This window comes from Thamnophis elegans, chromosome Z, assembly GCF_009769535.1.
Source record: "Thamnophis elegans isolate rThaEle1 chromosome Z, rThaEle1.pri, whole genome shotgun sequence".
Classification (NCBI taxonomy): domain Eukaryota; kingdom Metazoa; phylum Chordata; class Lepidosauria; order Squamata; family Colubridae; genus Thamnophis; species Thamnophis elegans.
The window spans coordinates 112,875,165-112,932,658 of NC_045558.1; the positions used below are offsets into that span (position 1 = coordinate 112,875,165).

Sequence of the window (57,494 nt, forward strand, 5' to 3'; positions counted from 1 at the left end):
AGCTTCACTGATTACAAGTTTGAAAAGGCAACGTGGCTCCACCTGCAATCAAAGGCTCGGATCGGCTCCCCTCCGGCTTCTCTGCCTCTTCTCTCACCCCAACAGGGTGAGCAAGCAGGAGGTGAGTGGGTGGGTGGGCTTTATTGCATTTCAGGCATTTCCCACCCAGACAGCAGACTGCATTTGCAATGGAGGAGGTGTTTGGGGAAGGCAGCAGGGAAATGGGGGGGGGGGTTGGCAGAGGAGCTGCTTTCAAGCCATTGGAAAATATATCCAATCCAATTTCTGTGTTTGTTTGAGAGAGAGTGAGAGAGAGAGGGAAGGGGGTAGGAGAGATAGTCCAATCCAACTTCTCTCTCTGTGTGTGTCTGTTTGAGAGACGGGTGAGGGAGGGAGAGAGGGAGGAAGGAGGGGGAGGGGGAATAAAAAGAATGAAGGAAACTTTTTCGCAAAGGAGAAAAACAAATGCTGTCACTTTAAATCGGAACTGAGCATGCCTGGCTGTGGAATTCTGTTGAAGTCCACAAGTCTAAAAATTTTTTGAAACTCACCACTGTATCAGTGCCTCATCAGCCATAAACCTCACCGCACGTCACTGTTGTGGATACATCTGATTTTTGAACTATGTCTCATTACATTGATCCAATCTATTAAACGATAGAATAGAAACTCAAATCAGTTTGTTTCTATACCCAACCACAATGCAAAGTTTTCTTGATTCAACACAGGTGCCCCAAAAGAAAAAAAATATTCTGCATGGGCAGGTTCTTTGAGAAGTTAATGACACAGTCTAAAGCTATTGTTGCAGGTGATAAATATGTTTTCTTCCAAAGAGCCATAAAAATGAATACGAGAGATAATTCTGAGATCAATAATAACTTCATATTAATATGGTGTTTTGTTTTGTTTTTTAAAGCTAAAATGTATTTCTGAAGCTATCAGTTTAAACGTATAAGGAACTCTGAAAAATATTAAAGTTATCTATATAATTTGCTCAAATAATATCAAGGAATTAGTTATTTTTTTGGTGACTTTCTTTTTTAGAGTTTACAGGTCATTTCAATGGGGAGGAGGGTTGTGACCAAGTGTGATGTGAAAAAACTGCATATCACATTGAAATGGGAATCGCAATTTCCATGTTGAACAATCAATTCAGTAATCCCTCAAAATGGGATTTTGCTACTGTTTTTATGGCGCTGTTGCTTATTTGTGAGTTCCAGGCTTTGGTCTTATGTTCAGTATGAATAGCAATAGCACTTAAGACTTATATACTGTTTTACAATGCTTTACAGCCCTCTCTTAAGTGATTTACAGTGTCAACATATTGCCCCCAACAATTTGGGTCCCCATTTTACCCACTTCGGAAGGATGGAAAGCCTTTGGAGATTTGAACTGTTACTTGCAGGCAGCCAGTTAGCACAAAGAGCCTGCAATACTGCACTTTAACCACTGGGCCATTATTGCTCATTTAATCTACTTGTTTAATGCATTAGTACTGCACAATTATGGTTGTGTCTCAACTTTTTGCTGACTTTGCATGTTTCAGAGAATCTCCCAAAATGGGAATTGTTGGATTGGCCCAACTGAATTCACATACTTGGATCAAACCGAAAATGAGCAATTCGGGTTAACTATTTTTCGTCCTTTGGTGCAAATATACGCAAACCCGGTTCTGCCACATATTTCTTCCAATTCTCAGGGCCATTTGGCTGAGAGAGACAGGCTTTTGCCCAACATACTCCGGACTGTCAGTTGGGTTAAGAAGCCATTCAGAAATAAGAAGAACATTTACGCAAATTGTGATCATTTTTCGACGTGAAGGAGGGTAAGAATTAGTTCGCAAAATCCCTCCTTGAACTGGGTTGGACTACAACGTGGGTAGGTTGTGAGAACCTGAACTGGTATGAGATCACCATTTCGCCATCGATGTGACTTTCAGTCGTTTCGGCTACAGCTTCCGTCACTTGCAAAGATGACGCGGAGTCCACGTTGAGTGTAACGTGAGGGACAGAGGAAAGATTGACAGGCAAAGCTACTCCCCGCAGGGATTCCAATGGGGCGTTTAGCACCGTCAGGTAAAAGGAATTTTAAAAGGCTCGTCGTTGCATTCAATCTTTCCACAACGGAGGAAAAGAGGGAGCGGCCACCCTACTAAGAGGGAGAATGGCTCCATCAGGCGCAGCTCCGGAACCGAGAGTCGCGCGGGTTGGTGTTTCCCGAACGAGGGGCGGGGATAATCGGGAAATTCTCGGGAAAACATTAGCTTTCGCTTTTTGCTGGGTTTTAATCAAAGAGGAAAAGGCGACAGCGTCGAGATCCTTTAAGGTAGGCAAAATTGTCTTGAGTACCGGAGCGCTTTCTTGCATCTTTCCCACCACTATCACTTATATTGCTTCGCCTACAGGAAAAACAAAAAAAAGTATAAGCTTACCTTCCCGATACGTTACTGTCACGATCTTCTGTTCTGGATTTTTTGCGAACCACCTTTGTTTCCCAAGTCCACCCCTTTACACTGAAGTCTCCCAAAGAAGCAAGCAACTTCTATGTCCTTAATCCACCCAACCTTGAATTTCTATTTCTCTATTCTTGGTCAATCTGTACGCGTCATACTGTACCCCTAATCACATATAGTTTCCAACATTCTGGCTCCTCTTAGTGAACCAAGAAAACAGACTAAAAGGAGGCTTGCAGAGTGTTCCTGGGGTTTGGCAGGGGCCAAAAACAAGCAAAAAACAGCCTGGGGGTTTTTGTTGTTGTTGTTGTTGTTTTGTGAAAACAGGTCTTTTTTTGTCAAAAAAAGGGGCATTAGGAAGCTTATAGAGTGCTCCTGGGGGCTGGGCGGGAACAGTTGAGCAAAAATACCACTGTTTTTTGCTCATTTCTGCCCTCCCCAGTTCCCAGAAGCACTCTGAAAGCCTCCTACAAGCTATGCATGGCCATTTTGATGAAAGGGGGGGGGGGTCGGGAGGCAAAAAATGCTGTATTCAGTGTATAAAATACACCCAGATTTTCAGTCTCTTTTTTTGAGGGGAAAAAGGTCCATCTTATACTCTGAAAAATAACGTATGTATGTATGTGTAGTGAAGTGCGGTGAGGTTTATGGCTGGTGAGGCACTGACACGGGTTTCAAATTTTTTTAGACTTGTGGACTTCAACTCCCAGAATTCCACAGCCAGGCATACTCAGTTCCGATTTAAAGCAACAGCATTTGTTTTTTGTTTTGCGAAAAATTTTCGTTCATTCTTTTTCTTCTACCTCCCCATCCTTCCTCCCTCTCTTCCTCCCTCCCCCCTCTCTGAAACAGATATGCACATAGAGAAGTTGGGTCCCTCTCTCACTCACTCACTCTTAAACAAACACAAACACAGAAGTTGGATTGGGTATATTTTCCAATGGTTTGAAAACAGCTCCTCTGCCATACCCACCCCCCCCATTCCCCTGCTGCCTTCTGATTCGAGCCTTTGATTGCAAGTGGAGCCACGTTGCCTTTTCAAACTTGTAATCAGTGAAGCTGGGCTTGTATACTTTTATCCAGCTCCGTGTGTATGTGTGTCTGCGTTTCTGTGTGTGTGTTTGAAAAGGTAACGTGGCTCTGTATGCAATCAAACTTTTTGAATTTCTCCCCCTCCCTCCGACCCACACACGTACCATTTCCAGCTGTTTCAGAGAGGATTTCAACTCTGCTCTTGCCTGTCATCATGAAAAGAAAAAAAAATGTAAAAGGAAAAAGGCAAGAACTGAGGTCAGGCTGAGCTAGTTGCTGCCAGAGCGTCTAAAAAGGCTCTAAAAAAACGCCCTCTACAGGAGGCAGGAGAACGACATGCCTCATCTATGTCAGGGATTTTTCGGATTTAACCTTTGCTTGGCTCTGCTCGAGTGATCATAAAGTCAGACTAGATAAGGCACCTCGTTCTCCTGCCACCTCCTGTAGAGGGCACTTTTTTAGAAGCTTTTTTAAATAGTTAAGCACTAAGCAGAGTCATCCATGGTGACTCTGGAAGCAGCTAGCTCAGCCTTTTTCCTTTTACATTTTTTTTTCTTTTCATGATGACAGTGGTGAGGCTCTGCCACCCCTGCCTCCCCTGACTGCACGTATATGTATATCTATATATATGTATAAATATTAATCAATGTCCATTTTGAATACATAACGGAAAGAGGCAACTTGAGAGTTCACAAGACTGATGCTATATGGAACAAAACTGTGATTCAATCTGGATGTTCTGCTTCGGATACCAGGAAGCCACCTCCCAGAATGTAACAAGGAAAACAGGCTGTGAAGATGATGTGTAGAGTCCCAGACAATACTGTGGACCCTGCTCAAGCATTGCTTGTATGTTATGTCCTGGATAGAAAGAAGTGAACTGCCAATAATCTTTTCTGCCATCTTTACCACTCTCTGCACTGCCTACTTGTCTATTAACTAGTTATTCCTACTTCATTACCATATCAAGAATGACTTCCAGGAGTCTAGTTAACCTCATAAATCAAAGCAAGCAAAATGGCCAGTTGTTACACTACAGTTCCCATAACTTCTGATAATTAGTGATGTTGGCATGGGTTTATGGGAATCAGACAAGCTCTTGAAGGCTACAATTCCTAGCTTCAACTTAGATTGGTGTACTAAATATTTAGGAAATGTTTTTGTTTCTTGATATGTGTATGGAGCCACAGATATGACTATGGAGCTGTTAAGACAACAAATGGAGAAAGAGCTGCATTAAAATATATTCTAGACTTCTGTGGAGCCATTTTTGTGACCTGTCTGGTCTACCTTATAGGATGACAATACACAATTATATTATAGAAAGAATATCTGGCTTGAGTTTTTTGCATTTGCTGTAATCTCTTATATCGAACTATCCAGAAAAGTCATGTCATGTAGCAGAAAGTGAAAGCAGATGTGTCTATTTGTGCTTATTTTGAAATCTGCTCCGCTAAAGAAGAGCATGAAAATATTTTCTCTCAAATCCTCCTTATCTTAGTGGGATGCTGTGTTAGCTTTCCATTGCATAGAGATAGCTAAAGTGTTGTCTGTTTGTGGTTTTTATAATTTGGATGACGTTCAATCTCAGTGGCTTTAACAGAACAGAAAAAAATGATTCCATTGCAGTAATGGATTCTGCTGAAGAAAGCAACATTTTTGCCGGCTTTAGCTGCAGGAAATTTTTCTCTGGATGAATTCACAAATTGAATTAAGCTACAATATGGCTTGCTTAATTTGATGATTTTATAGAGGTAAAGTAAGACTTCAAACGTCCAATGATTTGATTTTTCGATTATTCTCTACTGGCTTTCTGATTGCAGATGTGACATAATGGACAGTGCAAACAGGGAAACATGGTTATTCCTGGTTTGTGTTATGGCCCAACGAACCTTTAACTAATTTATAAAAGACACAAGGTAACAATGACTAAAAATGAAAGAATTCACCACCAGGAATTGGCCAGATGAGCCATTTTGCTTAGCTAGAACAGCTCCTGTACCATGTCAGAAAATCATATAAACTTTTTCAGTTGAAATGACTTATAAATAATGTGGGAATATATTCTCTTAAAATAAAAAGGATAATATTTTTTGTCTTCCACAGTTGGTGTGCCTTGTTTCTCCTCCATAGAGCATCAATTATGGAGCAATGTGGCCTCCTCACCTCCTTGAAAGTGCCAGGTAAACTGAGAATCTGCTAAAATTGAGTAAAATGGCAAGTTGCATATGACTTAAAAAGGAAGTCATGGTGTCTTTGATCTTATGATTTTAATTCTATAGCTTTGCAGGTCATTTGTATACTCTGCCCTTGAAGAGTATCTGGAAGTTTCAGCTGGTGCAAAATTCAACAAGACCTGCACAAACTACACCTCTGCTCTCTGAGCTTCTTGGGTTGCCAGTTTGCTTCCTGATCCAATTCAAAATACTAATTACAGGTTGTCCTCGACTTACAACCACAATTGAGCCCAAAATTTCTGTTGTGGAGGCGTTTGTTAAATGAGTTTTACCCCATATTATGACCTTCCGTGGCACAGTGGTTAAGTAATCACTGCAACTGATAAGTTACCGTGTTTCCCTGAAAATAAGACCCAAAATAAACACTTGGCTTTATTTTTGAGGTCTTATTATTTTTGAGGAGCAGGAGGCGGTGAGCGTGGTCACCTCATGACTGCTGCTGTGTTGCAATATTTTCAGGGAAGGCTTATTTTTGGGGAAGGGCTTATTTTAGCACATGCACTCAAAAGCCCGATTGGGCTTATTATCCAGGGAGGTCTTATTTTCAGGGAAACAGTAGTAACACAGTTTATTAAGTCTGGCTTCCCCATTAACTTTGCCTGTCAGAAGGTCGAAAAAAAAGGGGCTCACATGACCCCAGGAACACTGCAACCGTCATAAATGTGAACTAGTTGTCAAGCATCCGAATTCTGATCATGTGACCATAGGGTTGATTCAAAGGTCATAACTGAAAAAGGGTCATGAATCACATTTTCAGTGCTGTTGTAACTTTGAACTGATCATTAAATGAACTGTTATAAGTCGAGGGCTACCTGTATAACTTTTCAAACCTTACATGGCACAGGATCAGGTTATTTGAGGGACCGCCTCTCCCCAACTCCATTTATCCATTCCATCCTATCCAGCAGAAATGGCACGCTGTGGATCCAGTCAGCCAATGAACTTTATTTAGCAGTAAAGGCCAAATATGTCTTTTTTAAGGCTCCTGTCTCAATATGCGTATTTTCCAATGAGATAGACTCAGGCAGGAAAATCATTTAATGACAATTTATAAGAATATTCACACAGAGAGGATTCCTCTCATTCAAAGAGGGGGAACCCAGATCCTTACCTTAGGTTCCATTTTATAGTTAACACAACAAAGACAATGCAAGAGGAAAAGTTGATTAGATAGGGTAAAAGAAACCCCTCCTACAGTAAATCAGCTACATATAGTCAAACGTGTTACATGTATGTCAATTTAAATGAAATCTGGTGTCAGAAGAGGCGTAAAATGTAGCAAGGAAAAGGTTGTTCGGAGTTTACGAAGAGACAAACCAGACACCAGCCAATTAGCAGCTAACAAACCTTTTCTTATCTAATCTCTAGCCCTCCCTCCTATAGTTTATCTTTTCAGTTTAGGAATGTTACAAACTATTGATCAAGCCATACAGCAACAGGGTAAAAGGTTCTACATTCCAGCATGTAATGAGCCTTACTGCCATTTTAAAAGAGAAAAATAAGTTAAATTAATTTAAAGCTCTCAGCCATTTTCAGTTCCTCGTTTTGTTTTCAAAATTATGTACTTTTCAAAATCACATTTCACAGCAACAGCTCAGCAGGATTACAAATAGTTCTGATACACTTTGAAATCTTTCTATCTAAAACTTTGGTGTTTAGGGCCTGCTTTTTCCACTTAGGCCTTACTGATTTTAATAGATCAATAGGCTATATTTTCGTTTCCCACACCAGGAAAAGAGCCTCTCTATTGGGGTACCCACCCTTTGGAACAACTTTGCCCTGAGGTGAAACTAGTCCCATCCTGCAGGGTCCTCAAAAACGACCCTCAAAACCTGTATATGCATCTAGCTTGTAGAGCCCCTTATATGGTTGCATTGTATATACGGTAAGTTTAGAAGGTGTTCCCCCTGCCTTTTTGTTACTGTAGTTTTTGTGTTTTTTCAGTTGGTTTTGATCATTGGATTTTGTGATTCTTCATTTTTTAATTATGTACGGTGCCCAGGAACACACATGTGAGATGGGTGGCCATATAAATGCCATACATTAATAATGATTTGGGAGTTACAGATCTTGGGGTAGGGGCATAACACCTACAAAAGAGACATCTTGCCAGCACTTTCAACAGTTGTAACAGTAACAGAGTTGGAAGGGATCTTGGAGGTCATCTAGTCCAACCCCCTGCTCACGCAGGAGACCTATACTAGGCATTTGAACCACTGAACTTTCTGATCGATAAGCTCAGTGTCTTAGCATGGGGTTTTCTGCTCTGGGCCCGGCCAGATAGTGAGTTAACCATCCTCTTTTTGTTATTTTCCACAACCCAGTGCCTTTGAAAAGCATTTCTGTGGATGTCATTATACGAGGTTTCGTGGCTGACGTAGTATCCGAACTTCAGTACCAGAATGAGGAAAAGAATCCAGTGGAGACCACCTTTGTCTTCCCTCTGGATGATGAAGCCGCAGTCTATGCCTTTGAAGGTCTCATCGGTGGGACACGGATTGAGGCCCAGATCCGAGAGAAGAAGCAGGTATAGAAAACGAAAACATTTCAAAATACAAGGATATGGTTCTGGGAAGGCAAAAAAAGGTTATATTCCTGCACTCAGATTCAATCTACATGTCACAATGAGATAGGCTAAACAGGCTTAAATACATTTCCTTCAGGTTTGATATATTTACTTGACATTCGTTTCTCTACTATAATGAAAGGTAAGTAGGAATAGTGTGACTTCCCACACATGTAAATGTGTTTTTCATTTGAAAGGAAGATTATCTGGAAAGGTTACTAAACTCCCTGTCTGATAACTAGGTGCATGCAATCTTCTTGACAACATCATGAAGGTGAATTGCCATTGCTGACTGGGATTTTTTTTAAAACCCTAAGTCCCAGAGGCACTTTATTTGTGGCCACTTTAATAAGTGATATTGTCCTGTTCTTGCTTCTTTCTCCGTCTTCTTCAACACAGGCAGAACAAGAATACGAAGATGCCGTGAGCGAAGGCCGCCAGGCTTTCCTGCTTGAGAGAGAAGAAAATGCCAATGACATTTTCACGTGCAGCCTGGGCAATCTTCCTCCTGGTGGGGAAGCCACACTGAAACTACGCTATGTTCAAGCATTAGCGGTGGAACCAGATGATGCCGTCCGTTTTGTCCTGCCAGCTGTCTTGAACCCCCGCTATGTTCCTGAAGGTAACTAACTATATTCCCAAGACCAGCATGGAATCCCCAAAGCAAAGCCTCTAATGGGCCCCTTCACTGCCCTCCCTGCTCAATGGTGTCAAGAACTGGGACAATTAACTCAGCTTCATCCTAAAAACCAACAGTGGTGGCTGGACTCATACGAGACATGGTACATGTACGATGCTTACATAGGAGTTGACATGTTCTGCACATTATTGGGATGTGAAGCTAGCAGGGTTTCAGTCACATTGGGCAAACACAGGTATAGTTTGCCATTAAAATGATAAACTCTTGAAGTAAGCTTGAGTAGATAACATGCTGCCATTGATCCTTTCCATTTAATTTTACCGTTTTCTTTATTTTTACTAATGGATACAGTTCAAAATAATGTGCAGTTACTAGACCAGACTTTTGCAAGATGGTCACCACCAGATGAGTAGAAGAAGATGCAAAGAACTTAGAGACTTTCAGCTATCACTTCCCATTATTTTCTTTTCCAAATTAAAGTAAATATTTATATAGAGTGATTTTCCTATTTTCTTCTCACACCATCTTCAGGAACTAGGCTGGATTTGCAGGCTGGGGGACTAAGACACGATTGTATGTCCTCCAATTTGAGCAGGGATCCTTGTGGCTTCATGTACTACTCCTTTTCTTAGCAGGAGTGATTTACCATTGGTTTTTCTGTGGTAATCAAGTAGTAATCATATCCCTCTCTGTATAGCTTTGGAGTCCAAGCAAAGCATCTGCTGGAATCGAAAATCAGAATGAAGATTGTGGCCATACAGGGCTCTGAACCTGGCCTGTCTTGGTCCAACCTAATAATCCCACAGTCCCACTTTCCCGTTTCAGGCGGTGTCCGGCTGCCTCAGATTCTGGGAATTCCCCGGGAACTTCCCCACTTTCTACAGACAGAGCCTCATGTGTGTTTTCTGTTAACAGGCTCAGAAGGGGGCACTGTTTCCCAGCAGATACCACGAATGTCCAAAGAAGCTGTGCCTTACACCCTCAGCCTCAGTGCCAAGGTAGAGTCCCCCTATGTCATCAAACGGGTGGACTCAAAATGCAGTCTTGTACAAAATATGTCAGAGGATCGCACTGCTGCCCAGGTAAGGCTGCTCAGGATCTAACAATTTGGATTGGGAGAAACTTTCGGTAAAAAGTATTTTTCCAGCACCTGCACACTTCATACACAACATCAATAGCATGAACCCAACAACTAAATGAAATACAGGATTGTTCACTCCATTTGAACTGACTTTTAGGAGAAAAGAAACAAAAATAGGATGTGATGCTGAAAAGCAGTGGTGGTGATGCCACAATAGAGGGTTCTAAATGCATAGGAGCTGTCAGATGCAGTTCCTTTTAGAACTGCCAAAAATATTGGTCTGCTGTGAAGTAAGAGCTACAGGTAATGCTCAACTTAACAACTGTTCATTTATTGAATGATGACCTAGAATTACAATAGCCTAGGAAAGGAGGCTTTACAGCAGGTGCGTCAAACTTGATTTCATTGAGGGCTGCATCAGGGTTGTGTTTGATCTGGGGGGAGGGGGGAGATTGCAGAGTGGGTATGGCCAGGGTGCATGTGGCCAGCTTAATGTCACTTGTGTCAAGGGCAACTGTGATGGTCCAAGTGCTCTGCTAGAGAAAATGGGCTCCCAAGCTCCGTTTTTGGCTGTGATGGCCTCCTGCAACCCTCTGCCAATGAAAGCAGAGCTCAGGAGGGCTGCATGCAGCCTTCCCGAGCTCTGTTTTCACTGGCAGAGGCACTGGAAGCCAGTCTTCGCTGTTTCCAAGGCGGCAATGTGGGCCAGATCTAAGCACCCAGCGGGCCGGATCCGGCACCTGGGCCTTGATTTTGACATCCCTGCTTTACAATCATAAAGCATCTCTGGCCATTGCAAAACCCCAACAGTCATGTGATCACAGTCTGGGTGCTTGGCAACCTGACCACATTTACAACCAATTGCCAAGCACCTCTCAGTCATGTAATTGTCATTGGCCATCTTCTCCACTAGCTTTCCCAGAAAGTCAGTAGTTGCAAGCTACTGCATCTGCTGAAAGGACTTCCTCTGCTCTATAGATGCTGGCTGAAAGAGGTGCATTCTTGCACCCAATCAAAGGATTTCCCTTTCATGAATTGAAGAGAGCTGAACTCCTTGGGCAGACAGTTCTTTCAGCCAGCCCCCAGAGGGCACCAAAATCTAAGCAGAGAGACTGGGTGGTAAGGCTAGGAGTGTGGGGTGCCTGGTGGATGGGACAGGCCCAGTGCAGGCCTTGCACAAATGTCTCTTTGTTCAGGGGCTGAAAATCTTGCTCGGAGTTTGGCAGAGAAGACTTTCAGCTCTTGAGCAGAGAAGCAGTTTGATAAGGAAAGGAGTGAAGAGGGTTTTGGGCAGATCCAGCACAAGCTGCACGCACATGTCTCTCTGCTGGGATTGTGGCTGTTGAGAAAAGCAGTCATGTAGTTGCTCAAGGACTGAGATTATGTGATAATTGTGGTTGTAAATCAAGAGTTACCTGTACATGGTTTTCCAAATAATAATTTGTACATAAATAATGCATGTTATGTAAAAATAATAAATAAATCCTACGCTCACTTGCCCTGAAGATATTATTTAGGGCTCTAAGGGCTGACTGTGCTGGCCCAAAGATTCCCAGTTGCCTGTTCCCCAATTAGGTAGTCTTCAGATATGTTGTGCTACCAGTCCCATTATTCCCAGAAAGTAAAGCTTATGTAAATGAGATATATACCATGTTGTATATATGACCATTCTCACAAAGGTTAGATGAGCTTGCAAGGCTAAACAGATCTTCTGAAAGTCTTCTTAAAGTGGGCCAAATAGCTAGGTATCTGGATGATCTGTTCCTATCAGAGTTAAAAGGGATCTTCCCTTAATGGAAGACTTAAGGCAAGGCAGTATTTACATAACAAAATCTTAAGCAACTTCCTTGCCTTAGCTACTTAGCATAGCTTTTGCTATAATAATTCATGGCCTGGAGTCTACCACAATCCTAGAACTACAACCTGCAAACACTTTGGTTTCACTTATCTTCCCAAAGGTCTCCTTGGCTAAAGGGCACAAATTTGATAGTGATGTGGAACTGCTGATATATTATGAAGATGTGCACAAGACCAGTACCATTTTAGAGATTGGGAAATCTGGAGCTGCCCCAGGTAAGCAAAGTTGAAAGCAGAGGTGGGAATTTATGCCATTGCACTACAGTTCTCAGCAATCCCTCTTACTAGGCCTATCAGTGAAGGATGTTGAGAGACGCAACTCAGCAACGTATGGAGGAACACAGGTTCTTTATCTTTCGCATAAGCTATCATGTGGCTGAAGTGGAAGTCCTAAGATTTGGAGAAATCCTGCCTTGAGTGAAAATGCCTCCTTTTTCTTGTGCCATTCCATCATCAGACATTGGCAATCATGTTGCCAATCCTGTTTTTATCAATAGCCACATGAAAAAGTACTGTTGAGTTTTGTCCAAATCAGTCCCTTAGATTTTGAAGCCATGATGTTCTTCTTCTGCTTGGACCACATTTGAAAATGCCTATTGATTGCTTTCTTCTCACAAATGTAGGTTCACTGATGGGAGACCCAGCCCTCCTGCTAAGCCTGTATCCAAACATTGTAGCTGCCAAAGCAGGCCAGTGTGTTTCTGGAGAGTTTATCTTCCTGCTGGATCGCTCTGGCAGCATGGATACCCTCATGGGTAACAGTGTTGGTACCCAATCACGCATCGAGAGCGCTAAGGTAATTTAAAGCTTGATGAGTGGGTGAATCAGTTGGATTATTGAAGATGGAGAATGAAAAATGGTCTAGGACAATGGTTCTCGACCTGTGGTCCATGGACCCCTGTGGGGCTGCTATGTATCGCAGGAGGTCCGTGTAGGCTTGAAGAAATATCATGATTTAAATTGTCACCACCGGTTCACAAATGTGAGCGCACGCGCCACTACCGCACATGCATAGGACCTTCGATTTTCGACAATCAGCTGTGACGTGCAATTTAAATTAGCTAGAAAGCAGGAAATCCAACTATTCTAGCTAATATAAATCACACGTCACAGCTGATCATTGGAAATACTGGTTCACCTGAACCGGTAGCATTTTTATTACCAGTTCGGGCAAACCAGTCTGAACCGGTAGCATTTTACCCCTGGTTCGTAGCTACAAAAGGTAATTAAATGGTGTCTGTGGTGAAGAGAAGGCTGATCTACAATATTTATAGGCAACATATATTGCCTGTGTAGAATTTCCTCAAATCTTTCAAGGTGCTTAAGCTGCTGTACATGGTTCTTTCCCTCTGACCTGTAAAAACAACTCTGTGAAGTACAGGGGATTTAGTGTCTAGGCAAGGTCACAAAGTGAGAGCTGGGATGATAATTGAAGCCCAAGTCCCTTTAACCTACATCCAAACACAACAGTTGACCTTGCAAAGGGAGGACCTCAGAAAAGTAGAGGTGATAAATATGGGAACTGCCGTTTTGAATCTGAAATGATGTGCTGGAATATCTAAAGTGACTCCAGATGTTTCTCTCCCCCTGTTCCATTTCAGGAGACCTTGATTTTCTTGCTAAAGAGTCTCCCTCTGGGATGTTACTTCAACATCTTCGGTTTTGGTTCTACTTATGACTCATTTTACCCGTGAGTATTAAAAGATGCCTTTTGTCCATCTTTATATTTCTTGGTTTCTCCAGTTCCTTTTACTTGTTATGTAAAATATATTTGGAAAGAATCAAATGGATAATTTGCTTTTAAAAGAAATACGAGGTTAAATAGAAGAAACTCCAAAATCCTTAAATTAGGAGTAGAAGAAAAAAAATTACAGAGTCATGTGTCCTGTATGTACCACTTCCTTGAAATCTCTCTTCTTAACTTGAAAAATCATCTGAAAGCTTTATCATACACCAAAAGCATGTGAGATTTTGGGATTGTAGTGCCCCACTTCACTTTTGAGAGACTGCACTCCAAAAAGAAATAATGCCAGCACAAAAACTAAATTTTACTGACATAAATAAACATTAAGTAAAAATAGTTTAATTTCTCCCAATGTTTTCTCTTTTATAATTAATTATAATAAAAATTATAATTGGGTGAAAGTTCATGAATTTGAGATCTCCTATTGGATCCTAAGGAGGTATTCTCTTGGCTTCTTTGGCCTTCTCGGTAGCCATATAGCGCCCTTGGGTTCTCTATATTTCTTAGCATATTAAAGATGACAGATTACGAAGAATGGCTTTGATCTGTGTGTTGTGCTTTAAAGCTATGAAAAGTGAGATGATGAAGAGTAGATTCTTGTGGATATGGGGAATATATAAAAAGGTTGTTTGGAAGAACTCGGTTTAGTTTAGTAATAACGTTCTGCCCTTCACAGGCAGAGTGTTAAGTATACCCAGCAGACCATGGATGCATCTGTCCAACGTGTGAAGGAGCTGCATTGTGACTTGGGAGGAACAGAGATTGTAAAACCCCTGAAGGCTATTTACAGCCAGCCATGCGTTGAAGGACATCCTCGACAGGTATTTCATTCTAATAAGATCTTTCTTTTTTAGATAGAATCAGGATGTATGGATGAGATTTAAGAAAAAGATTTAGAGAAAAGCACATAATAATGCCCATGACTACCAATATAAGGTGTCAAGATTCAAAATAACCCCCCCTCCAACACAAGAAAACTCCAAGGCTAGAAGTTCCTCAAAGTTCCATTTTATTAGATACCGTATTTTTCCAGAATATAAGACGCACCAAGGTTTTGAAGAGGCTTTTAAAAAAAAAAAAAAAAAGTAGGTAGGTAGATAGAGGGATAGAGAGATAGAGAAAGATAGAGAAATATAGTAGGTAGGTAGGGAGAGTGAGCGAAAGAGAAATACAGTAGGTAGGAAGGGAGAGAGAGTAGATAGGTAGGTAGATGTTTCCAGGTGTATTTATCCATGTACTAGAGAAGGAAATCACTGACAATCTGCAGCACCTAAGACTTTGTTTCGGCTGCACAGCACTTGATCAATGTAATTCTCATCAATCAGTTAAAGAGTTTTCCAAAAGGAAAAAAAAAGGTTTTGCACTGTGCAAACTTCCCCAAAACAGCCTGTTTCTCGCGAAAATGGACCCATTATTTTTAACAAAAGGCATGAATATCCTTTGGGGGGTTTGCAGAGTGCTCTGGGGGCAAAAACAAGAAAAAAACAGCCCGTTTTTTGCAAATACGGGTCTTTTTTTTTTTCAAAAAAATTGCATGCATAGCCTTTAGGAAGCTTATAGAGTGCTTCTGGGGGCTGGGGGGCAAAAAATGGGCCTTTGTTTGCTCTTTTCTGTCCTCCCCAGCCCCCAGGAGCTCTCTGAAAGCCTTCATAAGGCTATCCACAGCCATTTTGGTGAAGGGGCAGGGCTTTGGGAGGCAAAAAATGCTGTGTTCAGTGTATAAGACGCACTCAGATTTTCAGCCTCTTTTTTGAGGGAAAAAGGTGCGTCTTATACTCTGAAAAATACGGTATGTCCTCTTGGCACATCTGGGAAAACCCAAATCTGAAAGCTTCCAGGTTTTCCCTACTCAAAAGAAAGCCCAAGTCCCTTCCCATGTGCACCCACATGTCCATCACATGGTCCAATCAATGCACCATCCCAACTGGAGATGCCTCCCAGTCACGCCACTCCAGGTGCAAGCCAAATCTCAAAGAAAGGAATGCTGTTACAAACATAGTCCTGTTAGTCTCTTTCATGGTTTGCAATCAAACAGATGAAACCAATTCATATTTTCTAACATGCAATTGAGACGTTTCATCCATATTTAAATGTTCACTTTCATTTCTCTACATATAGCAATTCTATTTTACAAGATCTTCGTTTAGTTCTATTACATGCTTCTCTTGTTCTTAATTTCTGTTTTTCTTCCATTTCTTCCATTAATCTGCATTATCTAAATTTAGTACTCTTACATTCTTCTAAATGTAATGATTATCACCTGGTGGGCCCGTAAATATTGACCTCCACAGCCCATCATGGCATTACTTCATTAAAGTCTTCCCATGCAACTTTTAATAAGATATGAAAAATAGTGATCAGGGATCCCCAATCCGCAGGCAGCGGCCCACTACCAGGTCTTGGCCTATTCAGAACTGGGCCGCCAGTTCTGAATAGAGGTAGGCTGAGCGGTAGGCTGATGAGTGCATGCAGATCCACTCACACAAGCAGCACCACAAAGACCTCTCTCTTGCGTGCATGCATGTAACTGTGCACATGTGCACCCACCACTCATGTGCTCCAGTGCCCCTCTCCCCCCCGCTGGGCCACTGCTCTCTTTTACAAGCCATAGGAAGTTCAAATTAAATTTCTCTTCTTGCCTGCTTCTAATCTTCTTCTCCCTACCCTTTACAATTTCCACTTCAAGTTGTTCCCTATCTCCACAGGTCTTTGTGTTCACTGATGGAGAAGTGTGCAATACAAATGAGGTCATTGCTGTGGTTCACCATAACAGTCACTTCCACAGGTAAGAAAAGATAAATGTTTCCCTGCCAGTCTTTTCAGATTCTAGTGCACAGTGCTCACGGAACAGGTAGGAAGAGAGGATGAAATTACTTTCTTGACAATTGAGCCCAAATTGACATTTTGGGCTCAATTGTCGCTTGATTTCTATCAGCTTCTGCCTTCTTCCTTCCTCACTAAACAGGTGCTTCTCCTTTGGCATTGGGGAAGGGGCTTCCACGTCCCTGGTCAAAGGCATTGCTCGAGCTGCTGGAGGCAGTGCCGAATTCATCACTGGCAAAGAACGCATGCAGGCCAAGGTGAGGTCTCTTCCTCTCAATGGGTTTTAGCTTTGCTGCATGTCATTGATATATACTTCCAGGATTTAGCATCTTTTAGGCTGCCTAAAACTTAATTATAAGTTTTTAATATTTCAGCTGGGGTAGTTTAATACCTTTGTGATAAAATGTGGGAGGCATCAGACATTATATGGATTTGGTTCTTTTGTGCTAACATGAACTAATGTGAAAACCCATTGTTTATTTTGGTTTATAATACATGTTCTACATGAGGCTCAAGTATTGGAACATATTTTGGGATAACAGATATAGATTCTTATCTTGTTATTTGGAAGCTTAGGTTGTAAAATGGGGCAAAGTCACTTAACAATTATCTCGCTTAGTAGAAGACATTTTGGGCTCAATTGTGATAGTTAGATTACCTGTATGAATCACACTCCAGTCAGTGATGCTATACACTGCTATACACATTACTGTAAAGTTGGAAAGTTGATCTTATGCATAGGGATTGTTCCATGGGCCCGACTCCATACCCGCCATCTCCAATGGTTCCTCCCACATCAGAGGAGGCATAGGGGCATCCCGGACATCACAATGCGACTGTCCTCCAAGGTGATCCGGTCTCTCTACTGGTGGAACTCCTTCACCTTGCTGAAGGGTTGTCTGTTCAGAGAGCTGGATTGGATAACAATCATGACCGATGCTAGCTTATACAGTTAGGGCGCTCACTCTCAAGCATAAGTAGCCCAGGGATGTTGGATCCCCCAGGACTTGACAAACAACATCAACTGGCTGGAGCTTTGGACCATTCATCTGCCCCTCCAACAGTTCAGAGACTTGGTAGCGGGGCAGCATGTGTTGATCCTCACGGACAATATATCCGCCAAAGCACACATCAACCGCCAAGGGGGCACACATTCCAAGAGCCTGATGCTGGAGGCACAGGCACTGTGCCTGTGGGCAGAGTCCCATTTGTTATACTTCAGGATGGATCACATTTCTGGCTCAGCGAACGTACAGGCGGATTGGCTGAGTCGTGAGACTGCAGATCAGGCGGAGTGGAGGCTCCACCCAGATTTGTTCCAGGAAATAGCTCACAGGTTCAGCATGCCGATACTGGACCTCTTTGCATCTTCCACCAACACCCACCTACCTCGTTTCTTCAGCCGATTCCAGACTCCCAGGGTGGAAGGGATTGACACCCTCCTGTGCCCGTGGCCACAGGGACTGCAATATGCGTTCCCGCCCCTGCCATTCATTCCAAGGGTGATTTGCAAGATCTTGATGGAACAGGCGGAAGTGCTGATGGTGGCACCACACTGGCCCTGCAGAAGCTGGTTCGCCGATCTGACCAGTCTATCCGTCACCCCGCCCTGGAGGATCCCGGATAACAGAATAGTTCTCACACAAAGGGCCCTCCTACACCCGAACCCTCAGTGGCTCCAATTGGCTGTTTGGCCATTGAGGGGGATATACTGAGACAGGACAACTTTGCTGAGCGGGTCATCCGTACCATCCAGGTGGCCAGACGACCATCCACTACGTGACATAGACAACCTTCTGTAGGTGGTGCTGCCCCCTGGGGATTGCCCCGAGATCGACTTTGCTCCCTCAAGTTCTAGAATTCCTCCAGGACGGCCTGGACAGGGGGCTGGCCCCGAACACCCTACGAAGACAGAGGATGGGGCTTGCCACAGTGCTCCATGGAGGCGTGAGTCGTTCACTGACACATCATCCCAGAGTTCGAGCCTTTCTGAGAGGTCCTGCCAACTTCAGATCTCCAACGGTTCATTGTTACCCATTGTAACAATGTACTTGAAGCCCTGACATCTGCACTGTTTGAACCACTCCGTTCCATTAGTCTACATCTACTGACTCTGAAAGTAGTCTTTCTTGTGGCAATAACCTCGGCTCAGAGGATCTCAGAGCTGGCAGCCCCGTCAGTGCACAGCGACCTCTGTATTTTCCACCCAAACAGGGTGGTCCTGCGCCTTGATCCTTCCTTCCTCATGAAGATCAACATCTGGTTCCATCAGGCCTAGGAGTTGGTGTTACCAAACTTTTGCCCCCGTACAATGCACCCCCGTGAATGGAAATGGCATCACCTTGACATACGACGAGCCCTTCGACACTACATGAAGTGCACGGCATCTTTCCGGTGATCAAAGGCGCTCTTTGTGGCCTTCCTTCCAGGCTCCATGGGCCAGAAAGTTTCATCCACCACAATTGGAAGATGGCTAAAGGCCTGCATCGCCAAGGGCCCACCGCCCTGACACATCAATGCCCACTCAACGCACAACGCAGCCACGACTACAGCCTGGACACACAAGCCTCTGACAAGGAAATTTGTAGGGTGGCGGCGTGGTCATCTCCGTCACCCTTCATCAGGCACTATAAGTTAGACAGCTATGCTTCAGCCAAAGCTTCCTTCGAACGCCGGGTTTTGCAGTTGGTTCACTCAGACACTGGATCCCTGGACCGGCCTTCTACCCACCCTTAGGTCAGTATGCTTAGGCATATCCCATTCCTTTGGATTCTCTAAGCAGCGCACTGGAGAATGACCGTTGTACTTACCTAAACGGTCGTTCTCGGTGCTCTGCGTGAGAATCCAACCCCACCCATACACAAGTCGGCCCAGGGTCAAGGGCGACCAATGGTTTCGAGTTAGGAGGGCGTTCTATGTGCTTTCATCTCTCAAAACGGCCATGCCTTCCATTGAAAAAACTGATCAGCCGAGTGAAAAAAGAGGCGTGGCCAAACTTCTTCAATTCAGTCACGAGGCAAGCAGACCGAAATTAACCCATTTCTTTGAATTCTGACACAGCACACCAAGAATGACCATTCAGTAAATACCATGGTGATTACCATATATTCCTGCATTCTGGAATAAGACATAATCATTCTTCTTTGTTTGGATTTATAACCTTCCTTTCATTTAGGAGCTCAAGGCAATGTATTGTTTAGATGTTTTAAGGCCACCCAATTCATCATTAATTCTGCAGTCGCTTTCAGATTTGAAGAGTGCCACTGAATCCCTCCTCAACCATCTTTTCTGAGTTCTAAACATACTCTGCACCTTCAATCTACCTTCACAGAGCTTAGTTTCTAATTCCCTGATCTTTTTTCTCTGAATCTGGTTGGTTCTTTTCACTCCTTCTTAAAGAGTAATGGCCAGAACTGAACATGGCATTCAAGGTGGAGTCTGTACAAAGCAGAATATAGTTAAATAATTATTTCCAGGACTTGAAAATTATTCTTCTGCATTTGCCGTCTTTGCAGCCAAAAGCTGCAGTTTATATTCAGTTTTCAGTCAAGTAGTTTTGTTTTGCCAATATTATTACCAATCACAGCCCAGAGAACTTACTGTGTCATGAGGAGTGGGAGCAGAAAAGAAGGTTGTGTGCAGCCAAAATGTTGATTGTTTTTGCAGATGATATTTTATAATCTCAAAGCTAGAGCAGTAACAACCTTAACATTTTCAAAGTAAATTTTGTTTTTTATTTCTCAGAGGATCCTGAAATCTTATATTGCTTTTTCATAAAATTCCTGTTTCCTGCAGGCTTTGCAAAGTCTGAAGAAGGCCCTTCAGCCAGCAGTGTCGGGGATCTCTCTGAGCTGGGAGTTGCCTTCTGGCCTTGAGGTCAACCTTGTGGGGTCAGGCCCTCAGGTCATTTTCCAAGGTCAGCGCTGCCTCATCTATGCCCAGATCCGGGGCCAACCACAGGCAAGTGATCCACTTGAGGTCCACCAACCTGAGAAATCCTCCGTCAGGTGGACAGTGCCTTGCACTGGCTCAGCTAAGGGTACTCAGTTGCCCTTCCTTCGCAGCTCTAATCCCAGAATGTCCTGATTCTTAGAAGAAAAGCATTCCCTTATTTTCTGCTTCCTTCCTTTTGTTTTTATACAGACGTCAGGCTCCATGGAAGGGACAGCCGTCGTTCGGTATAATTTCCAAAATGAGACTCAGACAGAAACAGTAAAGTTCTCATTCCAACTTGAGAAGACAGAAAGGTAGAACCCAGAACCCTTCCTTCGAGGTGGAACCCAAGCCTGAACAAACCCTTTAAAAGAGGCACATGAGTGTGTCAGTGGGAGCACATTCAAGTTATTTCTCTGAATCCTGAAGCAGATGCCTCTTTTTTTCAGAGTTTCTTCATGAGCTGCTCCCAGCTATCTCTCCACACATGATGCAGCCAGGAGTAGCTTATGAACCAAAGATGAAGCTGTTTTGTTGATTTAGAGAGAGGTGCTTTTCACCTAGTAGAGTCATTTCCTCTTGGAGATAGCATGTCCTTTGTATGTTAAGCCAAATGAAAGTAGGAAGTCACCACTTTAATCAACTTTATTGCTTAGATATGTGTGTGTGTGTGTGTGTGTCATCTCTTGCCCTCTGGATTCATATCCTTTAGCCAAGAGATTTGGCTGGATTCATAATTGTTCTAGCAGTTTTCAGAATAAAGACATAGTTAAGGAGACATTGGTTGACTAAAGCTGAACAGCCCAAGCCAATGCAAAATAAACCATATGTGTTCTTTCACGTTTCTTCCAGGCTACAGAAATGCTCTCCCAGGGGTACATTCAGGCTCTGCATTTTCTCTTTTCAGATAAGAGATAACAAGGATAAGTCTTTTTAGCCTAGATTTTTCAGCTTCTCAAGTTAAAAGGCAAAACAAGTAGTTAAGTATTAACCTTTTCCTGTATTTGCTGTCAGCTGACTCTCTGGGCACAAAACCACAATATAGAAAGAACTGAGAATCAATTAAGACTTTGATGTAATGGCAGCCCTTTCTCTACCTATCCCTCCCCTTTCTGTGCAGGCTCCCTGTTCACCGTCTTGCTGCTCAGGCACTGTTGCAGGAATTAGAAGAGGACAAGGAGAAGGTGGAAGAAAAGCGGGTTCTGGCACTAGAGACAAGCCTGAGCTCTGGGGTGGTGTGTTCCCAGACAGCTTACGTGGGTGTGAACACAGAGCTGGGCAAACCGATTCAAGGACCTCTCCTCCGCCGAGATATCGAGCGTTATGGTGAGTCAGGAGCCAAAGATGGCGGATAAGTCCCAGGCCTTGAATGGCCGTTAAATCAAATGGGGATCAGATTTGCAGCTGAACCTCTCCAGATAGTCTGGAGTCTTGCTAGGGGGAACATAAGTTAAAAAGCCCCATTGCTCCCTGGGTTTTAGTTGCCCAACAGTTGGCAGAGCAAGGGGCAGGTATCCACTCTGTTTGGCAGGATTAGGGCTAGGGTTAACATCGACATGTCATATTCTTGTAATGACCTAGCTGGAATGCTAGTTTTTTTTTACCTTCTTCCTGAGCTGTCAGGCTGTTGGATGTTTAATATCTGAATAGGAATCGTTGATTGTAAAATTAAAAGAATAAATACAGTAATGATTTCTACATTAGGCTATTCCCTCTTTCCTTCAGAGAATAAATCATCTCCAGGCATTTTTCTGACTTCTTGTAGGCAGCTGCAAATCTTTCTTGAGAAAGTTACTATCCTAGGGATGGAAGGGCAGCTTTTTAGTAGTTTGGGGTCACAAAGTTAAAGATAGTGGAGAATTGGACAATTATGCATTGTGAATGAAGCTGAATAATGCTGCAGACATTTCCCATTTTTCCAGGTTTTGAAACTACAGACTGGGGTCATTCTAAAACAGTGATGTGCAGTCAGGTGAGGCAAGTGAGGCACAGCCTCACCGCTCTCATCATGAAAAGAAAAAAAATGTAAAAGAAAAAAGCTGAGGTAGTTGCTGCCTCACCGTGGATGACTCAGCTTAACTATTAAAAAAGCCTCTAAAAAAGCTCCCTCTACTATGAGGAGGAGAACTGCATGTCCACCTAGTCTGACTTTTTAGCCGTTTTATGATAGCTATGTGTGGAATGTGTTTCTTGTGCTGAGCGATCATAAAATGCCTAAAAATTCAGACTGGGTGAGGCATGCAGTTCTCCTGTCTCATAGCAGAGGGCGCTTGTTTGGGCGGGGCTTCTTCAGAGGACCCGAGGCAAGAGCAGAGTTGAAGTCCTCTCTGAAGCAGCTGGAAAAGATACGTATGGGTTGGAGGGAGGGGGAGGAATTCAAACTTTATCCTCTTGGTGCTGTGCGGGGCTGTGGGCAAAGACTGGAGGGAAGGACCCTGGCTTGCTCATGCTCTCCCTCCCCAAGTGTAGTTTGATTGCAGGCAGAGCCATGTTGCCTTTTCAAACCTGTAATCAGTGAAGCTGGGCTGGATTTTTACATAGTGGATCCTTCCGGGGCTGGGGGAAGGTGTGTGTGCTACAGCACGGCTCTTTGCCTGGCTTCCTGCCTCCTCCTGTGAGGAGGCAGGAAATCTAGCTGGTGCTCTCCCTCCCCAAGTGTAGTGACTTCCTCCCCAGGCCCCCATCCATTTCTATCTCACACACACACACATACAGCTGGATAAAACTATATAAAAATCCAGCCCAGCTTCACTGATTACAAGTTTGAAAAGGCAACATGGTTCCCCCTGCAATCAAACTACACTTGGGAAGGGAGAGCAAAAACAAACACTGGGGGGACCACAGGAGGCGGCAGGAAGTCAGGCAAAGAGCCATGCTGTAGCACACACACTTTCCCCCATCCTCTTTCTTTTGGAAGGCTCGGATTGGCTTCCCTCCGGCTTCTCTGCCTGTCCTCTCACCCCAGCCTGCCAGCAGGAGGTGAGTGGGTGGGCTTTATTGCGTTCCAGGCATTTCCCACCCAGACAGCAGGCTGCATTTGCAATGGTGGAGGTGTTTGGGGAAGGCAGCAGGGGAATGAGGGTGGTGGCAGAGGAGCTGCTTTCAAGCCTCTGGAAAAGATCTCCAATCCAACTTGTGTGTGTGTGTATGTATGTTTGAGAGTGAGTGAGAGAGGGAAGGGGGTAGGAGAGATAGTCCAATCCAACTTCCGTGTGTGTGTGTGCGCGTGTGTGTGTGTGTTTGAGAGGGGGAGAGAGGGAGGAAGGAGGGGAAGAGAGAAGAAGAAAAAATGAAAAAAGGAAACTTCTTTCGCAAAGGAGAAAAATAAATGCTGTCGCTTTAAATTGGAACTGAGCTGTGGAATTCTGGGAGTTGAAGTCCAGAAGTCTAAAAAAAATTGAAACCTACCACTGTGTCAGTGCCTCACCAGCTATAAACCTCACCGCACGTCACTGTTCTAAGAAGTATGTGTTTGTGTGCTTGTGCATTCAAGTCAGTATTAATACCTTGACAAGCTTACTTGCCAAAGTTTCAAAAGTAGTTTGCTATTGCCTTCCTCTCAGACATAAGCTCCAGATCAGCCAGCTGACTTTGTGACAAGACTAGAACTCACATCTCCTGCTTTCTAGTCATTTTAAAAAGATAATTCAGGCTGCCAATCATTGTTTTAGGGGGGCTTTTCCATATTCCAGCTCAGACTTGCTATATCATTCACTCTGCATCTGCTACGATCTAGACCAGGGGTAGTCAACCTTTTTATACCTACCGCCCACTTTTGTATCTCCGTTAGTAGTAAAATTTGCTAACCGCCCATCGGTTCCACAGTAATGGTGTTTTATAAAGTAGGGAAGTCAATTAAATTTTAAAAAGGAAAGTGCTTCAATATCGGACAAACCTGTACCGTCCACCATGAATGCTGGAACGCCCACTAGTGGACAGAAGGGATCAGGTTGACTACCACTGATCTAGACTAACATTTCTCAACCATGGCAACCTTAAGATGTGTGGACTTAACCTCACTACGGAATTCTGGAAACCTGAAGCCCATGCATCTTAAAAGTTGTCACGGTTGAGAAATATTGATCTATTCTAGACTATTCAATGCTCATGGGGGAATAGGACACGAAGAGAAGAATTAATCTTGTCTTATTACTGTTCCTATTACATAACATTTTCCTGTGCTCTGTTTTACTTTGGAACATCTGCAGATTCGCTGAGATCATCAGGCCCGCTCTTCCTGGCACAGGGAGCATCATGTAGAAATAGACGCAGCACCCCTCTAGCGGCACGTGAGTATCATAACCATCAAGATAATTTGTGTTAGTCTTTGTACAAGCAAAAGAAATGCTGTACTGATTAATTTCCTTTATATTCTGTATGAAGATCAAACATGGGACCCACTTATTCATATTAATAAATACAATAAATGTATGTAGAGTATTATTTGTGCAATGTTGTTTTGAGTTTTGCTGCAATCTCTCATTTTTGTGAGTCTAGCAGAATTGAGGTGAAAACAACAGTTGGGAATTCAAGATTGGACCTTTAAGAGAATGCCTAACATTTGCGCCTCTGAAAGTCTCACCTTTGAAGCTGCAAATAACAAAATGTAAAGTATTATGATAGGGTGGGAGGAATGAAACAGGCAGTTTTATAGTTACTAGTAATGAGCTCTAGAAACCTGTCATTTAGTGACTGATTGAAACAATGAACTCTAGTGAGGGGTTTCAAACTTGTCAATTTTAAGATATGTGGACTTTACTTGGCTGGGGAATTGTGGGAGTTGAATCTTAAAAGTTTAAACAATACAATTAAAAGACAGTAAATGCAAGCATTTTGTATTGACCTGTCAGAACCAAACTTACAATAACATGGTTAAAATCGGCATAAAATATAGGGTCTAGCGAGAACATTAATTAAACATGTATCGTGTGCGAGGAACCAACCCATGACAAACCTTACGGCCACGGAAGGCATAGATTGACACACAGCTGTTTCTGTACACACAAAGTGGGTTTCAGTTGATTGATGGCAACCGTTTTGGCAAACCGCAGAAAATGAGCGTTCCTGTGGCATAATAAAACTTTGAATGCAGTGTTTGGATCTACTTGGTGACCCCATAGCTATTATGTCTCGCGATGGCTGAAGAAGTCATGACCATGATTGCTGAAACTCTTGTTTTCTGCAGTTTTCCAAAGCGGTTGCGATCAATCAATTGAAGCTTCCTTTGTGTGTGCAGTAAATGCTGTGTGTCAATCTATGCATTCCATGGGCATAAGGTTTATCATTGGTGGGTTCCTCGCACATGTTATCTAATTCTTGCTAGACCCTATATTCTCCTATGATCGTGGAGACAGCAGCCAGAATGGGTTGCTCTGTCCAGTAATCAATTGGACTGAGTCTACACGTGGTGTCATCGAGATCTGGTGACTTCTCCCAGTTTAGACTCAGTCCAACTTGGACTAGCTGTGAGAATTGATCTCTCCTCCAAATTTGAGCTTTTTACCACTACTTGGCAATTTTTTCCAAATTTTTTCTCTTTAGATTGGTTTTTTTTGCACCATTTTTTTTTCTCCTGTTCATTTGAGCAGAAGATTCAAACTTGGTTCGAAGCCTCTTCTCAGCTGTCAGACTGCCTGCGGCCACAAGTTCACTCTGGAAAGCTTGCGATCTCAGTCAGACCGCCCAGCTCACGAGCTACAGCTCCGGGGCTTTCTACCAAGGTGCTCTGAGTTCCTGGGCATCCGGAAAACGCGCAACCAGCCCTTTCACGCGCAGGAACATCAGACTGGGTCAGCGGCCACTCTGTGAGGCAACCAGTCACAAAGTGCAGTGGCAGCCATCTTGCAGCTTCTAAAAGCCCGCGAAGACAGTGGCGGCCATTTTAGGCTTTAAAAAAAGCGCACGAAGAGTAGCAGCCACCTTTCGAGTGCCCAGTGACCCGAGGTGATCGCGGAGTGAACCGCTGAGCTAAGGAGGTTGCAAGACGGGTGAGACCATTGCCTATTTATCTCCACTTGGGGCTTTCATCTGGTAGTATGGCTGAACAACCTATGGTGGTGGAAAAAAGCCTAGAAGAGGCGGGGCCATCAGGAATAAAGAGCAGCAGGAAGAGGGCAGCCAAGGAGGCTCCTGATTTAGGGGTAAACCACAAAACCTCCAAATCCTCTACCAGAGCTGAGGAGTGGAGACAAAAGGCCTTGAGAAATAATTTCAATGGGCCCAAAAACCGCAGGCGAACCAAACTATTCAGGCCTCTCCCCCTTCTCCCAAGGGGAATCAAGCCACCTCCCCAGGCCCACCCGAGCTGCCACCGATGGGTCCTTGTCCATCTTTGGATGACTCAGATGGGGAATTGCCCTCTTCAGCATCTTCCTCCTCCATAGACCCAGATAACAGAGGCAATTTCTTCGATGTCCCTCTCAATAGGGATCGCACTTTGAACAGGCCAACCCCCTACAGTTCAGTGCACAGGGGTCCCTCAGGCCTTGCTCTCCTCACCTACTGAAATGGCAGCCATAATCTCAGAAGCCATAAAGCAAGGCTGTTGGACTTCAACAGCGCCCCCCCCCCTCCTATACCATCTCATAGTCACAGGCGCAGATCACCTGGGGATACCCAGCAACACCTTCCTTCTGCTTCTGCCTCTCAGGCTTCCATCTTTGGGAAACCGGCCAACCTCAGAGATTTAGAACTGTCTGATGATTGGGGGGGGGGCGGTTCCTCCGGATGCCCCTGCATTTGCTGGATTATTCAAAATTGATCGCTTTGAATCCCTCCTACTAAAATCAATAAAAGCAGCTACCTTACCATCTTCTTCTTCAGCTTCTTCAGCACAGACTCAGGCGGCGTAGCCAGCTACCATCCCCAGCACTCCGTTCACTGAACCTACAGTGAAAAAGGAGGTTATTCCTTCACCTAAAATCTTCATGAATGTGATCCAAAAAGCAGTAGGACTCCCCTGGAACAGGTCCACAGCCTACCAACCTACACAAACGCCTCTACAATATCGCTCTGGAACTCACCAAATTTCTCGAGACTCCTTCAGTGGATGCACCGGTTGCAGCCTTGTCTTCAGCTACAGTGGTCTCTGGAGCCCCTGAAAAAGTCCTTAAACTCGAGCAGAAAAGGTCAGATCAAACCTTAGTCAAAAGTTATCAGGCAGGTGCCTGGGCAGTTAGGGCCTCCACAGCTACTTCCTTTTTCTCCAGGGCTGCTCTAGTCTGAATAGAACATCTCCAGGAACGTATGGCAACCACTGACACTAGATCACACAGGGATCTAAATAAGATTAGGGCAGCTGTTGAATGCTTCTCTTAATGCTGCCAGGTTCACTTCTAAAGCCATGGCCTCTTTGGTCACGGCCAGGCACCTGCTATGGCTCAAACCATGGCAGGCAGATGTCCGTATCGAGTGGCGCCTTGCAGCCTCCCCTTTCAGTGGCACTCAGCTCTTTGGAACTCCTTTGGATCTGTATCTCATTGAATCTAAGGACAAACGCAAAGTGCTTTCCTCTATCTATAAAAATCAGGACAGTCGCTGTGCTCCTTTCCACAGGAGGTCGCCCTTTTGGCCAGCCGATGGGGGATCCTCCTTCTCCTGTCCACAACACCAGTCCTTCACCCCCAGACAGGGATCTAATCAGGACAGACCTAACCAAAACGCCCAGCGTCCCCCCCCCCCCAAAGAAGTCTTACTGGGAAGGAGGTAATCGCCATTTCTCATGCCAAAAGTGACTATCTGGACTCTTTTCCAATCAGGTTGCCTAGAGTTTTTCGCCCACCTCTGGGAGGAGACCACGACAGGCAATTGGGTAATCAAAATGATCAAATTCGGTCATGCTGGAATTCCTCTCCACCCTCCAGGAACACTTTGTACCATGCCCTTTCTCTCAGTGGCCTCACAAGAGGCTTCTGATGGAGCAGGCCATTCAGCATCTGCTGGAGATTCGGGCTATCCAACCAGTTCCCCCTCATCAGAAAGGGCAGGGCTTTTATTCCCGCCTCTTTATGGTACTAAAGTCTTCCGGGGGATGGAGAGCAATCCTGGATCTAAAGTCATTGAACCTCCACATTGTTTACCGGTGGTTCAAGATGCACTCCCTACACACTATCCTACAGGGAGTCAGGAAAGGTGATTTCCTCACTTCGGTAGATTTAACCGAAGCTTACCTTCACATTCCCATCTTCGTAGACCACCAAAGTTTTCTCCGTTTCTCTTATGGGGGGAGGCACTTCCAGTACTGAGCCCTTCCGTTCGGCCTCTCCTCGGCCCCCAGGGTATTCACAAAAGTGCTGGCAGCCCTAGCCGCCCACCTCAGGTCATCTCCAATCTGGATTCTCTGCTATCCGGATGACATTCTTCTGTTGTCCAGTCGCCTCTACAAGCAGAAAGGGATCTAGCTCTAACCATCCATGCCCTACAGGATCATGGGTTTGGAGTGAATCTCAAGAAGAGCCACCTCGTGCCCGGGACTCGCATTCTTCACCTCAGAGTCATCATAGATATCATGGCAGAGAAAGTATTTCTTTCCAACAACCGCATTCTCAGCCTCAAAAAGATAGTCAGGAAGGTCCTGCACCTACACAAAGTGTCTCTACTTTTGCTTTCCGAACTATTGGGCAAAATGGTATCTTGCTTTGGGGTAGTCCTGTGGGCCAAGTTCCACAGCAGCAGAACTCTCCAGTGGTTCATGCTGCCTCATTAGAAGACCAACAGGAGGTGTTCCCTCCACAGGGTTATCATTCCGAGATAGGTCATCCAGTCCCTTAAGTGGTGGCAGTTCCCGAGCCATCTCACTCTTACGACGGACGCCAGCCTGACAGTGTAGGGAGTGCACATGCAGGACCTGGTGCCACAGGGTCAGTGGTAACTAGAAGAAAGCCAAAACAGCATAAATTGGCTGGAACTACGGACAGTTCGTCTCGCCCTCATTCACTCCCAACGCACGGTCCAGGACAATCATATCCTTGTCCTGACTGACAACACCACTACCAAGGCGCACATAAACAGTTAGTGGGGAACCCGGTCCTGGCCACTGATGCAGGAAGACAACCTATTGTGCCGATGGACGGAATCTCACCTACCATCTCTCAGGTGGAACAAATCTCGGGGGTCTCCAACATCCAGGCAGACTGGCTGAGCCGGACCAGAATAGATCAGGCGGAGTGGAGTGTTCATCCGGACCTCTTCCATCGACTGACGCTTCAGTTCAGGCTGCCTGTCCTAGACCTGTTTGCGACAGCGGACAACAACCCCATGACAGAAGGGGTAGATGCTCTAATGTGCCAGTGGCCCAAGGGTCTTCTATATGCGTTTCCGCCCCTCCCTCTCAACCAGAGGGTAGTTCGCAAGATGTTGGAATAGGAGGCAGAACTCTTACTTCTGGTGCCCAATTGGCCACGCCAACTTTGGTTTGCCAACCTAGTGACATTGTCGATCTCCCCTCCATGGCACCTTCCACTGTCACTAATCTCTCTACACCAGGGGTCAGTTCTCCACCCCGACCCCCAGTGGCTACAATTAACCACATGGCCCTTGAGCGGCAAGCCTTAACAACTGATAACATCTCCCTCAACGTCATTGCTACTATTCAGACATCGCGCAAAAGTTCAACAAACTGTATTTATGATACCACCTGGCGAGCATTTGCGCTCTGGTGCCCAATCTGACTATTGACCCACTAAGGGCGTCCATCCCTCACGTGCTGGACTTCTTACAGAGAGGGCTAGATCAGGGTCTCACTCCTAATATGCTATGTTGACAGGTGTCCGCCTTGTCTTCCGTCCTGGATGGCCTTTCCTCAGAACATCTTTCCACACATCCATTGGTCTGGAGATTCCTCCGTGGAGCCTCGAACCTCCGACATCCAGTCATCCATAGATACCGACTTGGGATTTGCCTCGGGTCCTGGAGGCTCTCCTCTCCCCTCCATTTGAACCATTGAGGTCCACATCATTGAAATTGCTATCACTCAAGACTTTATTTTTAGTGGCTATAACATCTGCCAGACACATTTCTTATTTAGCTGCCCTTTCGGTGAGACATGATCTGTGAATATTCCACCCTGCCCATGTGGTCTTAAGATTTGATCCAACTTTCTTACCAAAGGTCAATACCCGTTTTCAAACGGGCCAAGAATTGACCTTGTCTGATTTCTGTCCGTCTCCTCATTATGACAGGGAACGTAAATGGCACACCCTTGATGTACACCGAGCCCTTAAAATCTACATCGACCGCATGGCCACACTCCGCCATTCAGAATCTCTCTTTGTCTCTTTTCGCCAGGCCTCCTTGGGAAACAAGACCTCATCATCGAGTGTGGGGCGGTGGATAAGGGCCTATATTAAGATGTCTTATGAACTTCAGTCCTTTCAGGTTCCACAGAACATTACAGCTCATTCTACCCGAAGTGCAGCAACTACAGCAGCTTGGTCTACACAGGCTACCTTAGAAGAAGTTTGCCGAGTAGCCACATGAATGTCTCCCACGGTCTTCATATGCCACTACAAATTAGACAAGTATGCATCGGCTGATGCAGCTTTTGGGTGCAGAATGCTACAACAAGTAAAAGTGCCTTAACAAACTTTGCTTTATCATTCCCAGCCTAGTGGATAGCCCATTCATTGGTACGTCCCAGTCTGGCTGCTGTCTCCACGATAGCAGTTAGCAATAGCAGTTAGACTTATATATCGCTTCATAGGGCTTTCAGCCCTCTCTAAGCGGTTTACAGAATCAGCATATTGCCCCCAACAATCCGAGTCCTCATTTTACCCACCTTGGAAGGATGGAAGGCTGAGTCAACCCTGAGCCGGTGAGATTTGAACAGCCAAACTAGCAGTCAGCTGAAGTAGCCTGCAGTACAGCACTCTAACCACTGTGCCACCTCGGCTCGATCATAGGAGAATGGGCTTTGGTCTTTACCTGATACTCTCATTCTCTGTGACGTGGAGACAGCAGCCAGCCCACCCTAGTGTAAATCACTCTGAACTAAACTTTTTGTGCGGAAAAGAGAGTATGCATTTCAGAGTTATTTTTTTGTTTCACAATTCTCACTTGAGTCTACAGTCTATTTCGTCTAAACTGGGAGGAGTCATCAGGGCTCGATGATATCACAAGTGTAGACTCAGTCCAATTGGTTACTGGACAGACCAACCCAGTTTGACTGCTGTCTCCAAGTCACAGAGAATGAGTGTATCAGGTAAGAACCAAAACCCATTTTATGCTGATTTTAAACATGTGATTGTAAGTTTGATACTGATGAGTCAATACAAAATGCTTGCATCTACCACTGTTTGTCTTTTAATTGTATTATTTAAATTATTAAAGAGGAATAATTGTTTTAAATATCTTAAAAGTTGTCAAAGTTGAGAAATTGTACTGATCTAAACTATCCAGAGTTCATGGAGGATTGGAAAGACACAGAAGGAAGGAAACATTAATTTTGGGCTATTAACAGCTTTTATTGCAAAAGTTGTCCTGTGATGTTTTATTTTGGAATGTCTACAGCTCCCATATCAGGTCATGGAATGTCTTTCGGCTCAAGTTCATTAGGTTCATTTTTCAAGTCATCTTTAAAGAAGAAGAGATGTGCTGCACCACCAGTGGCAGGTAATTCCCATAATCACAGTGGAAGGCTACTTTTTTAAAAGGCCATTTTCACAAATGTCCATGATCCCAAAGGTGCTTTTTCAAGAGGCAACTGGACTTTCCTTAACCAGAAAAAATTCTTTAACCACATTTGGGACAACCATGCCTTGGATGACTGAGAATCTCCATAGACAAATGTCTATTATACTTTGCATATAAGTCAAACATGGAATGTGGTTTGTGTCAGTAACGGCAAAGTGACTAAAATTGTTCTGACCCAGTTCCCTAAACGCAACAAACCCTCTGATGTGAACTCAAAAGATTCCTTTATTAGGAATGTCAACAGCCCTGGCCAAAAATGTTTCTCCCACAGGCCAACAACTCCATCAGTCCAAAGCAGTGATGTGCGGTGAGGTTTATGGCTGGTGAGGCACTGACACAGGGGTTTAAATTTTTTTTAGACTTGTGGACTTCAACCCCCAGAATTCCACAGCCAGGCATGCTCAGTTCCGATTTAAAGCGACAGCATTTTTTCTCCTTTGCGAAATAAGTTTTCCTTCATTCTTTTTCTTCTCCCTCCCCCTCCTTCCTCCCACTCTCCCTCCCTCTTCCCTCTCTCAAACAGACACACGCACACAGAGAAGTTGGATCCCTCACTCACTCTCAAACAAACACAAAGACAGAAGTTGGATTGGATATATTTTCCAATGGCTTGAAAGCAGCTCCTCTGCCATACCCACCCTGCCCCCCATTCCCCTGCTGCCTTCCGATCCGAACCTTTGATTGCATGTGGAGCCACGTTGCCTTTTCAAACTTGTAATCAGTGAAGCTGGGCTTATATACATTTATCCAGCTGTGTGTGTCTCTGTGTGTTTGTGTTTGAAAAGGCAACATGGCTCTACATGCAATCAAACTTTTTGAATTCCTCCCCCCTCCCCACACATGTATATTTTCCAGCTGTTTCAGAGAGGATTTCAACTCTGCTTTTGCCTGCCATCATGAAAAGAAAAAAAAATGTAAAAGGAAAAAGGCAAGAGCTCTGAAGTCAGACTAAGCTAGCTGCTCCCAGAGCCTTTAAAAAGCCTCTAAAAATGCCCTCTACAGGAGGCAAGAGAACCACTTGCCTCATCTACATAAGTAATTTTTTGGCTTTTAACCCTTGCTTAGCTCTGTTTGAGTGATCATAAAGTCAGACTAAATGATGCAACTCGTTCTCCTGCTGCCCCCTGTAGAGGGCACTTTTTTAGAGGCTTTTTTAAACAGTTAAGCACTAAGCAGAGTCATCCACTGTGACTCTGGCAGCAACTAGTTCAGCCTTTTTCCTTTTACATTTTTTTTCTTTTCATGATGACAGTGGTGAGGCTCTGCCTCCCCTGACTGCACATCCCTGGTCCAAAGATGAATAGTTGTCTACCACACCTATTCATCTCCACCCCCTGCCTTTTATCCCCTGAGCTAGGGTGGGGCCTCACTAGCAGCGGTGGCACTTCCTTCCCCAGGATCGGCCCACGGCTTTCCACTGCTCTCCCCTTCTCTGCCTTTTACCCAGGCACTGGACCCAGCTGTTCCTCCTCTTCCTCATTAGCCACCTCCAGACGAAGGGGGCTGTTGACTCTCCATCTGAGGTCTGACGGATGGCCCAGGCTCCACCTCTCTCTCTCTGCCAGCTCCATTCCCTCTTCCCCCTCAGAGCTCTCAGGTTGCCCTGATGCTGACCCTGACTCCCACACCTCCTCTGATTTGGTTGCTGGAAGGGCCGGCAGCTGACAAGCCACAACAAAAATAATAAAAGTAGGAAATGTATTTATTTATATGACTGCCCAAGCTTGCCAAACCAAATCTGTGTTGCTAACCTAAAATAATCAACAGTAATATCAATAAGAACAAAAAATGCATTCCTGTTATCAGTCTTCTGAGATGGGAACATTTAACATCCCAAATGTCCACGGTGGGAGCGCGGGACGACGACAGATTTGTAGTGTCTTTTGAAAAGTTAGCCAACATGGTCAATACTTTGTGATTTCTGTCATGCAAAAGAAAAACGACATAGTTACATACTGAAGAAAAGATATTGACTTGATATAATTATGAACTTTTATATAAATTACTGATGATTTACTTTCTAAGAGGACGGAGATTGTGGTGGGGGTTCTTTTGGATCATGGCCCAGTCTGGATGGAATTGGGAAGGGTAGTGTAGTTAAGAAGATCTTGGAGGTCGAATGGGAGCTATTTTGATATGAAAAGTATATTAATGATTGTAAAAATTGCTATCTGAATATCATGTTTGGAATATGAATAAGGGCATATTTAGGGAATTTTCAGGAGATCCAAGAAAAGCATATATGAGAGGAGTACTAATGAATATAAAAATATATATGTATAGATATGTACGTATATATATACATATATATGTGTGTGAAGGTGTATGTATATATATATGGATACAAATAAAGGTAAAAAAGAGTTGGAAGAGGAAGTCAAAAGAAAAATTTGAAATGTATCTAAATTGTGTTATAGAGGAAGGAGGCACAAAGGGAACAAAATTAATGGGTTTGGAAATAGACAGAACAAAGCAAACTGTTTAAATTTGTGTAATGGTGAGAAGCTGAGTTTAAGGTATACGAACAATGTAAACTGCTTATTATGTTTAACATTAGTAATAATTTAAACTGTTTTGGGTAACAGTAAGAAGCTGAGCTCAATGTTGAGATATTTTAGACTGTGATTGTTAAATTGCTATACCGTGTACGGGCTCTGGGAAGTCGGGGGAAGGGAAGGGAGGTGGGGTTCTAGGGGGAGGGGGGAAATACAATATGTGTCAAATTCTAAAGTGCATGATGCCACTTGTATACTGTGGCTTTTTAATGTTAGTGTTAAAATAGAACAAGCTGAATATACTGGAAGGTAATAGAAGTACACCGAAGGGAGGAGTTGAGCGAAAGAAGGAGAGTGGAGGGGGTGAGAGAGAGGAGGAAGAGAAGGAAGGGAGGGAATGGATTAAGAGAGGGAGTGATAGAGTGGGTGGGATGTAGGTAGTAGAGGGGTATGTAAGAAGGAAGAATGAAAGTTGGAGGGGGTTGAAAGAGGGTGTATGGTGGATCAAGGAGGTATATTGGGTTTGTATTGCAGAGGGCATTTTCTATATAAGCGAGGGCTGTGTTTATTATTCAATGTTATATGCCCCGGTTATGCACAGTAAACATGTGATTGTATAGAATGGAATGGAAATAAAAATTTTTGAAAAAAAAAGAAAAGTTAGCCAGGTTGAGATTAATCAAATCTTTGATTTGGGGGTGGGGTGGAGGAATTAATCCAAGATGCAGGTGCTGCACAAAAAAAGACACGTTTCTTTGATTCAGCCAGGTGACACTGACACAAAGGGACCTAAAGTATGACCTGTTCACATGCGCAAATGAGAGAGACAATTGGTCCTACAAATAACCTGGTTACCATTTGCATATCTTTGTTTTAGGTTATGTTGTATCTTCTGATAGCCAATCTTTTGCTTTTGTGAGATTGTTGGAATGGGGTGGGAAAATAGGAGGGTTCAACATTGGACCACTCACCAGACCCCTAGGATTTTTGCCCCCCAAGTTTCATGTCTGATGTTACAGATAGTCAGATTTAAAGGATAAACATACAGGGGGGATTAAACAGGCACTTTAATAACTAGTAAGTGAGAGAGCTATAGATCTTATTCTTCAAAATCCTATTTTTAAATCTCTCCAAGGTTCCATATTAATACAGGTAGTCCTCAACTTACGACCACAATTGAGCCCCAAATGTTGTTAAGTGAAACATTTGTTAAGTGGGCTTTGCCCATTTTATGACTTTTCTTGCCACAGTTGTTAAGTGAATCACTGCAGTTGATAAATTAGTAACCTCATTGTTAATTAATCTGGCTTGCCCGTTGACTTTGCTTGTCAGAAGGTCGCAAAACGAGATCACTTGACCTTGGGATGCTGCCACGGTCATAAGTATGAGCCAGTTGCCAAACATCTGACTTTTGATCATATGATGAAAATGGTACCATTATGGGGATGGTACAAAAGTTGTAACTGTGAAAAATGGTCATAAGTCACTTTTTTCAGTGTTGTTGTAACTTTAAATAATCACTAAATGAACTGTTGTAAGTCGAGGACTAACTGTAGCCAGATAACACAAAAAGGATCTTATTCTGTTGTTCCAGCTCTGGTTAATAAAGCTAAAATACCACACCTGGATTAACAAGCATCATTGTTTCCCTTCTCTCTTGCCTCAACTAAAAAATAAAATATAAATATTAGAATGGATTCGTTCTTTTATTTAAAACCTATTTGTTTTATTGAAACACGATTTCATCTTATTAAGAGTAATTACTTTGGTAAAAAGTTAAGATAGACAGCAAATGAATATTTCGGATAAGGGTGGGTTTTAAAAGTGAAAAGGTGAAGATGTGAGATTATCATTATATGGATTTGATTAAATAAGTAAATAATATAGCAATAGCAATAGCATTTAGACTTATATACCGCTTTACAGTGCTTTACAGCTCTCTATAAGCGGTTTACAGAGTCAGCATATCGCTCCAACAATTGGAATCCTCATTTTGCCCACCTCGGAAGGATGGAAGGCTGAGTCAACCTTGAGCCTGGTGAGATTTGAACTGCCAAATTGCAGTCAGCTGGTAGTCAGCAGAAGTAGCCTGCAGTACTGCACTCTAACCACTGCGCCACCATGGCAGAAATTGTTCAGAACATAATATAATCTAGAGTTACATTAATAGTTCTCCTCTTACACTATGATTTTTGCCTCTATTTAGTGGGACTATCGGGCTGTCCAGCAACACTTAAAAACAGGCAAGTTGACATATTCAATGTAAAAAAAAAAAAAACCCTGCTAAGAGGAAATTAAAAGTAAATCTTGATGGGTTTTGAACATCTCCAATACTGAGATCCCCTTTTTCACCAGCTCAAGCAGCAGACCTAAGGAAGAAGAATCTCCTCTTTTGAAGTTGGTATCCCTGCAGAATGCAAATGGCTCCTGGCCTCATGGGCCTGTCCTAGCTGCCATATTAGACTTGAGTGAAGCTGATGTAAGTTTCTGTACATCTTCCATAATGAACAGCAAAATCTTTATTCACTTATTATTGTCTATTGGTAGAAAAAGCTTTATCAAGCTTAATTTGAGGGAAAGGATTACAGAATTAAAATCATATAAGCTTTCTAGAACCCTCCAAATGCAGAGGGCATCAAATCACACATAGCAAGGATAGGAGCAAGAAATTGTGAGAGTTGTATTCCAGAAAATCCAGAGGATAGCAGATTCCAGAATTCAGAACAAACAAAACAAAAATATCTTTGACATTGATAGAAAGCAAGCAGACATTTTTAGGAAAATCGGAGTTGTCAAAATAGGTTGGATGAGAGGCCAATGCATGTTTACTCTCTTTAATCCCTGATTTTGCCATGATGGGGGATGGAAGGGCACAGCCATCTTATGTGGCTCTACCCCTAAAAACATCTTCAATATTTCATGCAGATTATGGAGCATTTAGCTCACTCAACAAAGCTATCTCAGTATTAGGACATGGAGTGAACTAGACACTGGAGATGGTTGCCAATAATCAGGAGTTGGGAGTGATAGGGAAGATATCTTAACTGAATTTCACTGGAGTGAAATTATGGATTCTTAACTATTGTTAATGAAAACCATGGTATCCATTATCTATTTCAATCTATTGCTTGGAATTCTGGATAACAGCTAGCTTGTATTTCTGATTTAGTTACTGAAGTTATTTTTAGCCATCATCTGGAAAAATATTTTGCACATCTGTACGGGAATAATATGTAAGGCTCATTTAGCATCTTTTCCCCACTATTGCTTTCAGGTGGTCTCAGATATATGGGCAACAGTGCTGGCTGTTCTCTGGCTTCATTTGAAAGCTGCAGAGCAGAAAGACGAATGGGAACTGCTGGAAGGAAAAGCTGTCCATTGGCTCCAAGTGAATGCAGGTGATGTATTAAGAGTAGTTTGTCAAGGGAAACCAATGTCAGGATAAGAAATAGTAGTGTGTGGCAGTCCTTAATCTACCTCATGGAAATAGCTAATCAATACCAGATCTTTTTAGTACTTGGAGGCCATGGGGAAATCCTGGGACTGATTCCCAGACCTAGAAGTTGAAGAAACATCTTAAAAGAAGGCAGTAGCATCAATTGTGCATTGTTTCCAAGAAGGCTACCTTGAAATGTCCATGAGGTAACCAGGAATTTGATTCAAGGGAATCTTTGTTTTATGCAAAAAGATTTGGTGAATGCAATTCTAGCAACAGTACTAATTAATGCCATCCTTCTTGTCAGTTCTAGTTCTTCTTGAAGGTGGTTTTTTTAAATGGATCAGCTCCTTAGAATTCCCCAGCCATAATAGTAATTGCTGAGAATTCTGGGAGTTGACCTCCTGAAGTTTACAGGGCATCCAAATTCATGTGAACTGTCTTTTAGACATTGGAAGATGTGCTAAATGCCATTATATTATTTAAACTGAAGTGGGTGTTGCTTGAACAATCCTGATTCTTGACTATTCGTTTACAGGAGATCAACTGGCTAAGTATGTGAATGATGGCAATGACGTTCTGGGAAGTAGAGTCAGCCCCCAGGTATTCGGGCTCTGAGTTTACAATGTCATCCTATGCCTGAAACTGGAACATCTGCATCTATTCTGTTTCTATTCTTGTTGAAATGTAACCTGCTGCAACCTCCATTAGAAGCTATTAGTCCTGGGTTGTCTACCTCTTGACATTCCCAGTGCCTTGCTTACAAACTCACTAAGTTCTAATGCATCACAAATTGCTCTGTTGGTGCATTGATATGCAAGCACTCTAGGTATAAAAGTAGCAGTAGCAATAGCATTTAGGCTTATGTATCACCCTATAGCATTTTACAACACTTTTCCTCAGCTCAGAATTAACCTCAGATAATATTTTTGGTTGGTTGTCAATTTCATTATGCTGGCAGTATAAAATAAGGAAGGGGATGCTTACAGAAAAAGCTACTTTGGTGAAGTGATTAAGGCATCAAGCAGAAATCAGGAGGTTGTGAATCTTGCTTCAAGGACAAAACCATCTGGGTGACCTTGAGGTAGTCACACTCTTGTAGCCTTAGGAAGCAGGCAAAAGTAAACCACTGCTGAAAAACCTTACCAAAAAAACGAACTGCAAGGTCTACTTCCAACCGTCACCAAAAATCAACAATAACTCAAAGGCACACACATGATTAGATATGAGATTCTATCACTATTTGTAGTTTGATTTAATATTCATAAATGTGTTTATAAAGTTTGCAAATAAGAACAGTAAGTTTAAAATAGTTCTAAAATGTTGAATTATGCATTTTATACTTGGATGTTTATCAGTGTATGAAGAATTTTGGATTTATTGAATTTGAAAGGGATTATTCTCTTATACCACCCCAGGCATACAATCTTGGATAGATGGTACATATTCGTACCGTGTTATGATGAACAGAATAAATACTCTGCATAAATATTTAATGCCGTGTTTAAAAATTGCTCTTTGTTTTTATCTTGGATATAAATGTGATTACTTTTTGGTCAGGTGCTTATTGTTGGGGCACTGGTCATCCCGAATGAAATACATTACTGAGAGAGTGAAATTAATGAAGTTTCTAAGATGCGTACATGGTTTACTGTTTGACAAAGTATGTTACGCAGACCCTTGAGTCAAATATTTTTCCTAAATAAATGAGTGTTTTCTAAGGCAGGCACAAAATGATAACACTCCTGCTCAAGCTTGTAAATAACTTTGCATGCAATCTTTCATCAGATGTCAGTATCTCTCTAATTTTGCCTGAGCTAGGAAGATAAGCATAATAAGACCTTATTAAATATAAGGCCGCATAAGCTTAGGTCAGGGATATCAACAAGACCATCCCCCACAATCTTAAATGTTCTTTAAAGTGATCCAGCTCAGATTAAGTCAATTTAATAGGCTCTGAATACAGTTAGTCCTTGATTTATGACCACAATTGAGCCCAAAATTTTATGACCTTTCTAATCCACAGTTGTTAAGTGAATCATTGCAGTTGTTAAATTAGTAGCACGGCTGTTAAGTGAATCTGCCTTCCCCATGGACTTTGCTTGTTAGAAGGTAGCAAAAGCTGTTCACATAATCTCGTCATAAATATGAACTAGTTGCCAGTAATCCAAATTTTGATCATATGACCACAGGGACGCTGCAACGGTTGTAAGTGTGAAAAATGCTCAGAAGTCACTTTTTTCAGTACTGTTTAACTTTGAATGGTCACCAAGTTGTAAATCGAGGACTACCTGTATCAATAAATAATGGAATCTAATGCATCATTCTTTAAATCTTTCAGATTATGAGTAACAAATAGACTTTTGCCAAACATGGCAAAGGTAAAATATAAGGACAGTAACTGGGTAACAATTGCATTTTTAAAAAATAAGTGCTCTGGAATAAAAGAAATGAATAGCTACAAAAATGTAAATATCCCAGTAAGAGAGTTTAACGATGCTTCTCCAAACATTATATTTTACAACTCATCAGTTGTAGACATGACCAGTAGATGGCAGCAAAAATGAGATTTCTGTATGTCTGTGTTGCCATTTAGATTTTCGCAGCTCAGATCTTTATACACTATATTGCCAAAAGTATTCGCTCACAACTGCTTCTGATTATGTGGATGGGTGAGCGAATATTTTTGGCAATATAGTGTAGTCCTATACTTAGATGATTATAAAGTATATCAGATTTTATTCCATGATAACAGATCTTACTAAATCTACAACTTTAGAGATTACTGGAAGAAGAAAATCCCATTCGAATCTAGTCTTAACCAGAGTTCACCCAGTTGCATTAGGTAAAGCCCTAATTTTAGACTTCCATTTTTAATAGAGGTGCTAAGTTACACTATATTGCCAAAAGTATTTGCTCACCCATCCACATAATCAGACTCAGTTGTGAGCGAATACTTTTGGCAATATAGTGTACCTTAAAAGGTTGCGGTAAGGACTGCTGGGATAGCATGGAAGTAACTGAAATTGTTTTCTATTGCTACTGTTTTGACCTCATTCTCACAATTTCTTAGATGGCATTTTTTGAGTGTGCTGAAGTTGTTTTTCTTATACATCTCTCAACTCTACAGTGTCCTTGGATACCTAGGCTCCTTAACTGAAAAAGTCCTATGGGAGATATTTCCACACAATTTTCTCCTTTGAGATTTCACCAAAGCAAGAGAGGTTGCAGATCCCTAGGAAAATGAGAATGAAAAGCCCCACATATTCACACACTTTCATCAATCACTCCAGCAGAAGAATGTAATGACTCACTCAATATTACTAAGCACGAATTGGAATCATTGATTGTATTAGTGTGACCAGTGGATATTAAGGCAGAGGTCTTTAACCCCTGGTCTATGGATCGGCACCAGGCCTCTGGATGCAGGCAGCACACTCCCTCCAGTCCAGGAATCACTGTATTAAGATATATAGTACAGTGTAATTTTACCTTCCAGCAGCTTCCTACAAATACATTTAGGGAAAGAGATTACATTGGATTTATCATGAAAACATTTTCTGCACTGGTGACAGGGCATTCAAGAATAGATGTCTCCCACAAAATTTCTGGGGTGGGGCTTGCAAAGTATTTAATTACTCAGAGACTACTCCTATATGCATGATTCTAAATCAGTGTAATTAAGTATCTCCACATTGAGAAAAACAATTCAAATTACACCAAAGAAAATCACAAGATATAGAGATATGCACTAAATCATTATAGAACCCAAATAAAGTCATGTTCATTGTCACAAAGTAGGAGAAAATTGTATCTCTGGGTGAAATATGCTTTATTATTTATCAGATTTATATGACCATCTCCCAAGACATTACTCTGGGCAGTGTGCAGCAAAATTAAATATATGTATAAAAACTATAAACCTATTGAGCACAGGCATAGAAATTGCCCCATACAATTGGATTAGCAATGAGCCACCTCAATATCTCATTTGTCCCCTGAGAATCCCAGGCCTGATAACAAAGCCAGCTCTTCAGGAACCTCTGTGAAATAAGGGATGAGGCCTATTGGAGGAGGGATATTCCATAATGCCCAACTCTTGTCATCTGGCCCAAGCCCTCCTTAATTTCCAGTTGGAGGGAACTTTGAGCAGCCCCATTTCAAAGTTCAAAGTAGAAAGGCAAAATCATGCTTGCCAAGGCATTTCCTGGTATCTCCCATTGTCAAACCACATAAGGCTTTATAGATGAGGATCTGAATTTTAAAGTGGTCCCAGCAACCTACAGGTAATTATTCTACTTCCCACAAAAGAAGACAACCCCTTCCCCCGTTTCTAATTGACAATCTGGAAAAAGAATTCAAGAAAGGTATGAGTAGAGAATAGAATTGTATGAGTTCTATACAAGCAATTACAAATATTGGTGGGACCCCAAGCCTCTTTTCTCATTTCTAGTACCTCCTGAATAACCTGGATATCTTGTCTCCATTGTAAAAAGTAACCTTTCTTGTAGGGCTATTGCAATAAATAAGCAGTATGTATCTACAGAGAAAATTTAAAGAAGACCGTTATTTAGGCACAGGTCTTGTACCTATATAATATATAAATTGGCTACCAATGTACTAATTCAATAGATCCTTTCCAGTTTATAACTTTGAGTACCATTCTCTGTACCTTGTATGACATAGAACTGCACCTTCAGGAAATGCTGTAAGTTGGGAGAGCAAAAATGATAGTCAAAATTATAAGGAGAGCTAGGTTTAGATAAATATTTTTCATAGAGGCCTTAGCCTCTTATAAGAACTGAACCACTGGCTTTTAAAGATGGTATTTTGCTTGCTGAGCAAAGATAAAGACAAAAAATCATTGCAACAGAATATTATTGTGTGAAGTAGATGCCTTCCTGAAAGGAAAGACACAATTTAATGCCCTTAGGAAGTTTCGGACTGCAGCTTCTATCATCCCAGATCTTCTAAAACATCCAGAAGCAACACTGTCCACGAGAACTGATTTCCCCCCCTAATAATGTTATTCTCTCCCACTTAGGAATCCTGTCATCTCTTATGAAAGGTGACCAAAACAAATCATATGGCTTCAGTTAATTACTAATTACAACCAATTTCGTTGTATTTAAGTACAATTGCAATAAAGATTATACTTACTTCGCTTCTTCAAAAATCACTTCTTCAACCCATATGCAAACAATCAGGAAATAAAACTGTTTATGAGCTGAACAAACTACAGGACACTGGTCTTGGACTTTTTTATTAACAGAAAAATGAGGGCCCAAACAACAAATAATTTCTTGCCCAAAATGCAATATCTCCAGAGAGTCCTTTGAAGCCGAAGACTTTCTTCCAAGATTTCTTCTTTCTTCTCCACATTGTAGTCTAATCTATAATGGCTGGATTTCCAATGCCTATTCTGCTACTAACCCAGCCAAACACTGCTTAGCTGTTCTGAGATCAGCCAAGGTCAACTAAGCACTGTCATCTGCAATAAATCTGCTCTTAAAGGAACAGCGACAGACTAAATTTAATTGCACAGCATTTAGGAAAATTAATTGTCTAATAGAAATATTCGGGTACAAAAAGGGGTACAACCCAAAGAGTAGGTAGCAAACCTCTTTAGCAGGTCCAACCAGGCTTCTCAAAGTAAACTTAAAAAAGGGGTTAGCCATTTCGGGGCGCAACCTCGGGATTACGTGAACTAAATTCGGTTCACTGATTAATTGCGGAATATATTCCAATTTGTATTTCCTGCATCCTACAATAACCAAAGTGTTACAGCTATTCCCTACCGTCTTGTTCCAAGACGCCTCCTCTTCTCTGGTGTCCTCACCCCAAATTCACTTTTAAAAACTTCTACACTGAATCCTCTAAAGCTTTGGAGGACTAAACTCGTAAAAGTCTTAAGAGTTTAATTCCCTAATTGAGACGGACGGTTCTAGGACCCTGAGGGCACTGCTCCTTTCACTCGTTCTCACCTTACTTTCCACTGTGAGAATTTGCTCGCACCACCGGGAGCCGCTTTTCTGCACAGAAAGCCTCAATGGTGGGAATAAATGAATAAGCACCCGAGGATGGAAGAGAAAAGAAAGGGTTTAAAAAAAAAACTCCCAACATTTCCAAAATACCTTCCCGTTGCAATGCATCACTGCAGTCAATTTCTACATTTTGGGGATGATTAGGGGGAAGGACTTCCCGGGTCAGGGGGAAGTGGCTTCCGGGCAGCTTTGAGCCCCGGCACCTTTTTTTTTTAATTTGGAAATTATCCGCTGGCAGAAGCTCAAGGGAAATAGCCTGCGGCATCCTTGGGCAAAGTTGCATTACCAGGATTCCTTATTTGAAACCATGGTCGCGAATCTTACTGGGATTGGTGTTTAGTGCACGCTGCTGGGCAGAACTTAATTTCAGCCAGGGCTCGACAAAGGTATAGTTCTTCCTTCTGGAGCTGCTCCATCAGCTGTAACGCTGTAGGTGAACGGTTTGGGTTAAAAGATCTGGTCGCTTCCAGTTTTAGATCAGATATCTCTTCCTGGTAAAGGCTTCTGTGCAAACTGCAAAGTGGCTGGGAAAGGGAAGGAGGAAGCAAATTAAGCAAGGGTCTAACTAGTCAGCTAGCATGGCAAATATGTGCTAGATTAAAAAGTCTACTGCTGGCTTGAAAGATAAGTTGAGAGAAGGACCTTGACGGAGTTGTTAACATTAAGAAAAAAGGGGGGTGGGAATCTTGGGGCAGGAGTGATCAGAAATATTGTTCAGGAGTTCTGTACTTTTCGGGTTTTATTTATTTATTTTAATCTTCCTCCTAATAATCAATGGGCGGAGCAGATAACACTCCTCCCAGATCGCAGCTTCAGTCCGGCTCTTAGACAAATATAACCTGCGTTATTTTTCGGGGACTAAATTTAATTGAATCCAGCGAGCCTTGCTCCTCGGTACTATACACAGGCTTAGGATGGAGATACAGATGTAAAATAAGTGGAATTAAAGGCTGATGGTCGGGGGGGGGGGGGAGTGATAAACCATTTTTAAATGCCAGATTAATTTATTTTGTATTTTAAAAGCACAGGCTGTTTCTAGTGCCTACATAGATATAAGCCTTATTGTTTCAGTAGGGCTTATACTTAAGCAAGGGCATCTAAGTTTATGGCTTTGTTACATCAGTGGAAGATATGTGTTTATTACCAGATTTATATACTGCTCCATCTCAAGACACTTTCTCAAAACACACAAGGATAGTCCTAGTATCTTTTGTATCTAATTGTTTTAAATCTGGATCAGGGCAGGGCAGCTTGGCCTCTGTAAGTTTTATTTATCTAATTTTGAGGGAAGTTGCTTAAGAAAATATCCCAGAAAAAGGCAATATCACATCTATACTGTTGCCGATAAAACTTTGATGGATGTGTAAGGTCCCAGAAGTTTCCCTGAGCCAGAGTAACACATTTCCATATAATCAGTTCTGTCCAAAGGGACATTTACCTTAAATTGTTTTATCATTGCAATCTGTCCTTGAGGCAAGTCATTTGACTCCACTTGTCTGAGTCATCTGGACAGTCTGATAATAATTATCTTTTGCATAGTAAGTATAGCCCACCACATTTTAGCCTCCTTTGTGAAATCAACCACTGTGGTCAGTCTGATATTTGTATCTGGAAAATTGGATTGAGTTCATTATGGTTCAGTTAACCATGGCCTGTACATGAATGCAATAATGTCTTTAATATAAATCCAATAAACCTAACCTAAACCTAATGTTATATTCAGATAAACATCACTCCTAAAATCTTTCATTAGCAAATAAATTTCAGTGAAAGTAAAACTAAACAGACATTTCAAATATTCATGACACACTGAAATCAAATAGTTATGTTTTTCCTATTTCCCTACTGAAAAGTGTTGCAATGGATAATTTCAATCCTTTTTCTCTTTCTAGGAACATTATATTCTGTTGGTGTTATTTATATTGTTCCTGAGCACATTCTTATTTCAGGATCAGTCTGATCAAACTGTAAGCTTATACGTTTTTTAAAAAAAATTGAGGTGCTAAAATTCTGTGGCTGTAGAATGGTGCATCATATAAAAATGATGTGCATGCATTTATAAAGATGTTTATTGGGCAGACCTCTGGAAAAAGGAGGAGCCATGCAGTCTGGATAGCTGATGGTTTGCTTTTGTGAAGTTAATGCTCTGTTATGGGCTGGGCTTTTGTTTGCAAGCACACCAATGGCATGCATACTAACAGTTTCCCACTGTTTGTGGGAAATCTAAAATGGGTTGAGAGGCCACATGGGTACAATGAAGCCTAGTCAGTTGCACAACTCTGTTAATCTGAGCATGCTCTGACATTGGGGGGGGGAGGGATTCCTGAATAACAGGTTCAAGAAAGTGAGGGCTGCAAAGGCAGGAGTCAACTAAGTCTTTGAGGAGGGGTCTTAAAAGTTTTTTTAAAAACTGACATCAAGTAAAGCATTTGGAGTGGGCAAGCAAGCACATGCTGGACTGAATCTGCAATTTTTGGTTGGCAAAGCTGGATGAGTAGAAGACTCAAACCTAGTAAGATTTCATTTTTTGTCTCTCCCCCCCTCCCCCCAATATCCGTTCTGACATTGTCCTTATACTTGAAAAAATATTTTCTATTATATCTAGAGAAACTTTAGATCTATAAAGTTTCAGATAGAATGTCTAAAATATTCTATTTGAAACTTTATTAGAAATCTTGTTCCATTAATATCTTGAGTATGCCTCAGTTAGCGAAACTGCTCTTTGAATTTGTTTGCAGAGAATTAGATATTGATAGGGTGGTCTAAAGTCCCTATTAAAATTTTTTGGATACTTCTAAGAGTTATTTAGGCTCTATTGTATTCCAGATTTCTAGAGATTTTGATACCTTCTTTCTCCAGACAGCAAGCAAGGAAGTTTTGGAAAGATGGATTGATTTTTGAGGCATAAACTTTTAAATCCTAAATTTACTTTTGACCAGCATTGCATACTTAGAAAAGGCACTTTATCTTTGTTACATTTTTACTGATGGCTATTTAAGATCTGTAAATTGAGATTTAATATAGTTCTTGGTTTTATCTTGCTGGTCAACCTGAACAGAAAACCTTCCATTCACTTGTCACAGATTATAAAAGCAGTACACCTGGTTGATATTTTAAAAATGCCACCTCCAAAATCCTCTTTTTTTCTTTTTTAAACAATGATCTCAGGATAACGGATAAAGCTGGCACATTTTTATTGGCGGTTGCTAAAATGCTACTACTGTATTTTTGTTTATTGTAAACATGATTGATTGAATTATATTTTATTTTAGAATGTATAATAGTTAATTTCATACCATTGCATTACCACATTAAAAAAGAAAACTGGTGAGTGGTTATGTGCAGTTTTTCGTACATGTTAAAAAAGTTTTGGTGTTTCTGGGCTCATTGCCCAGTACCTCATTCAGCCAGTAGAATTCAGAGCTGAACTAATAGCAAAGACAATACATAGTCTCTTTTCTCAGTTTGGAGTAATTTTGAGAATGAATTTGTGTTTCTGTCACCTTTTATTTAGGGGAAAAAAGCAGAAATACTGCAAAAGTTTCTTTCTTTTTTGGGGGGTGGGGGCAGACTTGCTGAATTGTATTAAAAGTTTCCAGCAAGCCAGATAACAAAATCTGGTTTAACACAACATCTGATAAGAATTAAAATATTTATTTTCATACAGATGGAAGAATTTGGAAGTTTGTGTTCATAGTATCTGGTGCTGAATATATGAAATGCTTCTATATGATTTCAATGCTCATTATTTCCATCAGCCTAGAGCAATATAACTTAAATAACCACTGAATATAAGAACAACTCCATTGGATAAGACAAGAGCCCATCTTAGTCCAGCATTTTTTTAATTACAACTAGATTGCTCAATGATGCTCAAAAGCAAAATATTATCCTGCAGTTGGTGTTTTGAGTAATGTTGCCCTAGAGACAAACATTAAATATTCAAGATATTGATCATCACAAATTAGAATAATCAATTTTAGAAAAGTCCAGGCCAAAACATCTGGAGGATGCCAAATTTTCAGCCCACAGGCTGGTACAACAGTTTTTTAACATAAATTATGATAAATAAATGAGCTGTCCTCAAACCATGGATTATAAAACTATGGAAAGTAACATAAAACTAATAATAGTTTAAACCATTCCTTTCTGCTTCTTTATTTCCAGTCAGGCAAATTTAGACATTGTCCTTTTCTCGTTGATTGGATTTCCTCTTTCTCTTCCATGCCATGCTTAGTTCCTGAGATACTATAACATAGAAAGTATTACATTTAATAAAATGGGAATAGTATGTTACAAGTATCATCAGATAATTGCAAATTGAACCATTCTAATACTTCTTCTTCCTATTTTCCCAACAACAAAATAGGAGGAAGAAGTATTAGATATGTTCCCTATCTTGAGTAATTTATAAAAGATAATAGAGGCAAGATAAAAATTTAATAAATATAATTCTTCTGGGAATATATACAATGAGGTTCATAGTTTTCTTCAGATTGTAACTTTGCAAAACCTTTTCTTGACAAGCACCCTAAAATGGTTCAATTTGTAATTATCTGGTGATACTTGTAACATACTATTCCCATTTTATTAAACGTAATACTTTCTATATTATAGTATCTCAAGAACTCAGCATGGCCTGGAAGAGAAAGAGGAAATCCAATCAACGAGAAAAGGGCAATGTCTAAATTTGACTGGAAATAAAAAAGCAGAAAGGAATGGTTCAAACTATTATTAGTTTTATGTTACTTTCCATAGTTTTATAATCCATGGTTTGAGGCCAGCTCATTTATAATTGATCATAGAGTGTGTCTGGCCAAAAGTCACACTTTCATGTGTGGCTTTCATGCCAAAGACAGGACTAGAATTCAGTCTCCTGTCTTCCAGGCCATTTGCTGAATTCAAGTAAATATACAAAGGATTGTAGTTTTAATAGTTGAACAATTACTCTAATCAAAATATGCTGCTTTCTCCAGTTTAGGTACCCTGAGAGGAAAGTCCTACAATAGAGTCATTTTAAGGTACTAATAATTAGTTTGAGTAATTTTTAATGCAGCTTCGTCAGCTTGGAAACAGCAAAAGACATGTGAAATGTGTTAGTTATCTTTCAAATACTAGCTTTATGTACCCTTTTGTAGCCTGCCGCTGTAGTCATATCTAGCTTTCTTTTAATGTTAATTATAGTTATACATCTTATTGGGCAGTCAAGTCTGGTCTGTGCTGGTAGCATGTAATTGTATTATCTTTAAGGATTGGGGCCATCAATTAACATATTAAAATAGATAGTTCATTGTTACTGAGTTTTAAAAATTAAATAAAACCTGTGTTCATATTCCTGTTTGTTGTGTCATTGTCTATCCTTCTAGTTTGAGATCCAAACCATTCAAGGAATTTCTCCACTTGATAGCCTCTCTAGTTGGCAGAACAGTTATTGGAAGCTTCAGCAGAAGCCTACATAAATTCCAAATCCAAATAAAGAATGAGGAGAAAAATAGCAGCAAAGCGGAATATGGTGGCCCAGTACTTCCAGTGTCAGACACCATTTGAACAACGAGCGCAACCAGTGGTGAAAATGGAAAAAGAACCAGACCCACCAGGCTCTGATCCATTAGGCATTTCAGAAGGCTCAGTAAAAACATATCGTATTGTACCAGTAGGAACAGGAGGTAGCGGTCTTCGGCTAGTAACACCACAGCAAACCAGGAATGAACGACTAGAGGCACCCCAACGCTGGGAAATCCAAGGGCAGGAATTGCCGACTCCAGAACTTACCCCAGTCCAATCACCTGCATGGAGGAATCTGCAAGTACCAGAACTTACCTTAACAGAAGACATTGAGAGCTACTTGACTACTTTTGAAGATGTGGCCGAAGCCTGCAAATGGCCACGGGAACAGTGGGTGACCCGATTGGTGCCAGCCCTCAATGGAGCTGCCCTCCAGGCCTACAACAGCTTGGATCCCAGAGAAAGTGGGGATTATGGGAAAGTAAAAGCTGCAATTTTACGAGAAGATGCAGTCACTCTGGAGAGGCAGAGGCAGCATTTCAGGCATTTCCGTTACCAGGAGGCTGAAGGGCCCCGTGATGTCTGTTCTCGGTTGCGGGGGCTCTGCTATCGCTGGCTGGAGCCAGAGACACGCACCAAGGAACAGATTGTAGAACTGTTGATCCTAGAGCAGTTTCTAACTACCTTGCCCGAGGAAATGCAAGAATGGGTTCAGGAATATTGTCCGAAGACCTGCATTCAGGCAGTAACCTTGGCAGAACATTTTCTTCTGAAGCAGCAAGACAATGAGAGATGGGATCAACAGGTGAGCACTTTCCAGCATCAAACCTCGGAGCTTTTGCCCAAACATGCAATGTTTAAATCACTTTTAAAAACACCAGCTTCTGCCTATACTCATGATAGAATCCAGGAATTGGGGGGGGGGGGGGAGACTACCTTTAAGGAGCTGGTTGTTGCTGAAACATCCCCCCCCCTTCTTTTTTTAAAATTTAGTTTTTACAATCTTATTTAGTAGTGCCAAGTTCCCATTGAGGAGAAATTTTCTCTCTTGTGTATTTTTAAAAAAAAATAGAAACTTTACAAGCAGCTCAAAGAGTAGCTCCGTTCTGATGTACATAATAGAAATGTTCACATTCCATAAAGGCCATTTGGCCACCTATTTCACAGGTAAGTGTTTATTTGATAACAACCCTAATGTCAAAATCATGTCCTCTGCCAAAAAGTTTAATGCTACATACATTTTAATAGTTTTAAAAAGTGCTCACTTTGTTTATATACAACTGCTCTCTAAAGTTTAATGAAAGTGATTTCTGAAACCATCCATGAAAATTCATTGCACTGAGCTGAAATTGAGTTTTTACTGGTTTTTAAATTTTCTGTTTGTTCACAAAGAGAAGAGAAAACAAGGCTTGAAAGAAAAGAAGCAACACAAAGAGCATTTATTCTCTTACCTCGTTTAACCACACAAATGTTGACACCCCTTTCCTTCACTAGAAAAAGTGTTTCCTACCTTTAGAGCGGAGTGTCAGGGTGCCAAATATTATGCTTTGCATTCTGGGAGAACCTGAATGATTTAAATGAATATCAGTTGATACAAGCAAGGTTATACACTATTAAAAGTCATAGAAACAGTACCAGAAGGCTCTTGGAGAGATCCAGGTTTTGTTCATTTATGTCAAGCAAGTGAGAATTCTGAACTACTAGAAATAAAAGATTCCATGCATTTTGCAAGGTGTGGCAATTGGTCACATCCAGCCCAGAATTGGCTTTGTTTGGATAGGATTTGGTGACTTCCAGGTTAAGTTAAAGACAGTGTAAACTGTTTTTTTCCTGGCTTGACACCTATAGTCACACATATTTGAATCTATCTTACACCACTGGCTTCCCTAATCACCAAAGATGATTGAAGATGTTTCTCATGTGTTGCCATTTGCATTCTACCTTTCCCTGACAATATTGTATCCCTCTGGTTGGTGTATTCCTTTCCCTTCAATAGTGTCTAACTGCTGTTTTCAGGTGCTAGGGCCGTATATGCTTGAGGAGTCTGTGACTTTACCAGAAAGTGAGCAAGTAGTCTCAGATACCCGGCAGGTGCTGTGCAGAGAAAATAAGGAAGAGCTGAATGAGCATGCTTCCTCAGTAGGTAAGGATTTTTGAGACTCCAAATATCTTGGGTCAACTCTGATAACACAGTCATTTAGTTAGGGATTATGGGATTGAAAAACAAGAGTATCTGAAGGGACCAAATTGGGCCAGAGAGTCACTCTGGAACTAAGAGGATCCAAGTTCAAATAACTCTTCAGCCATAAACTTCTGGTCTTCTACTATTTCTTACCGTACCTTATTTTGCAAATTGTTGTGGAATTACAATGGCTTCCAGGGGGGTGAAATCAGTCTGTAACTAAATAATTTAAGTGTTTGTCTTCTTGCAAAAGTGAAGATAATGAAACTCCTTCTAATGTATATACATAAATAGTAATATTTTTTTTCTTTTTTAATCCAGCAGGTGATGAAATACAGACTAAAAATGAGGAAGAGTATCTGTTACAGGAAAGTTCAAAAAGACAGAGAAATCGCCTTCTTCCCAATTTGCAAGCGACTTCCTTTGCTCACCAGATACCCAACAGTCAGCTAGCTTTGAAAAAACAGCCCTTGCACAAGCAAGAAACGCTTTTCCCTTGCCCTGAATGTGGGAAGAACTTCTCACGTAAATCTACCCTGACCAGACACCGGAGAGTACATACAGGGGTCAAACCCCATGAGTGCACTGAATGTGGGAAAAGATTCTTGCACAAATTCAACCTGGTGAACCACATGAGGACCCATGTGCGAGAAGAATCAAGCCGTTGTTCATTGTGTGGGAAAAATGCAAAGCGGAATTCAGGGCAAGGGAGCCAAGAGCGAAAGGCTGGGTGTTGTGAATGCACAGGCAGTTCAGAACTACAGTACAATGTGGACCAGACAGCACAAGACACAGGCGAATCCTTTAACTGACTTGAATCCTAGGAAGAAAAACAGTATAGCTGACTTGAATGTGCAAAGAAGTTTTTAGGAAATAACTCTAAATCAGGGAAATGTTCTGTGCCCTAGAGCAGTGATGATGAACCTTTTCAGCACCAAGTGACCAAACCGGAACACGCATGCATGCGTGCAGGCTGGAGTACCAGAAACCCAAAGACCAGCTTGCCGGTGCTCATGCGTGCGCTGGCCAACTGGTGTTCGGATTTCTGGCACGTGCTTGCACACTGGCCAGCTGATCTTCGTGCCAGAAACCCGAAGACCAGCTGGCCAGCGCATGCATGCCTGTTTTTTTGGCCGTTTTCTGGCACCCGCAAAAACCAGATTCAGCAGAGGGCTCTGTGTGCCACTTCTTGCACGCATGCCATAGGTTCGCCATCATGGCCCTAAAGTCTTCTAGAAGCCAGAACCACTTTCTGATGACAAGGCAGTTACCCTGAATATTGATCAAAGCAAAAATGCCTTCAATAGCTTAGTTCGCCTATTGAATGTTTTGTTATTTGTTAATTTCTAAAATCATCCAGGGGAAGGGAAGGGGGAAGAGCAGCAAAGTTGTAACCTTCAGTGATAATAGAAATATTGTCTTCTTGATATCACAGTCAGAAGAAAGTTAGACAATCACATAGCCAAAGCTAATGGAAATCCAATCCCACCGCTCACCAGAAATCAAAATGTGATTGACCATAGAAAGTACACTTTGATATATGAGTATACTGAAAGCTGTCTGATCTTTAAATAGTTTCAAGATTGGACCCCTTCTTGTATTCTCAGAAGAGATGCTCTCATGTCAGAATGAAACATTTCAAAGATGGAATGGTTCAACCTCAAAATGTTTTGCACACTCATATACTTAAATAAACTGAGATATTTGAGGCTCTGCAACTGGATACAGAATTGCTTTCATAAATAAAAAATTTGCAAAAGTCCTAAACAATAAAAAATAAAACAAATCTTGCTTTCAGGTTGATTAGTCATGTTCTTAAGTGCAAAAATGTCTTTATTTGCTCATGCATAAAAATCATATGGACATAAGCTTATCCAGTCATATATTAGCTAATTAATGATATATGAGATTTTTACAAATCTGGGCAAATTGCTAGTGTAGACAAATGTGTAATGGAATGTCACCTTAAAGGCCTTCAATCCAGTGCCTCTTTTGTGGAGATCTTGAAAACTCTGTATTTGAAACTGTGATAAGAGGTGTGGACTGTTCTGTTGATCTGTCAATTTTGTGTGTTTTTTTTTAATAGTGCCTCAATAAGGGATGGTAAAATTCACAATATTTGTTGTTCATTGGAACTTTTTTATTAGAACTTTCTTTCCTAGGATGTTTGTTTCCAAAAATAATCACCAGAGTCAAGATAAATCCTAGAGAATGACCCGGCTTAGCAGATATCCTAGTAGAAATACAAGGAATTTGATTTAACTCATCTGAATTACATCTCTTGGAGAAGTTGGCCTCATTTCCAAGGAAATTTGCAGTTTGTGTTTGTCAGACAATAGTTCTCAGTAGCACATGACAAACTTTTGGAATGGTGACTTTAAAAACTGATTTGGCTAAGAATTGAGGAATCTTGTGTTTTGAAGATGGGACAAAAATCCAATTGAGTGCAGGTTTTCTAATTTCATCTTCTGGCTGTTTGTAAATTCCTGTCAAGCACATCGTAAGTATTTCAGGGTTGTCTAACACTACCAATTTTAATCCCTCTAACACTGTTGATATACCAAAACTGCATGTTTGGAATTTTGCAATGGTTATAGCTGCACATATAAATGTTAGTTTTTTTAAGAGAAAAATGTTTTTGTAATTTTTTATTAAAGCTTTATTTTTTTCTAGTTTGCACATTAAAAAAAGTTTAATGTTGTAATCAGAATTTATAGTTCTTTATTTCTTATATAACAGAGTTGATAATTTTATTAATTTATAGTTTAGCTATAAACCCATAGTTCTGATTTTTAAAATGTGCTTCCGAGCAAGCAAGGTTATGAATATATTAGTCATATGAAATACTTGGGGATTCAATCACTTGCAACCTCCAACTGAAACCACTGGCAGTGGATCTGGGCATTTCATAGGACACTTCACCAGCGCCAAAATGACTTGCTAAAATATACACAATGAGCCATGCAGACACCTAGGAATCAATCTAAATATAATATGATTTATCTCTTAGTAATACATAGCATATCAATGCACCAATTATTCATTTTAAAATCCCATTAAATAAAGTGAAATTTGTTTACTATATATCTTCACAGATATAGTGTATCCAAAGTTTTTTGTGTGCAGATGTATGAGCTTGCCATGCTGATTAGAAATTAGAGAATGGGAATTCCAACACATCTGGTTAGAAAAGAAATGGATTTTGGATAGATTTTTTTTTAAATGGCTCTTTGCTGCTTTATACTTGAAATAGAAAAGACTGCATCCAATCTGCTGCCAGAAATCAGTAGACCACATCCATAATGCCCCCTGGCAATCCAAATTCTATACTGAGAGCACTATCCAGATAACTATCATTGCCTCTTAAAAGCTAAGTAAACAATTGCAGCTATGTTACTCTATGAGGAAGAGAATGCAAATTCATACCACAAGAAATGCTTGCTTTAACATTCACAGTACTTTCCATCAAGTAAAGTAGCACAGAAATAAAAACATTCCACAAAATTCAAAAACCATACATTCTTTTGTAAAATGTTGGTTGTTTATAAAATGATTTTACTCAGTTCTTTACCATGGAAACAGGTGTCATATGTGATTCTTTAAATATGCAAAACATCCTACAATAGCAATGTTTTTTTTTTCCTTCCAATCAGTTCTGTCCATTTTTTAGAAACTATCTAGACAAGTCGTCTTGGCAAGTTTTTTCAGAAGTGGTTTATCAGTAGCATAGAATTCATAATCTTCCAGTTACCTTAACCATGATACCAAACTGAGTATTGTTAGTTTGTATGTATTTATACATATAGAGAGTCTAGTAAATAAAACATTCTATATAACATCATCCAATCTAAAGAGATGATAGCCAGAATGGTATATTTGGGGTCTTGGATTGAGTCAAAGAAGACCCAAGTTTAAATTCCTAGTAAGCTTTGCAAGAAGCTGTATATCATGTCAGTCCATAGCATTTCTCATAAATACTGCATATTATCATTGTTTGCTTCATTGTAATTTGTTAATTATCAAAATTAAACAAAATAAGTTAGCTTATTGTATGAATCCAGCCATTACCTCCCCAGCATGACCCAGCAGTTGATATACCCAATCCAGATTGCAAATATCTGGATGATTAATAGATGTAAAAAAAAACCTTTTAACTTTTGCTGCATCTGGATTTTTGCTCCCAGATCTGATAGTCCTAATTTAGGCTAAATAGGAATCTCCTGGTCTCCGTTAGGCAATAGAGAATGGCTAAGAAAGAAAGAAAAAACATGGAAGCTTCTTGCCATGTATTAGTATGCTCCCTTATGTTTATCATGACCATTATTCCATCCAGTTAAATAACTAATATTCTCCACGGAAAGATTTAATTTGACTGCAAGACACTATCAAAGGTCACCACACAAATATGATGTAATAACAAATTAAGTTTTTGAATCGATAGGTCTGCCACCATTTGCTCCCTGAAATTTGGAGGTTAAAATATTTTCCCTACCCTAGGCACTGTTTTAATTTTCCAAATAATTCTTGACAAGTTCTTCATGAATGATAATACCACAATCTTCTTTTGTCCTTAAAAGCTCTATTGGCTTGTTAAGGACTTTCCAAAGAAGATACTTGCTAAAAAGATAAGCCTAAAGTAACAGCACCAAATACTTAATTAACATGTTATATGTTCTTCCCATTTTTTAAGAAAAAGAATTGATTTAAAATTCTAAACTATCTGAACATGCCCTACAGGCTGATATTGCTTAAGATGGGGGAGAAGGGGGATTCCATGCAGAGATTTGAATGAGACCTAGTTTGGATTTATGATGGTGCTATTCACACCTCAAAAGTGGGGGGGAGAGCGGATGCTTACTAACTTGAAAGTGCTTCCCAAACCTCACCCTTTGAGTTATCCATTGTAGAACTATTCTTTCTATTCTTATCACGTTTCTGAATGACATTCCCCTAGCTATCTCTGCATTTCCTCAGGCAAGACAGTCAAGACCTGCTCTGTAGACTTTCCAAGATATCTTCCTTGTAAAGGAGAATATTTGTAGCTCAGGGTTGACATGAAGGGTCCTTGATGCACTTTGAGCTTGCTTGTTTTCTTGCAGTATTTCATTACTCAAACTAGGTCACATCATCAGTGCTAGTAAAGAGTGCTGTATGCTGTCAGTTATGTCCAGGTGGGTTGCCCTGCCAGTGTTGGTCTGAATGGTCTTAGAGATTCTTTGGTTGGACTCTTTACTGTTGGCTCTTGGCAGTTTCTTGATTGGGATATTTTTAATTGATTGTTGGTCTGATGTTAACCTTGGAAGAAAGATTAACCTAATATCTTCCTTAGTATGGTAATGACTTCATTTAGAACAACTAAACAGCACCTCTCTCCAGGGGGGAATCTTCCCACCCCTCCTAAAGGATGCGGTGGTGAGACCCCTCCTGAAGAAATCGTCTTTGGACCCAGCCATTTTGAGCAACTATCGTCCAGTCTCCAACCTTCCCTTTGTAGGGAGGGTTGTTGAGAAAGTGGTGGCCTTGCAACTCCGACGGTCCTTGGATGAAGCCGATTATCTAGACTTTTCAGTCGGGTTTCAGGCCTGGTTACAGCACGGAAACTGCTTTGGTCGCGCTGATCGATGATCTCTGGCGGGCCAGGGATAGGGGTCACGCCTCTATCCTTGTGCTTCTTGACCTCTCAGCGGCCTTCGATACCATCGACCATGGTATCCTTCTGCGACGGTTGCGAGAGATGGGGGTGGGAGGCACTGTTTTGCGGTGGTTCTCCTCCTACCTC

General features: G+C 41.6%; 2 protein-coding genes across 6 annotated transcripts; both read left to right on the forward strand.

Annotated features, from left to right (window-relative positions):
• Positions 1-1,926: 1,926 nt before the first annotated feature.
• Positions 1,927-39,480, forward strand: LOC116520856 (von Willebrand factor A domain-containing protein 5A-like). Of its 2 annotated transcripts, none has more exons than XM_032235277.1 (20): positions 1,927-2,075; positions 5,591-5,667; positions 8,046-8,248; positions 8,687-8,909; positions 9,843-10,009; positions 11,967-12,081; positions 12,489-12,661; positions 13,467-13,555; positions 14,286-14,430; positions 16,315-16,394; positions 16,575-16,689; positions 20,228-20,392; positions 20,576-20,679; positions 21,486-21,691; positions 24,574-24,654; positions 31,871-31,972; positions 36,755-36,791; positions 36,904-37,027; positions 37,823-37,946; positions 38,523-39,480. In XM_032235277.1, the coding sequence occupies exons 2-20, from the start codon at positions 5,628-5,630 to the stop codon at positions 38,600-38,602; spliced, it is 2,373 nt and encodes a 790-aa protein (XP_032091168.1). In that variant the 5' UTR covers positions 1,927-2,075; positions 5,591-5,627; the 3' UTR covers positions 38,603-39,480. The 2 variants fall into 2 exon arrangements, with proteins under 2 accessions (XP_032091168.1, XP_032091167.1); XM_032235276.1 differs by lacking the exon at positions 1,927-2,075 and adding an exon at positions 2,135-2,325.
• A 3,773-nt stretch (positions 39,481-43,253) lies between these two features.
• Positions 43,254-53,859, forward strand: LOC116520858 (zinc finger and SCAN domain-containing protein 16-like). Of its 4 annotated transcripts, XM_032235280.1 has the most exons (6): positions 43,254-44,414; positions 45,921-45,995; positions 49,005-49,049; positions 49,395-50,338; positions 51,550-51,676; positions 52,037-53,859. In XM_032235280.1, exons 4-6 carry the CDS (start codon positions 49,508-49,510, stop codon positions 52,525-52,527), a joined length of 1,449 nt encoding a protein of 482 aa, XP_032091171.1. In that variant the 5' UTR covers positions 43,254-44,414; positions 45,921-45,995; positions 49,005-49,049; positions 49,395-49,507; the 3' UTR covers positions 52,528-53,859. The 4 variants fall into 4 exon arrangements, with proteins under 4 accessions (XP_032091171.1, XP_032091170.1, XP_032091169.1 ...); XM_032235279.1 differs by lacking the exon at positions 49,005-49,049; XM_032235278.1 differs by having other exon boundaries at positions 43,254-45,995; positions 49,005-50,338.
• The last annotated feature ends 3,635 nt before the right edge of the window (positions 53,860-57,494 follow it).

Coding starts and splice junctions, on each gene's coding strand:
- LOC116520856 (XM_032235277.1), top strand. CDS start 5,628: ATGGAGCAATGTGGCCTCCTCACCTCCTTGAAAGTGCCAG. Junction 24,655..31,870: donor CAGCACCCCTCTAGCGGCAC/GTGAGTATCATA, acceptor GAATGTCTACAG/CTCCCATATCAGGTCATGGA. Junction 37,028..37,822: donor TAGACTTGAGTGAAGCTGAT/GTAAGTTTCTGT, acceptor TATTGCTTTCAG/GTGGTCTCAGATATATGGGC.
- LOC116520858 (XM_032235278.1), top strand. CDS start 49,508: ATGAGGAGAAAAATAGCAGCAAAGCGGAATATGGTGGCCCAGTACTTC. Junction 50,339..51,549: donor ATGAGAGATGGGATCAACAG/GTGAGCACTTTC, acceptor TGCTGTTTTCAG/GTGCTAGGGCCGTATATGCT. Junction 51,677..52,036: donor TGAGCATGCTTCCTCAGTAG/GTAAGGATTTTT, acceptor TTTTTAATCCAG/CAGGTGATGAAATACAGACT.